Source organism: Bos indicus x Bos taurus, chromosome 15 (genome assembly GCF_003369695.1).
Source record: "Bos indicus x Bos taurus breed Angus x Brahman F1 hybrid chromosome 15, Bos_hybrid_MaternalHap_v2.0, whole genome shotgun sequence".
Taxonomy (NCBI): Eukaryota; Metazoa; Chordata; class Mammalia; order Artiodactyla; family Bovidae; genus Bos; species Bos indicus x Bos taurus.
In genome coordinates this window covers 50,315,641-50,387,729 of record NC_040090.1, presented here as the reverse complement: position 1 = coordinate 50,387,729, position 72,089 = coordinate 50,315,641, and the positions used below count along the sequence as shown (strand labels likewise).

The window sequence follows — 72,089 nt, the reverse complement described above, 5'->3', positions numbered from 1 at the left end:
GTGATTTGGGGAAGTTTCTCCCTTCCCACTTCCTCCACCCCCAAAACAAACCACAAGCCAACCTAGGACAGTCGGTGAACTGCTGTTTGGTGAATAATCCCAAGCTCTGACACGCAAGGACAGGAGCAGGGGCCTCCACCTTGCTATTTACTAGATGTGTGGTCCCGGACCTTCTGTTCTCTCTTCTTCCTTGTCTGAAAAATGAGGATAATCTTAGTGCTTCTCTTCCCAAATGAACAGGATGCAGAAAGAGATGCTACATTCTGTGTGTACATGTGAGTCAGGTTTACCTAGAAGATGCTCGCTAATGACTGTTGACCTGACAGAAAGAGAAAGACAAATAGACAAATCAGTGATGTCACTTCTAGGTGGAACCCAAAATATGACACAAATGAAATTATTTACACAACAGAAACAGACTCACAGATATGGAAAACAAACTTATGGTTACTAAAGAGGAAAGGAAGTCAGGGAGAGATAAATCAGGAGTTTGGGATTAGCAGACACAAACAACTGTATATAAACTAGATAAACAACAAGGTCCTACTGCATAGCACTAGGAACTATATTCAATATCTTAATAAACCACAGTGGAAAAGAATCTGAAAAACTATGTGTGTGTGTATATATATATCTGAATCACTTCGCTGTACACTAAAAACACAACACTGTAAATAAATTATAATTTTTTGTAAATTAATTACATTTTACTTTTAAAAAATGACTGTTTACTTGATGAATGGATGACTAACCGGTGGGTTTAGACCTCCCAGATCAGTGATTCTCAAGCTTTAGTGTGAGTCAGGATCACTTGAGGGATTGTTAACACACAAATAGTTAAGACCCACCCTACCATTTGATTCAGGCCTGGACTGGAGTCTGAATTTGCGCCTCTAGTAAGTGCCATGGGTGCTGCGTGCTCAGCTGTGTCTGACTCTTTTTGACCCCGTGGGCTCTGGCCCACCAGGCTCCTCAGTCCGTGGGATTCTCCAGGCAAGAAAACTTGAGTGGATTGCCATGCCCTCCTCCAAGGGATCTTCCTGACCCAGGGGTTGAACCCACAGTCTCTTGTGTTTCCCGCGTTGGCAGGAGGGTTCTTTACCACCAGCACCACCTGAGAAACCCCTAACAAGCATCAGGTGATGTTAATGATCTAGGGACCAAAACTTGGACATTAGATTCAACAAGGAGCCCAGGAGCAGGCTGCAGCATGAAAAAACAGCCAGCAGATGGCGCTACCATTGAACCGAGGCCTCCCCTGGGAGCTGATGGAACTGGGTCAGTTGCTGCGTCAACCTACAGAAACACTGAGTTGTCCCGAGCAGGAGGAGACCGTTCTGGCCTGGTGGGCTGATCTGTAGACCAGAGAGCAGAAGGAAGCATTGGGAGCAGCTGGTATTGGGGAGGACTGATAGATTTTTAACCACTTTGGTCTCCATTTGCTGCTGGTTTCCTGGAAGGCAAGCTCTATCTCTCTCCATTGGTGTTTCTGTCAGGGCCCTTGCCAGAAGCAAGGGCATCCATCAGAGCAAAGTAAAAATCACCCCCTCGAAAAATAGTCTTTGTTTCGTTTGCAGTAACCCTATGGGACTGAACCCTTAAGAGTAAGAAAATTCTTCCTACAGTTTTATAATACATGTGGTTGACAAAGGAGAAGGAAATGCCAACCCACCCCGGTATTCTTCTCTGGAGACTCCCCATGGACAGAGGAGCCTGGCGGGCTACAGTCCATGGGGTTGCAAAGAGTCAGACACGACTGAAGTGACAGAGCATGCACGCTTGTAGTTGACAAAGCCCTTTCCTTCTTGCCTCTCCCAACCTGGTGCCTATTATCTTTTCCGTCACGAACCCTGAGCCTATGGCTTGAGATAAGGATGTGGACCAGATGCACTGACTGTCCAAACTTCAGGCTTCTAAGAGCAATGAGAAAAACACTTCCCACTTTCAAGAACCATCATGTGAATTAAATGAAATAACACGTGAAAAGTGCTTTACACTGCAAAAAGGACTCAATAAACATTAATGAGGAAGGCAGCAAAAAAGGCTAGCAAACAGCCAGTGACACAGTCTCTTAGGGGAGAAATTGACTTCGATTCAGCTAGAGTGCCTTCCAATAGAGCTTTCTGCTGTCCACTAGCCAAATGTGGCTACTAAGCACTTGAAAGGAGGCTGCAGCAACTAAGGAATTGAATTTTACATTTTATTTCATTTTCATGAATTTAAATTCAAATACTGGAGAGCACAGATTTTTGCAAATTAATTCATGTATTTGGCTGCACCAGGTCTCAGTGGTGGCATGTGGGATCTTTATATATAAATTTTTATTCATTTGTTTTTGGCTGTGCTGGGTCTTCATCGCTGTGCAGACTTTTCTCTAGTTACGGCCAGCAGGGGCTTCTCTCCGGCGCAGTGCGAGGGCTCCTCATTGCAGTAGCTTCTCTTGTTGTGAAGCATAGGGCCTGAGCATGTGGGTTTCACTAGTTGTGGCTCCCAGGCTCTAGAGCACAGGCTCAATAGTTCGCATAGGCTTGCTTGCTCCATAACATGTGAGATCTTCCGGGATCACGGATCTAACCTGTGTCTCCTGCATTGATTGGCAGGTGGATTCTTTACCAGTGAGCCACCAGGGAAGCCCAGCATGTGGGATTTTTGATCTTTGTTGCAGCGTGTGAGATCTTTAGTTGGGGCATGTGGGATCTGGTTCTCTGACCAGGGATTGAACCCAGGCCCCCTGCATTGAGAGAGCAGAGTCTCAGCCACTGGACCACCAGGGGAGTCCTGGGCAGCACAGGTTTAGAACAACTCTGTTGCATTGCTTTGGGCTGTGAAAAGATGTCCCTTGGGCCTTAGGATACGGCTGAGAGGGTGTAAGAGGTAGCTAATTTGTTCTCCCCCCAAATGCATAAAAATGTGCGGGTAGGGCAATCTAGCTAGGAAGGGGAGAGAGAGAAGGGGGAACGTCTCAGCTACACTGCAAGAGGTTGATAACAAGCAAATCAGAAAGGCATCCTGTGATGCCTAGTGGTTTTGAAATCCTTCTAATGGCATAAATGGCCCCAGGGAATTATGAAAACTGGAATAGTTAATATTCAGTCTTAAGTAATATACTGCGTTCCCTGTACTGTTCGTTACCTGTCTGTGTCACCCCAACTCTTCAGAAAAGTCTGCTCAACACAGCACCTGGCTGTGGCAGCCTCTGGAGAATGAAGAGATGGCTAGATCCAGGATGTCCAGCGGGCAGTGGAGGGGAGGGACGGTGAGTCCTTAAGGAAAGGTGATCACATACTCAGGAGTGAGACAGGAACAAGGAAAAATTCAGCCACGACCGAGAGGATATTCAGTGATATTCTTGTTTTTCGGCTGCAGTGGGAATGGAGATTTTGGACCCTGTTTCAATGAAATCTTCAAGGTAATGGCAACCCCAGTACAGGGGAGGGTTTTAGCGGCCAGGCAATGGTTTGGAACATCCCCCTACTGAGCATCCCAGAACAGCCATCTTGCGAAGGGCCCACCGCAGACCACCGGTGTGGATGAGAAGGGGGCAGGGAAGACCTGAGCCACAACTACAGCAGACAGACAGGGAGGAGAGACAGGGCACCCTGCTAAATGTATAAAGCATAAAGTCTCTTTTTCTGGGCCTTTGTCTCTCTCTGTGGTATTTAGCAACAATGGGCCACGGTCCACCTGCTCCCAGTTTCAAACGTGTGTGTGTGTGCATGTGCATGTGTGTGTGTGAGAGAGAGAGAGATGGAGGTGCAATGCAAAGTGAGATGCTGTTTAGATGATGGGCATCCTTCATGCATGGAACCAAGTAACCATCAGTTGCTCTCTATTACTGGGCTTCCCATTTGGTACTAGTGGTAAAGAACCGACCTGCCAATACAGGAGACATTAGAGATGCAGGTTCCATCCCTGGGTCAGGAAGATCCCCTGGAGGAGGGCATGGCAACCTACTCCAGTATTCTTGCCTGGAAAATCTCATGGACAGAGGAGCCTGGCAGGCTACAGTTCATAGTGTCACAAAGAGTTGGACACGACTGAAGCAACTTAGCATGCACACACACTATCTTGGAAGACGACCCCTGACTGTCATAATGTGGAATAACCCTCCTCTGTGCAGTTGATTCCACGGCCAGATTCTCAGGTGAGGCCCTGTCAGCTGCTCCTTTTCTGCCTGGAACTTGGTGGGAAAATAAAAGTTACTGTTTATGCTAGTAATTGTTGTCACAAGAGCCATCTCTGTGGCCAGAAAGGCTTTGGATGGTGCATGAGGGGGAAGGAGAGAACGCGGTCTTTCGAAGAGAAGGGACTCCTGTTTTCTCTCGTCCCTCTATTCTGTCCATGTCGAGCCAGCTCTCCAGCTCCAACACATGATAACTTCAAGGATCTTGTCTTTGCTCACATCATGTCCCATTCTCTGCTGACTGTAACTTCCACCTTATAACCCCGTTCTGTGTTCATCTCCATGATCAACTGTGCACCCAGTGACACTTCTGGCTTTTTGCTTCCATGATCACTCAAGCTCCTGTTGACTTAAAAAATGCATAACATGCGGGTTACACATGAAGTTTTACTGGGGGCAAAATGAGGACTGCAGCTCGCCTCACACAGCCCTGAGAAACTGCTCCAAAGAGGCAGGGGGACGGTCAGGATATATGATTTTATATGATTTTTGGTGAAGGGAAAATACATGCAATCAGGCACATATTTCCCCAGGAGATCTCTACTAGTCTTGTGAAGCCATTGCTAGTCACGAGGGACAGTGTCACCCTGAGGATTTTAATGCTTTTCTAGATAGGAGGAGATACAAGAACTGGGTTCATAAAATCAGCTCCTCAGAATACCCAACAATCTGAAGACCTGGCCTGCCAGTGTTTCTCCGAGCACAGAGCCCCTCACTGCTGCCCTCCACCCTGAACTCCTTCAGGAGGTATTGAAGGTCAGCAGGTGCAGCAGCACATGATTTGATCTGGAAGACGTAGACGGCGAGTGCCAGTTTGTAGCTGACCCCCCCATCAGCACAGTTGCTCAGGGCAATTCCAGCGGGGGTGAACAAGCCGGTAATCTCCAGTGTCACATGAGAGTCTCATATTCTTCCCAGGAGGCTCCTATTAATATAACTAAATTACCTGGGGGCGAGCTGAGGGAGGAGAATGGTGGTATTCAGCTGGCAAACTGGCAAGGAATATTCCACCAGATTAACTAGATCTCTCTGAAGAAGGGAAGTTGCGTGTCTTCAGAGGATGTGATGGAGGAGAGGGTAGTTTAACAGGGGTGAGGGGGGTGAAGTATAGGGGCGGGGGAAGGGAGAGAGGAACAGAAAAGAAAGGGTGGAGCTGTCTGAGGGGAGATATACTGGGAGGACTGTATTTTGTCTGGGAAAGGAAGGAGAATGAATCCTGGGTGTTCTGAATTGGATCAACCCAGAATCACAGCCATTCACAGTCTGGGTGAGCCCCTTGGGAGATCCTTAGAGAAGCTTTCTTTTCCTACTGGGTGTGGGTGACGGGTATAAAGCCCACAGCTTAGAAGGCACAATCACACATCATTTTTGCCTGAGGTTGACCACCATTTCTGCCTAGAAAACGTCGCTGCGGAGGCCAGGAGTAATTGTCACGTGCATCTGTGTGGATCCCTACAGCTGTCTGAGTGCTGTCCCAGGGATGGTCATGACTGCCTCTGTTGTAATAACCTTAAGAGGTTTGAGGTCCCTGTGGTCCTACTCACAGCGAGGCTCAGAGAGGGAGAGCGACCGTGTTAGGACTCCATCAGCCCAGGGATAACCTGGATCAGAACTCTGCATCTTCTGAGCTCTGAACCTAGGCTGGTTCTAACAGGCTTTTTTGCTAAGCCATGCTCCATCTCCCACCACGGAGGGTTTAGTGCAGTTAATTAGCTGGGCAGAGAATAGCATGTGCTTGTCTGAAAGACACTGATTATGCGTCGTTAATTAGGAGCTTGTCTGGGTGTGTAGGATTTGCTGTGCATCCTGAGAGGCAGTGTCTGCAGCCTTTGTGGGGAGGAATCGCTTGGCAGTGTTGTTTTCCTGCAGTGCCAAGTCAGCCAGAGGAGTTTTGCCAGCTTCTTGAGCACTGCTGAGCCCAGTTTAGCTGATGAAGACACAGTAACCTGAAGTGCTCCGATGAGGTTGTTTGCAGACTCATTTGGGTTCAAGTATAGCTTCAAGTGCTGAGTGTGAAGAAGGGCACCGGACACTTTCAAGGAAGGGTCAAAAAGCAGCAGGTGTCTGGGGGATGGAGCCACGTCATCAGTTACCTCCACTCTTTAACTATAACTAACGCTGCCATCTATTGAATGATCACAATGTGCCAGAAACTGTGCTGAGCCTCTTAATCGTGTATTATTTTATTATCCCCACTTGCAGACGAGGAAGCCAAAGCTCTCTTAGCAATGTTGGATTACTATCCAAGGGCAAATAATGGTAAATATGGGGACATCATTTGATTTTTGTTTTTTTTAATTGGAGTATCATTTCTTTATAATGTTGTGTTAGTTTCTGTTGTACAACAGAGCGAATGAACTGTATATAAAGAGTTGAACATGACTGAGCAACTGAGAGCACATGCATGCATATATCCCCTCCCTTGTGAGCCTCCTTCGCACTCCCCAATCCCACCTTGATAGCTCATCACAGAGCACCCAGCTGAGCCCCCTGTGCTACACGGCAGCTTCCCACTAGCTAGCTGTTTTACACAAGGTAGTGCGTATATGTCAGTCCTAACCTCCCACTTCGTGCCACCACCACCACCTGCCCTTGTGTCCACATGTTCGTTCTCTGTGGCTGCATCTGGAGGCATTGTCTGAATCCAGGGATTTCCATCTTCAGATTACTGCTCTTTACATCCGTACTACATTGTTTAGTCGTGTCTGACTCTCTACAACTCTGTGTAGTGTAGCCCGCCAGACTCCTCTGTCCATGGGATTTCCCAGGCAAGAATATTGGAGTGGGTTGTCATTTCCTTCTTACGGGGGATCTTCACGACCCAGGGATCGAACCCGCATTTCCTGCATTGGCAGGCAGATTCTTTCCCACTGAGCCACCAGGGAAAGCCCTCTACTACACTGCTGTTGCGGCTTAGTCACTCAGTCGTGTCTGACCCTTTGTGACCCCATGGACTGTAGCCCGCCAGGCTCCTCCATCCATGGGGATTCTCCAGGCAAGAATACTGGAGTGGGTTGCCATGCCTTCCTCCAGCGGATCTTCCCAACCCAGGAATGGAACACAGGTCTCCCAAATTGCAGGTGGATTCTGTACCATCTGAGCCATCGACTACATTCGCTGTCACCAAACAGATAATATACATTTGTTTGTCATCAGATAGGCGATAAGTGACCTGGATCACCATACTGATTGGCAAGGAGGGGAAAATACTTTATGGCATGGATTTGGATACAATTGGACTGTATTCAGAGAAAAGGCCAGGTGAATTTCCACCACCCAAGGCGGCACTGCAAAGGGCTCGGGTCACACTGAGACCTTTCTAAATTCCCCTAATCAAGTGCATACACAGGGAGAGTCCACAAGGTTGGTTATTATTTAGATGTCTTTGTCCAGGGTTCCTGAAGGGTTTGGATAAGCACTGGGGTGTACTTATGGTCAGGAAGAAGGAAACAGTTGCCGTTGGGATAATAATATTACAGCTACCAACCACTGAGCCCTTTCCATACACCAGGCATAGCATTAAGGGCTTTGTTGTTGTTGTTGTTTAGCTGCTCAGTTGTGTCGAACTCTTTGTGACCCCAAGGACTGTAGCCTGCCAGGCTCCTCTGTCCATGGAATTCTCCAGGCAAGAATACTGGAGTGGGTTGCCCTTTCCTTCTCCAGGGGATCTTTCTGATCCTGGGATCGAACACAGGTCTCCTGCATTGGCAGGCGGTCTCTTTACCACTGAGCCACCAGGGAAGGGCTTTGCAGTCTCAATAATCCTCGTAGAACCCAATGAAGTGGGCCTTATGATGCCCATTATCTATGGAAAAACTGAGGTTCAGAGAGTTTAAGTCAAGGGTCCCCAACCTCCGGATCTAATGCATGATGATCTGAGAGGGAGCTGATGTAATAGTAATATAAATAAAGTGCACAATACAAGAAATGGGCTTGAATTGTCCAGAAACCATGCCTCCCATTTCAGGTCGGTGGAAAAACTGTCTTCCATGAAATTGGTCCCTGGTGTCAAAAAGGTTGGGAATGCTGGAAGTAACCCACCTAAATTCTTATAGGAAATGCAGCTGTGATTTACACTCTGGTTAATTTGAAGCCAAGCCCAGCCTTTTCACCCTTATGCTCTGCTACCATCAGTCCAGGAAACAAATCAATGCTGTTGAATTGATTTGAAAAATAATTATCACTACCACTCCTCCCCAACAGAAGGAGTGGCCTTGAAGATCTGTGGGTTATGCTCAGCTTGAGTCTGTCCAAGAGATCTCACCTGGACAAAGGTCAGTCAAAGCCGGCCCGACAGACCCATCAGATCTATCAGAGTCTATTATTCAGTCTACTTTATGGATAGGCAAGGCAGGCTTCCTTGGTGGCTCAGTGTAAAAGCCTGCAATGTAGGAGACTTGGGTTTGATTCCTAGGTCGGGAAGACCCGCTGAAGAAGGAAATGGGAACCCACTTCAGTCTTCTTGCCTGGAGAATTCCATGGACAGAGGAGCCTGGTAGGCTACAGCCCATGGGGTCACAAAGAGTCAGACATGACTTCGTGGCTAAACATACACAGAGGCAGGCTCAGACAGTCTGGAGCACCATATTGGCAGTTCTCAGAAAATCTTTTGTAGTGCTCAGAACTCAAAGAAGCACTTTTGAACAGAGCTCCAAGCTGTCGCTATCACATTATTGTCTTTTTCCCCCCCGAAACCAAATCACCGGAGCTGGGAGCCAGGGTGCTTGCCCATCCCCAGGCCCTCCTGTTGGCAATCACTCAGCTCACCTTTCCAGAAAGAAGCCTCTCTTCTCACTTGACCTCACCTCAGTTCTTTCTCCCCAAATTCCCTTCCTTTGACTGTACCTTGAGATAATAAAACTGAAAACATAGAAAACCAATCAAAGTGAAGGTTTCATTCACCAGAACTGATTCCAGAAGTATTTAACAAGTTGCGTGGAGAGATAAAAATAGATCATGAGGCAGCCGATAAGAATAACATTTCTTGCTAAGAGAGCCCTTTATGCAAAAGGAGGACTAGCAAAAAAAAAAAAAAAGAGAGAGAGAGAGAGAGAGCGCTTCAATGGCTTCAATGGTCAGTGAAATAAGGTTTGTGCTTTTGGAGAGAACAAAGAGGTTGGTGACAGCAACAGAAGAAATAGTTAGTGGGGGTTGCTGGGAGTCGGGAAGGAGATGCTGGGAGTGGGGAGGGGGAAGGCCAGGGATGGAAATAGCAACAGAGTTTCAGGACAGATCCATATTTCAGCTTGCAAAAAAATCAATCAGCAAGCTTCTCCTGAGTGCTGGGGGCACAGTTGCAATGTGAAACTAGAAGACCAGGCTCATTTGCAAGGAGAGTGCAGGGGACTGGGTATATAAAAATAGCACACTTGAAACAATTAGAGAGCAATTAATGCCAAACAGTCTGGTTCTGGCTGGAGTACAACAGGACTCCAGAGTGTGGAGAAATTCCTGATGAGCTAGAATAGTCAGCTAGGCAGGAGCAGGAAAAATTCCCTGGGATACCAAGGTCTGGGTTTGAGGCAGTGGTCTGTACTCTGAGGCAGTGGTCTGTACTCACGGGATGCTCAGCCTGGGCCATACAGCATCCAACCGCAGCCTTGTTCTTCCAGAAGTTTCCCGTTAAAAATCATAACACAGAGCTTGACCTAGGATAGCTTTAAATATACATATATGTATATAGCTGCCCAGGGTCTTAGTTGCATCATGCAGAATCTTTAGTTGTAGCATGCAAACTCTTAGTTGTGGCATGCGGGATGCAGTTCCCTGGCCAGGGATGGAACTTGGGACCCCTGGATTGGGAGTGAGGAGTCTTAGCCACTGGACCCCTAGGGAAGCCCCTCGGATAGCTTTTTTGAACAAATGAATGAAAGGACAGATGACTGGAGTCGGAAGACTTCTTAGCGACAACTGAAGGAACAGGACAAGAATAGCGTGGTTGCAGAAACATGGCTTGGTCTACTATATGCCTTCTGAGGCATAGACTATGTCCTCATTCCATATTTATTGAGCCTCCATCATATACAAAATACCGTGCCAGCCCTGGGGATGGCATCTACAGATGAATGGAATCAGACATAGTCTACTAGCTTCAAAACAGCTGAGAGCAGAGCTTCTTTTGGAACTTAGAGTCTAATTATTTACACCATGCCTCAGATCACTGGATATCCTTCCTCTAAACACATCAGCTAAATCAATCATTAATTCTGTAAATAGTTTGCACCTACTATTGCTAGGTAATGTGACAGGCACTGGATATAATCATCCAAAAACAATGTTTCTGAAAAGACTTACATACTGTATGATTCCAACTGTATAACATTCTGGAAAGGGAAACTATGGAGAGAATAAAAAAGATCAATAGTTGCCAGGGATTAGTGGCAGGGGAGGGATGAACCAGTAGAGCTCAGAGGATTGTTAAGGCAGTGAAAACACTTTGTATGATGCTCCGTTAGTAGATGTAGTTCATTATATGTTTGTTCAAACCCATAGGTTGTACGACAGCAAGAGTGATCCCTAATGTAAACTAGGGGCTTTGAGTGATAACGATGTGTTGATCCGTTGGTTGTAACCGAAGTCCCCCTCTGCTGGGGGAAGTTAACAATGGAGGAGGCTCTGCCAGTGGGGGAACAGAGGGTTAACAGAAAGTTGCTGTACCTTGCCCTCAGTTTTGTCATGAACCTAAAACTGCCCCCCACAAATAAAAATCTTAAGAAATAGATAGTGGTTTCCTCTATTGTCAAGTGTGGGGATAAATTGTTGCATACATTTGGTTCAGTATAATTGGATAATTACTTTCATGATAGGTTGTGCAAAGCATAGAGACCGTTTCAGGAAAGGATCATCCGGGCTGTGCAGGGGAGTGAAGGATGAGCTCATGGAGGAAGGAGGACTTAGTGGCTTGGGAGTGGGCTCTGTCAAGGGCAAGGGGTAGTGAGTAGGGGTCAGATGTAGGCCGGTGGAACGGGAATGTGCAAAATCTGAAAGCACGGGAGAATATAGTAACACATTCTGAGAGCTATAAATAACTGAGCATTACCAGAACACACAGTTCTGGAGGGGGAGCCACAGAAGATGATGCAGGACAGATCAGCGGGAGCCCAATTATGAACAACGCCCATAGCCAGGAAAGCGGGACAGATTGTGTCTTGTTAATGATTGAGAGGGTATGAAGGACTGTTGAGTGGTGGGATGACACGATCAGATTTATGGATAAAAGAGAACATTTTGTCAGCTTCCTGGAGGGTGGATCAGGTGGGGGTAGAAGGGGATGGGGAAGGATAACTAAGCAGAGAGGACGAAAGGAAGCCATGACAATGGTCCATGTAGGGAACCGTGAGAACCTTGTTTAGGGAACAAGCAGTGAAGGAGGAAGGGCAGGGAGAGAACCACGAGCTACTTGAAAACTGAAGTCAACTAGCCTGCGTTGGGTACCAGCTGGATCCAGGGGTGAGGGAGGGCGAGACTGAGAAGCTGGCAGTGCTAGTCACAAGCCTACAGGACAGCGTCTAAAATCCACCACTTGTCCTGCAGGGCATCTTGCCTTCAGGAGTCACCCTACTTTTTCCAGCTCCTCTGCCCCTGGGAACCCTGTACCATGCTCCTGTCTGGTGGGTCTAAGTCTTTCCCCAGACAAGCCATGTGCCTTCCCACCTCCATAGCAAAGCTTCATTTGCTCCAGCTGCAAAGAATGCCCTCCCCACGCCTTTCCACCTGAAAATCCCAGAGAGCCTCATCTGAAATTCTTGCTTCTGTAAAAGGCCCCAGACTTGTTTTTCCCTCCTCCCTGATGACTCTTTCTCAGCCCTTGAAGAAAGAATCCTTCCTCCCCTGCGCTCTGCTGGAAGTTTGTTTTTGTTACATAAAGAGACTTTATCATTCCAATATTCTACTTAGATGTTCACATGTCTGTCTCCCTGGGCTACATTAGCTGCTCCATGAGAACTACCATTGTGCAGCTGTAACCTTTGAGAAAATATACTTGGACCTGTGGAGTTCACAATCTCTGTAATTAATGACATAGGTTTTGCTGGGGCTTTATTGATTAGGTTATACAGAAAAGGTCATTAGTATTGGAGTCAGACGGATACCAGCGTATCACTTAGTGTTTGACTTTGGTCTCTAAGCTTCAGTTTCCTTATCTGTAAAATGGGAATCGTCATCATTATCACCATCATCATCATTGTCTCAGAGGATTGTAATGGGATTAAAGGCAATAATAAATATAGACCTTGGTCCAGCATTTGGCATACAGTAGGTTGCCAGGAAAATATTAGTTTTTTTCCCCCTTTTCATCTTGTAGCTCTTCGATTTTCACACTTGAAAAGCTGTTTAGTAACACTCTTTGGGGACCTCCCTGGTGGTCTAGTGGTTAAGAATTCACTTTGCAATGCAGGGGAAGTAGGTTTGATCCCTGGTCAGGGAACCAAGATCTCATGTGCAGAGGAGCAACTGAGCCTGGGAGCTGCAATTAGGAGCCATGAATAAGATTCCATGTGCTGCAAATAAGACCCCAGGCAGCCAAATAAATAAAAATTAGTATTAAAAAAATAACACACTTTTATCCAGGTTCTATCCTCACCACTCCTATGCCCACCTTTTCTTCCAGTCTTCAGATTCTTAGCATTGTTTTGGTCACAGCCATCTTGGGACACCCTTCAACCTCTGCGCTTCCTTTTCAAAGCATGGTGAACTTTCACGAATGGAGACTCTTAAAATAGTAGTGCAGGAAAAGGAGTAAAAATAATAATAAATGATAAGTGACCCTTGTTGAGGGATTACTAAGGGGCAGGCTCCACGCTCAGTTCTTTTTGTGCAGCATACTTGCTAGACAGTGGTGGAGCCCAGAGCACAGGCAAAACCCACGAGTGTGTGCTCAGCGACTCAGTTGTATCCACCAACTCTTTGCCACCCTATGGACTGTAGCTCGCCAGGCTGTCCATGGAATTTTCCAGGCGAGAACACTGGAGCTCGTCACCATTTTTTGCCCTTAACCACACATCTTTGAATACTCCTGGAGTCCGCCAGGGCCACTGGCATTGCCCAGGGAGATTGTCGCAGCACTCAGGCCAGCTCGTGGGCCAACTGGCTTTCTACCATGCCTGCTCAGTGCCTGTGTTTGGACACTGGGGCATCACAGGAAGAGCATTCAACCCCACCAGCGCATCCAGATTATTCCTTGAGGGGCAGAGAGGTCCAGGCTTCCTTCTCACAACTTTTCAAAGTGCAAGCATCTGTATCAATACACAATGTTCTCCTAAGGCTGTGACGGGATGCTCCATCTCAGAATAAAGCAATCCGAGCCAGGACAGGACCGCCCCAGGGCGAGTGACGGTGCTATTCAGGATGGGCCGTGCCATGTCGAGGCTCTCCGTGAGCTTCCTTCAATTCCTGCCAACGACAGAGAACGTTTAGTACCCAGAACTGCTGCCAAATATCACGCTCGGGTCTGGCCCAGTTTCACCGACACCCTTCCTGGAGGCTTCACTGTCAGATGCATCTCCTTGCTGCGGTCCCAGCTCCGCGCCTCCGCAGCACTTTGGTTTCTGTAGGTTCTTCTCCTCCTTCTTGCGGGGAGCTACTTGCCATTCCCTTCTCTCATCCCCGCACTTCTACTGGTTCCACCAGCCCTCAAAGTGTGCCTGCAACAGGGACTCTGAGGTTCCTTCTGTATGAACCCACTTCCCCAGACTTCTGAGTGGTGCACAGCAGGATCTTAGTTCTCCCACCAGCAATCGAACCCATGCCCCCTGCAGCGGAAGTGCAGAGTCCTAACCACTGGACAGCCAGGGAAGTCCCTCCAGTTTTGGTCTTTTCTCCAGTGTTCCTCTTCCAAGAGCCTTGCCTTGACTGAGCAGCCCCTCACCTTCCTCACCCTATTTTATTTGATCAAGGCTCTTTATGCTGTGCTGTGCTTAGTCGCTTAGTTGTGTCCAACTCTCTGCGACCCCATGGACTGTAGCCTGCCAGGCTCCTCTGCTCATGGGGTTTCTCCAGGCAAGAATACTGGAGTGGGTTGCCATGCCCTCCTCCAGGGGATCTTCACAACCCAGGGATCGTATCCAGCTCTCCCGCATTGCAAGCGGATTCTTTACCATTTGAGCCACCAAAGAAGCCCAAGAAAACTGGAGTGGGTAGCCTATCCCTTCTCCAGGGGAACTTCCTGACTCAGGAATAGAACCAGGTCTACAGCACTGCAGGCAATTGTTTACCAGCTGAGCTACCAGGGAAGCCCCAAGGCTCTTCTAGATCCTAGAATTATCTTCTTCATTTTTCAACGTGCATGTTTATAATGGCTCTTGTCCTTGTGGAATATTAGCTCCCTACAGTGAGGTCTCTTCTTATTTGGCACCATAGTCCAAGTTCCTAAAATTGTGCCTGGCACATGGTGGGCTTTCTGGATGTATTTGTTAACTGGCCAGATGACCGATGCAATGACCAGAAATCTAGGTGTGTAGACAAAGAAAGATGGTCATAATGAGAGTCATCATTTATCAAGGTATTGTCTGTACAGGCATCATGCTGAGAGTTTGACATGCATTATCTCATTTAATTAACCTAACAATCCTATTGTTATTCTCATTTAAAAGATGAAAAAAATGGAAGGTTAGGACGATTAAAAAAAAACAAAACACTTGCCCTGCCTCAAGACACTGCATGAAAGAGCTGAAAACTTACAAGTCTGTCATCAAACACTTTACAAACAAAACTATTCATTTATTTAGCTGCACTGGGTCTTAGTTGTGGCACACAGGATCTTTGGTCTTCATTATGGCATGTAGGACCTTTAGCTGAGACATGTGAACTCTTAGTTGCGGGATGTGGGATCTAGTTCCCTGACCAGGGACTGCATTCAGAGCACAGAGTCTCAGCCACTGATCACCAGGGAAGTCCTAAAGTCAAGCACTTTTAACTTCTTTGTTCAAGAATCACCAAGTTCTAGAAACACCCACTGCCAGGGGATTCAGGTAGGACATAACAAATGTTGACAAGGATGTGAAGAAATCGGGACTCTCATACACTGATGGTTAGAATATAAAATGGTGCGAACCATTTAGAAATTCCTCAAAAAGTTAAACAGAATTACCCTCAGTTCAGTTCAGTTCAGTTGCTTAGTCATGTCCAACTCTGTGATCCCATGAATTGCAGCACGCCAGGCCTCCCTATCCATCACCAGCCCCTGGAGTTCACTCAGACTCACGTCCATTGAGTCAGTGATGCCATCCAGCCATCTCATCCTCTGTCGTCCCCTTCTCCTCCTGCCCCCAATCCCTCCCAGCATCAGAATCTTTTCCAATGAGTCAACTCTTCACATGAGGTGGCCAAAGTATCGGAGTTTCAGCTCTAGCATCAGTCCTTCCAAAGAACACCCAGGACTGATCTCCTTTTGATCTCCTTTAGAATGGACTGGTTGGATCTCTTTGCAGTCCAAGAGTCTTCTCCAACACCACAGTTCAAAAGCATCAATTCTTCAGTGCTCAGCTTTCTTCACAGTCCAACTCTCACATCCATACATGACTACTGGAAAAACCATAGCCTTGACTAGACGTCCGAGGGCAGGGGCAGCGGCCAAGAGGAGCAACCCCACGTCCAAGGAGCAGTGGCTGCGCGGGTGCAGGAGAGCTGAGAGGCGCTACTCCACGTTCAAGGTCAGGAGGGGCGGCGGTGAGGAGATACCCCCCGTCCAAGGTAAGAAGCAGTGGCTGCGCTTTCCTGGAGCAGCCGTGAAGAGATACCCCACGTCCAAGGTAAGAGAAACCCAAGTAAGACGGTAGGTGTTGCAAGAGGGCATCAGAGGGCAGACACACTGAAACCACAGTCACAGAAAACTAGGCAATCTAATCACACAGACCACAGCCTTGTCTAACTCAATGAAACTAAGCCATGCCGTGTGGGACCACCCAAGACAGGCGGGTCATGGTGGAGAGGTCTGACAGAATGTGGTCCACTGGAGAAGGGAATGGCAAACCACCTCAGTATTCTTGCCTTGAGAACCCCATGAACAGTATGAAAAGGCAAAATGATAGGATTCTGAAAGAGGAACTCCCCAGGTCGGTAGGTACCCAATATGCTACTGGAGATCAGTGGAGAAATAACTCCAGAAAGAATGAAGGGATGGAGCCAAAGCAAAAACAATACCCAGCTGTGGATGTGGCTGGTGATAGAAGCAAGGTCCGATGCTGTAAAGAGAATTACCCTATGATCCAGCAATTCTACATCTTGGTACATACCTAAGATAACTGAAAACATATTCATAGAAAAACTTGTACACATGTGTTCATAGGAGAAGAGTGGTATTCATAGTAGCCAAAATGTAGAAACAGCCCAAATGTACATCAACTGATAAATGGGTGAACAAAACACAGTTTATCCACATGATGGAATATTATTGAGCCACAAAAAAGAATGATGCCCTCAGTGATGGTATGCCATGCCATAGATTAAAATGTTTTTCTTCCAGGGATAAGTATTCTGGCAATAAATTATCATCAGCCCTTAAGAAACAGTAATAGTCTTGCTGCTGCTGCTGCTAAGTCGCTTTAGTCGTGTCTGACTCTGTGCAACCCCATAGATGGAAGCCCACCAGGCTCCCCCATCCCTGGGATTCTCCAGGCAAGAACACTGGAGTGGGTTGCTACTTAACTTAAAACAACCTATCACTGGTAATTTAAAATATTCATATTAGAATAACCTTCTTATAGACTTTTATTTCAGTAGCTTGCTTTTCCTTACTTTGCAGCATCTTCTCCCTCCAATGGTGTATGAGACAATGTAAAAAGAATTTCATTGAATGTCAAAGGCTGCTTGCTTTCTAATCTATGTATCTTTGGGATTTTAGAAGAAATTTTATTCTTTGCTGTAACAAGGAACTGCTGTAAGAGCTGGAAAACTCTGCACCTGTGTGTGTGTATGTATATATATATATATATATATATATATATTTTGGCAATAAAACAGCATGGGCTGAAAAGGCAAAAAAGAAAAAGGAATGATGTACTGACTCATGTTACAACATGGATGAACTTTCAAAAACACTATGCTAAGTGAAAGAAGCCAAAGCAAAAAAAGACAAATAGATATGATTACATTTACATGAAATATCCAGAATAGGCAAGTCTATGGTGACAGAAAGTAGTTTAGGGATTGCTAGGGGTCGGAGGGTGAGGAAATGGAGAATGACTGGTAATAAAGATGGAGTTTCTTTTTGGGTAGATCAAAATATTCTGGAATTATATATTAGTGGTGATGATTGTACAACCAGGTGAACTTTGGTGATTGAAATGGTGAATTTTATGTTATATGAATTTTATCTTAAGACAAAGAATTACTTGGCTTATCTGCCTATGGATAGAGGCAAGAATGCTGGAGTGGGTTGCCATGCCCTCTTCCAGGGGATCTTTGCACATACACACACTGTTAAGTGCAAGTCTAGGGGTGACCCATACACCAGGATGGATGCTAATTTGGTTTCTAGAACTGAGACTTGGAAGGAGGTATCAGAGCCAAGCCTGGCCATAAACCAGAGTGCATGTGGGAACCTGGGTGGAGAGGCAAAGCCTGGGGCCCCATCACCAGGACAGACATGAGTACAGCCACACAGGAGCTCAGGGGCCCACGTGAGAGCTCTGGGGCCTGGATCAGACCAAGTGGCCAGGAATTCCAAGACTTGGCCTCCCTTTGGTACAGCTCAGCTTGTTTCAGGACATCCTTTTTCAAAACTGGAAGGCGGGGACTAGCAGCAGGAGATGAAATCAGACTCTCAGCTGGGGGTGAAGGCTGGGGACAGCAGGAGAGCAGCCAACTGGCAGGCTGAGATACCAAATTCCTCTAGCTGAGAGTTGTTCCCCAAGTTTAAGTCTCTGGGGCTTCAGTTCAGTTCAGTTCAGTTCAGTCGCTCAGTCATGTTCAACTCTTTGCAACCCCATGAACTGCAGCACACCAGGCCTCGCTGTCCATCACCAACTCCCAGAGTTTACTCACACTTATGTCCATTGAGTTGGTGATACCATCCAACCATCTCATCCTCTGTCGTCCCCTTCTCCTCCCACCTTCAATCTTTCCCAGCATCAGGGTCTTTTCCAATGAGTCAATTCTTCTCATCAGGTAGCCAAAGTATGGGAGTTTCAGCTTCAGCATCAGTCCTTCCAATGAATATTCAGGACTGATTTCCTTTAGGATGGACTGGTTGGATCTCCGTGCTGTCCAAGGGACTCTCAAGAGTCTTCTCCAACACCACAGTTCAAAAGCATCAATTCTTTGGCACTCAGCTTTCTTTATAGTCCAACTCTCACATCCATACATGACCATTGTAAAAACCATAGTCTTGACTAGACAGACCTTTGTTGGCAAAGTAATGTCTCTGCTTTTTAATATGCTGTCTAGCTTGGTCATAACTTTTCTTCCAAAGAGTAAACATCTTTTAATTTCATGGTTGCAGTTACCATCTGCAGTGATTTTGGAGCCCCAAAAAATAAAGTCTGTCACCATTTCTACTGTTTCCCCATCTATTTGCCATGAAGTGATGGAACCAGATGCCATGATCTTAGTTTTCTGAATGTTGAGCTTTAAGCCAACTTTTTCACTCTCCTCTTTCACTTTCATCTAGAGGCTCTTTAGTTCTTCTTCGCTTTCTGCCATAAGGGTGGTGTCATCTGCATATCTGAGGTTATTGATATTTCTCCCATAATCCTGATTCCAGCTTGTGCTTTGGGGCTTATTACAATGCAAATGACCCTGAAAAGTTGGATAATTGTGTCAAGATCACACAGCTGGAAAGTGAAAAAGCCCTTATTAAAGCCAGCTTTGACTGACTGCCCTGTCCTCACTTTCAACTCTGTGGGTGAGAGGTAGTCTAACTTGGTGACTATGAGTTCAAATCCCACTGCTGTGTGATATTCAACAGGCTGCTTAGCCCCTCTGGGCTTCACCTCTCTCCCCTATTAAAAGTACATGGCAGTGACTCTGCCTATCTCAGGCTGGAGTAAGGAGTCAATGACTCAGCATATACAGAGCATTTTAGAATAATGCCTAGAACCCAGGTAGAACTAACCATTATGAGCAACCTGCTGTACACCAGCCAGGGAGCCCAGCCATGCCCATAAAGACATGGTTGACATCAGTTTTATTGAGCACTGTCTCTGCTTTCCATTTCTCTATATCTTGTTCTAGAAAGATATGCCTTATTTATGTGTTTCTCCAGAGGCCAAACTGAATTGATCAAGTTACAGAGAGTGCCCAATAAGAAGAGAGATGGGACAGAAACCACTAGTCACTTCTAGATATGAGTCAACCCCTCCCAAACTAATCTCCTGTTGGAGCCTAGCATCATTTGGCCCACAAACTGATGATGCTGGCAAATCAAGACCTTCTTGGATAGTGAAGTAAAAAGCTTAGATACATTCAATTCACAGAAATAATATTATTTGTCAGCTGAGCCCAGTTACTGAAGTGGAATATATTAGAATTATCTTCTGTCAAGAGACAGTACTTGATACTCACAGAGCCTCTGGTGAAGCTCTTTGATAGCTAGCCTTCACCATCTTTCTTGGAAAGAGTTTAGATGGCTGTCCCTTATGGTTATTCATGAGGTCCTAGGAATTTCAGGAAAACCAGGGAATTCCTTGTTTCTCTCTATTCTGGCAAATTGCCTTAAGTATAGTTCTAGCCTCATGTAATTGCAACACTTGAGAATAACTTCTTTGATGCTGCAGACTGCCTCATTCATTTCTGCATCACTTTCTGCCGGCTGGCTTCCTCACACACCCCACAAGTATTATCACATTGTACTCGTGGGGTTTATTTGTACTCTGGGTAGCACTCCCCCTTGAAATTCTAATATGTCCCTCTCTGGAAGGCTACCTTCCAGCTGAAAAGCATCCTTCTAATAATTCATGCCTCCCACTAAGTAAGAAGTATACATCTGTATAATTAAAATTATAATTAGGATTATTAATAAGAATTCTATATCCATCTGCAAGAAATCAGTCAAACAAACAAAAAATTAGAAAAATGTGGCCATTTGACCAAACCTGCAAAACCAAGATGAAACTTGAAAATCTGTCTGCTGAATTTGAGTTATTATGTCAAATGGTGCTGGTGGTGGGTGAGTCTGGTGCTGTAAGGATTCCTAATATTCCAGAGTGGGACCCTATTGTTTTGCTTCTTTCACTCTTTCCCTTTCTTCTTCCCACATGTTTTTATTGAACAACTATTATACACCAAGCATTTTATTAGATGATGATGATTCACTGATGAGCCTTCATCCTCAGGAAACTTAGAATCTGCCCAGTGCAGGAGATAGTCAATGATCAAACAGTGCTCAGAAGGAACGTGTGTTTACTGAGGGCAGTGCCCTGCAGGAAAGGAACACTGATCCATGACAGCTTATTCCAGAGGAAACTGGCCCAGCCTGCGTGAGGTGTCGGAGGAGATCAGCGAAGATTTTGCTGAGGAAGAGATCCTTATTGTGAGAGGTGAAGGAGAGATAAGAATTGAATGAGTAGAGGGATTGGTGGGGGTGGTGGGGAGATGCCAGTGCACACAAAGATTTTGGGTAGGAAGACTTGTGCCTTGTTCATATCAGGAATGGAAGACCCAGAGCATCTGGCTGCATCCCAGAGAAGATACAGGAGGTGGTTCCATGTGAGGCTTGACTGATTATGGATGTGCCAGAACATATGAAGGCCAAGTTAGGAGATTTTGCCTTTATCCTTCCACTTCAGGAAGTCATTCAAGCTTTTAAGTCACGGTAGAACATATCAGATTCACAGCCTGGGTGCTCTGTGGGGGTGGACTAGGATGTGGGGAAGGGTGCAAAAGAGAAAGAAGGGGACCAGTCAGGAGGATCCTGCAAGGGGGTCAGCTGACAGATAATGGCCTTAATCGTAGTGGTAGCAATGAAGAGGACATCTAAACATCTAGAATGTAAACACCACCAGGGCTTGGTGAGAGTGAATTAAAGCTGAGAGCTTGTCTCAAAGCCTTTTCTGCTTTTGCCCCACTGGTGTATCCACCACAGCTCTGGAGTATCAGCTGGGTGTAAAAACTCTAGCTATTGTGAGTGATACAAAGGAAAGTGTGTCTGTCTTCAAGCTGTTTCTGAAATGCAGCAGGACCCTTTGGTCCTGGTCCCCCATGTCCTCTGCCTGTCTTTCATCTGGGGAAAAACTCTAGCCAAAGAATGAGTTTAATCAGAGAAGTGAGAACATGCAGAAACAAAGGAAAACAGTCAAAGGAGATGAAATAATAATAGTTTAGTCATTAAGCAGAGTCAAGGACTTTTAGTTCCTTCTCAGGAGCTATAGATAATATTCTGAGCCATATTCTGTGAGCTGTCTGGTAGGTACTGAAACCCCCACCAGGTGAAAGACGTTAAATACATGATGACCCAAGGTAGCATTTGGGGTGGAGAAGATATGATGGAGTCATAGACTAGACAGACAGGAGGAGTAAGACTGGGGAGAGGCAGGCAGAGAGAATACTTAATTAGGACATCAGCATTGGTCACCCTTTGACACCTCTGTTTTCTGCCTCCATTCTTCCTTCCTCCACTAGTGGCCTGGGCTCAGAAGGATTGGGAATATGAGGGTGACTGATGGAGAAGGATGCCCTCTGCCATATCCCAAATACCAAGTAACCACAGCACCTGGGAGGCTGAACAGTCATGCTGCAAAATGTGCTCCCTCACATCAAAACGGGAAAGACAAGAGAGGATCCCACACCACCTCAAAGCTTCATCTGGAGGCTGGTGTTTTTAGGGAGCATTGAAGTGTTGCTGCTGATTTCCCGAGATGAGTCAGAGCTCCCCTACATAATCTCATTCCCCAGAAAACGTAGAGACTCTGCTGACAGCCCACCTCTTCCTTTTCCTTCTGCAAATCTGGATCAGACCCAAGGAGGTGGAGTCCTGTTTGATTTTTAAGAATGATCTCCTGTCCTTCTCTGCTATTTAATCTCTGTTCTCGTTAATCAGGTGCTTCCCTGGTGGCTCAGATGGTAAAGAATTTGCCTACAATGCAGGAGACGGGGGTCGATCCCTTAGTCAGGAAGATCCCCTGGAGAAGGGAATGGCAACCCACTCCAGTATTCTTGCCTGGAGAATTCCATTAACAGAAGAGCCTGGTAGGCTATAGTTCATGGGGTTGCAATGAGTCGGACACAACTGAGCAACACACACACACACACACACACACACACACACACAGACTGGTTAACCATCTGTCCAGTCCAAGTCAGTCAGTCAACAAACATTTAAGTACTTTTCATGTATTCATTCATTCATCCATTCATCTGACAGAGATTTTTCTGAATGCCTGCAACACGCTCCAGGTGCTGGTAATCCTCCAGTGGTTTAGTCATCTCAGGCTGGTACATAACTAAGAACCATAAACTGGGTAGCTTAAACAACAAACATTTATTTCTCATAGTTCTAGAGGCTGGAAATCCAAGATGAGCAGGCGGGTTTTTGAAAGGATTGAGTTGAAGACTGCCTTCTTCTCGTTGTATCCTCACATGGTAGAAAGAAGCTAGAGGACTCTCTGGGGTCTCTTTTATAAGGGCACTAATCCCATTCATGCTGGCTCCACCCTCATGACTTTAACATCTCTAATACCATCACATTAGAGGTTAAGACTTCAGCACGTGAATTTGAGGGGTGGGCAGAGAGAAACATTCAGTCCATAACCACCAGTGAACAAAATAAAGTTAATTTTAATATGTGGTTCATGTTTTCCTGGGAGCATAACATCTTTACACACAGTTTATCATAAATAATATGACAAATGACTAAGAAGTTTTGTACTCATGGATATAAGATGGGTCCTGCTCTAACAGCATCTAATGGATAAAAACATTCAGGAAAGTAGGGGATAATTACAGATTGGAATAACATAGGAGGGCTCCACGGGAGAGGTAGTAGTTGAGTTGGGTCTTAATAGATAGAGGGAATTTGTATGGGCAGGGGGAAGGACAATTCAGACAGGGGACAACAGGAGAGCAGATTTGGAGATGAATGGGCATGATATAATCAATCTACAGATGATTGGTGTGATATGTTTGAGATGAATGGGTGTGATATGTTTGAGATACATTCATAAAAACCAGATTAACCTGAGTGATGGAATACAAAATAAAGTTGAATGAATCCAGTAGGCAAAGATGAGAAAAAGCTTTTAAAATCAAGCATGGAAACTTGGATGTGATTCAGTAACAACAAGGAAGACATTGAAGGCAGGTGAGCCAGGAATGACATGGAGAGATAATATGGAAGATAATAGGTATGAACGCTCTCCAGGATGGTACAGAGTTGTTGAATTTTGAATGTGAAGATGACCACATTCCTTCCCCTTGCCCTTCTCAGGACTGGTCAGGAGTCAAAATTGCCCTCTGTATGGGGGTGGTACTTGAGGAGGACAAAAACAGAGCATTCAGAGAGCAGCTTAAGGAGGTGGAGGGCTTAGAGGCAAACAGGCGTAAACACTGAAGGGAAAAAAAAGACCTAAGGGCTTTGAGAACAAAACTACTTTCAAATATTTGAAGGGTTTGGAGGGACTACATTTTCTCTGAGTGGCCTGAATTAGTACAATGAGGACCAGTAACAATAGGTTCATGCATGCTAAGTTGCATCCAACTCTTTGTTACCCCATGGACCATAGCCCACCAGGTTCCTCTGTCTATGGGATTCTCCAGGCTAGAATACTGGAGTAGGTTGCCATTTCCTTCTCCAGGGGATCTTCCCGATCCAAGGATCGAACCCTCTTATGCCTCCTGTGTTGGCAGGCAGGTTCTTTACCACTAGTGCCACTTAGGAAACCCACTAACAATACAAGGAGACACATTTTGGCTTCTCCACAATTGGAGAAAGGCCTGGTTGCATCTCCAAGCACAGAACACATTCTCCATAAATTGCCATTAAAAATGTGTCTAGAACCGCATGGGCCAGTGCAGAGAAATTGCAGTTTGTAACTTACTACTACATAGCTGTCCCCCACAGGTTAGTGGAAGCTTCTTGATGGGAGAGACTGACTGAGGGGGAAACTAGGTCTTGTTCTGATGGGCAGGGCCATGCTCAATAAATCTTTAATCCCATTTTCTGTTGATGGGTGGGGCTGTGTTCCCTCCCTGTTATTTACCTGGGGCCAAACTATAGTGAAGGTAATGAAGATAATGGCTCAGATGGTAAAGCCTCTGCCTGCAATACGGGAGACCTGGGTTCCATCCCTGGGTTGGGAAGATCCCCTGGAGAAGGAAATGGCAACCCACTCCAGTAGTCCTGCCTGGAGAATCCCAGGGATGGAGGAGCCTGGTAGGCTACAGTCCATGGGGTCGCAAAGAGTCGGACACGACTGAGCGATTGCACTTCACTTCACTTCAGTGAAGATAATGGCGACCTCCTCCAAGAGGCCTTATGCCATACCCAGGTCTGCTGCACCCAGAACCCCTGCCCCTGCAGCAGTCCACTGCTGACCCGTACCTCCACAGGAGACCCTCAAATACAGTTCTGTCTCAGTCTCTGTGGGGGTCTCTGGGTCCTGGTGCACACAAGGTTTGTTTGAGCCCTCTGAGCGTCTCTGGTGGATATGGGATTTGATTCTAAATGCAGTTTTGCCCCTCCTACCATCTTGCTGGGGCTTCTCCTTTGCCCTTGGATGTGGGGTATCTCATAGCCACTCCAGTGCCGCACAGCATCATCTTTTCAAATCCTAAAAGATGATGCTGTGAAAGTGCTGCACTCAATGAGCCAGCAAATTTGGAAAAGTCAGCTCTGGCCACAGGACTAGAAAAGGTCAGTTTTCATTCCAACCCCAAAGAAAGGCAATGCCAAAGAATGTTCAAATTACCGCACAATTGCACTCATCTCACATGCTAGTAAAGTAATACTTAAAATTCTCAAAGCCATGCTTCAACAGAACGTGAACCGTAAACTTCCAGATGTTCAAGCTGGATTTAGAAAAGGCAGAAGAACGAGAGATCAAGTTGCCAACATCCACTGGATCATCGAAAAAGCAAGAGAATTCCAGAAAAACATCTACTTCTGCTTTCTTGACTATGTCAAAGCCTTTGATTGGGTGGATCACAACAAACTGAAAAATTCTGAAAGGGATGGGAATACCAGACCACCTGACCTGTCTCCTGAGAAATCTGTATGCAGGTCAGGAAGCAACAGTTAGAACTGGACATGGAACAACAGACTGGTTCCAAATAGGGAAAGGAGTACGACAAGGCTGTATATTGTCACCCTGCTTTTATAACTTATATGCAGAGTATATTATGAGAAACGCTGGGCTGGATGAAGCACAAGCTAGAATTAAGATTGCTGGGAGAAATATCAATAACCTCAGATATGCAGATGACACCACCCTTAAGGCAGAAAGCAAAGCAGAACTAAAGAACCTCTTGATGAAAGTGAAAGAGGAGAGTGAAAAGTTGGCTTAAAACTCAACATTCAGAAAACTAAGATCAAGGCATCTGATCCCATCACTTCATGGCAAATAGATGGGAAAACAATAGGAACAGTGACAGATTTTATTTTGGGGGCTCCAAAATCACTGCAGATAGTTACTGCAGCTGTGAAATTAAAAGACTCTTGCTCCTTGGAAGAACAAGTTATGACCAAGCTAGACAGCATATTAAAAAGCAGAGACATTACTTTGCCAACAAAGGTCCATCTAGTCAAAGCTATGGTTTTTCCAGTAGTCATGTGAGACTTGGACTATAAAGAAAGCTGAGCACCAAAGAATTGATGCTTTTGAACTGTGGTGTTGGAGAAGACTCTTGAGAGACCCTTGGACTGCAAGGAGATCCAACCAGTCCATCCTAAAGGAAATCAGTCCTGAATATTCATTGGAAGGACTGATGCTGGAGCTGAAACTCCAATATTTTGGCCACCCAATGTGAAGAACTGACTCATTGGAAAAGACCCTGATGCTGGGAAAGATTGACGGTGGGAGGAGAAGGGGACGACAGAGGATGAGATGGCTGGATAGTATCACCGATTCAATGCATATGAGTTTGAGTAAACTCTGGGAGTTGGTGATGGACAGGGAGGCCTGATGTGCTGAAGTCCATGGGGTTGCAAAGAGTCGGACACGACTGAGTGACTGAACTGACTGACTGACAGGTTAGTGGAGGGGGTCTCCAGCCTGGGGTCTGCCGGGCCGGTCACCCACAGTGACAAGTTGCTGGATTGCCGTCTGTCCAGGACAGCACACTGGATCAGTCCTCGGCCCTTTGTCATTGCTCCCAGAACGCTCTTCGCTGCCAAAGAGCACATAAAAATGACCAGCCTCCTTAAACTGACTTTGTCTCCTTAAATAGGCTGATTAGTCAAACCTGGAGTTACTTTACAGAATCAGCACTGTGCATGTGCAAGCCAGGAACCCATGTCTCTAGGAAGACTCAGGAATCAAGAATCTTCATTTCACCAAACTCAAAGAATTGAAGTGTTGCCATCGGAGCCCTTTATGAAGCAAGAAGTCCTTCAATAAAGAAAATCTGGTTTCCAGCAGCAGGAGTAGCTTATAGGACTAATTCAAGACTAGCCAATCAGCTTTTAAGTTTGAAATTACCCTAACCCCTTAATTTTCTCCCAGAACTCTGGATCAAGGAGAAAAATTTGAGAGTCTTGCCTTCTGTCTCCTTCCTGGTTGACCTTGCAAGAAACCTCCTTCTGTAACTAAAAGTGGGGTCCGCCTGTTCACTGCTCAAAAGCCAATAAAGAGTCCAGGTTGGTGGAAAGGAAGGTTTGTTTTATTCTGGATGCTGGCAACCAGAGGCGGGGGTGAGCGTGGGATGCAGATAGCGGGGTTGGTGGGGTGGGACAGAGGCCTGTGCAAAGGCGAATTGCCCCCTTTTCCCCACCCCGGACCATCAGTAAGCAAGAGCTTTTATAGGGGAAGGGAGGGGGATGCAATTGTAGAAACAGTAGTTAGCTGTGACAGTCATCTTAAAATTGGTCCTCGATGGTCTGACCAGCATCATCTCAATTGTTTTAAGTACAGTTAATCTGCAGTCCCAGGGTCAGTTTGTTTCCATTTCCTTGAGGCCAATTCTTGAAATTGTGGCAGCTAATGTCCTGGCTACAGTCTGATCATCATGTAGGTGACTTCTCCACCTGGTGGGGGTTTCAATACCTGTGAGACAGCTCACAGGATATGACTCAGAATATCTATAGCCTTTGAGAAGGAACTAGAGGTCTTTGTGCCTAATGACTAAAAACAATTATTATTTGGCCGCCTTTGACTATTTTCATTTGTTTCAGTATTTTTTCTTTTCTACAGTTAAATTTATTCTTTGGCTAAAGTTTTCCCACAGACAAAATGCAGGCAGAGCAAATGGGGGACAAGGACTCTAACGTCTGTACCTTTTCACATCTTTTCTCAAAAGCCAGTGGCATAATATGTGTTTCTATGTGTGTCAGTGAGCTCTTACTCAGTTATAGAACCTGAGATGGTTGGATGGCATCACTGACTCAATGGCATGAGTTTGAGTAATCTCTGAGAGTTGGTGATGGACAGGAAAGCCTGGCGTGCTGCAGTCCATGGGGTCACAAAGAGTCGGACAAGACTGAACTAACTAACTAACTGAACTAAGTTATCCTCAGGAGCTAGTGATTCCCCCATCACTTGGCAGAAATGTTGTGGAAAGGATACAAATATTGGACAGGTAGTTGACTAGCTAAAAGTTGAAGTCCTTCAAGCCTGAGGGTCTGTGCTTCTCGACTTGTTCAAGTCCTCAAGTATCTGTAGTTGGTAGACCATGACAGCTTTTGATCATTTCCATTTCATAAAAACAAGACTTAATTTCAGACTCTGATCATCTGAAGACACTCTGCTTCCTCCTGCTACCAAAATGCAGGGTCCCAGGCTCACCCCCATGGTAGATGTTCTAAGTATAGGATTAATGTTTTTATGAAATGAAATGAAAACAGAGCCTTTCTTCTTGCTAGTGAAGTATTTTGGGGTTTATTTGTTTGTTTGGTTTTGGATGGGTACCAATTTTTTATAGCCAAGGAGAGAGAAATAAGGAAGAAAGGAAATTTATAACGTGGTTCTAAGTGGTTTTACCACATATTTGATTAGCTCTTCAGGAGAAAGATAAAAGCTGAATTGGATCGTTTAAATAGGCACACACAGAGAAAGGAGAGTCGCTTAACTCACGATGAGAAAGTATATCTGAGCTGGAAAGCACCTATCTCTTTGCCTTAAGTGGTAAGATAAGTACCATTATTAGGGGAAAATTCACACTATTACTGAGTCCATAACTGTTACATGATTATGACTTGCAAAGCATTTCTCATTTTCAAAGATATTAAATTCTTGGGTGCTTAATTTACCGAATGTGCAGTATCTCCGTACTCACTCACACACCAACTATAACACAAATGTAGCAAAAGGAGTTTTGGGGATAGAAAAGTCATCAAGAGGGCTCCCTTGGTGGCTCAGTGGTGAAGACTCCTTCTGTCAACACAGGAGACACAGATTCCATCCCAGGTCTGGGAAGGTCCCACAAGTCTTGCAGCAACTAAACCAGAGTCTCACAACTACTGAGCCTGCACTCTAGAGCCCAGGAGCCACTAACTGCTGAAGCCCTAAGGCCCCAGAGCCCATGCTCCGCAACAAGAGAAGCCAGAGCCGTGAGAAATCCATGTGCCGCAACTAGAGAGCAGCCCCTGCTCGATGCATCTAGAGAAAGCCTGAGCAGCAATGAAAACCCAACAAGCCAGAAAACAAAAACATAAAGAAAAGAAAAGTCATCAAGAAACCTCTCTGGCTCAATATATCCCCCGCATTTTCACCATCCACTTGCTCCTTAACCCTCTGCAACAGGACTGAAAATATATTTTCTCAAAGCCTGTCAACTACTTTCTAATCAATAAATCAGAGACTGCTTCCTTTGTCCTCAATTCTGTTCCCTCTGCATCATTCTATTCCACCACCTTCTGGAAACTTTGTTTCACTTTGGGGTTGCTTTGCTCTGATCTCCCTACTTCTGTGTTCAGGCTCCTTCTCTGGTGCATAATAGCCAAGACTGGACTCCAAGGTTCTACCACGATCCTGTTTTTTATCCAGTTCAGATCTCGTTTAGTCAGCACACCCATGGAAATGATTAACTGAAGCAAAGAACGTCATATTTCTCTCTTGTACTTTCACACCCTAACGCATACTTCATATACAGCAGTTGCCAAGGACAATGATTTCCTTTGCTCACACATGGAGCACTAACGTCTTCTTATTTTAAACCTTCGATTCTCACTGCTCTTTTCAACCTGGATCCTCTCAACCCCCAAGTTTCTAAAACCAAATTGATCTTGTTTAATATGTTCAACTGTCAGGGCGCTGCTCTCTTGTCATTAACTCCCACCCAGCAGAAAAATCACTTGGCACCTTTTCTGACTTGAATTTCCTTTACTCATACTCAGATCCTTAAATTCATCTTTGTCTTGCTTCACCCCCTGCCTTCCAACTGATCTCATCAGGCTTCTGTCCTACCACTCCACTGAAACTGATCTTACTAAGGTGAGTTTTGAATTGCCTAACTGCCAAATTCAGTGGATACTTTATAGCTTGTATCATAGTTGACCTTGTTTAGCACTAGAGCTTCTTACTATGAAACTTTCCTGTTGGTTTTTTGTTCTCCTTACACGCTTCCTGCTTCTCTGATCTTTCCTCCATTTCCTTTGCCATTATTTCTCAAAATATGGTTCTACTTCTTTCCCCCATTGTCACAGTCTCTCTTGATGGCAAATCTGTCTTTGATTTGACAGTCTCCGTGTTTCTATGATTTCCCCACCCCCAAATAGTATATCTCCAGTTCAGGCTTTGCTGAATTCCAATTGCCTAAAGACCATCTTTTTGGTGCTTTTTTTTTTTTTTGGCCTGTTCCATCTCTGGTTGGGGAAGTAAGATCCTGCATGCCTCAGGACCAAAAAAACAAAAACATAAAACAGAAACAATGTTGTAACAAATTGGATAAAGACTTAAAACATGGTCCACATTAAAAAAAAAAAAAAATCCCTCAGCGACTCCCACCATCTGTGGAATAAAATCCAAACTTTGGTATTCCAAGTCCTACAAACTCTGTCCCCTTCCTACATTTCCAGTCATCTCCCAATGTTCCTCGGTTCACAAGAAGCAGTGTAACCACAAGCATGAACTTGAGAGTCAGAAGGATCAAAGTTCAGTATCTGACTTCCCTAATTACCAGCTATGTGATCGTAGGCAAGTTACCTAACCTCTCTGAGCTGTTTGACCTGTGATCATTAGGTAATGCTACCTCTCTTGAAGGGTATATAAAACCTTTCATTTCATTTAAATGAAAGTTGAGATATCTGGATTATAGACTTTTTTCTCTTAGATGGAAGTTTGTGGAATTGGGAGCCATTTATTTAACTTGTCTAGGCACTGAAGAAGTCTTCAAGATGACCGCTAAGGTCTCTTTCAGTTTTAAATATCTTGACTTAGAGCGTAGTTGCCGTATGACTGGCCTGCAGGAATCAAATACATCATAATGGTCTCTGATAGTGACGTTCTTCTACAGCTTTATTGCGAGACTGATAGAAGAGAAATGTATGACATTATGGAGAGGAGAACATGGTAAGAAAGGAGGGAAGCAAAGTATTTTAATCCTGCAGACTGTGCTGGTCAGTGCCATTTGCCTAAGTCTGGCTCCAGTGATTCTGCAAGGAATGAAAAATGAAACCCAGTCCTTTCCTTTACTGTGAGATGAAACACTGGTGTCTCCTCTCCTTCCATTAATTCCTTTAGAAACAGAATAAATTGATTTGATAACTTTGATCAAAGAGGATGTGTCCTTTTCCCTCCATAGACCTTTTAACTTTCAGGTTCAAAGAGGAAATGAGAGAAAAAATCAGTTCTGAAATTTGCTTCTCAGAGTGGCCTAGGTAGCATTTTAATTTAATTGGTTAGAATTTCACCATTTGCCTTAGCAAGACTGATTAGATGAAATAGCATTATATCTGGGGGATCTTTGTTACAAAGATCGCTTAATCCTTCCTTCTGAAGTTGAACTGTCAAGGTCGTAGACTGGCTTTGGGTAACTTCCTAGATGGCCTCCTACAGAGATTACTTCTAAGTTTGTGTGTCTCTGATACATAAACAGACCCAGAGCTTTCTTATGAGCAGAGCTGGACTGCCTGCTAAGATGTTTCTGAAATGCGTACATTTGCAGTGGTGGGAACTGGCCTGTGTGTTCTCAGCATTTTCAGTTGGTTATTTGAATCATAAAATTGTCCAAACTTTGGGACCTAGTGCAGAAGCTGAGACATAACAGATTCCAACAAACCTGTTGTTGAACTTAACTTTCTGCAGGACCATGGATGCGGTCATTGAGCTTCTGATCAAACACATCGCTGATGAGGAACTCCATGAGATATCCTTCTTATTCATCCACGAGTCTAATGTCTTCCTCCTTGCCCCCATTAATCCTTGTTCTGGAATCAGAGAACAGCAGAACTTGACAGAACTGCTCCTACTGCCAAACTGTCAGCTCAGATATGTTGTTAACAATTTGGCTCATCTCCCTTCTATTTGTAATGACGTCTTGGTTTTCCTTTGGGAAACCCAGGAACTTCTCCCGTGTCCTGCTTCTAACATTCAGGACATAGGGAAAGGAGATAAAACTAGAGTGCCCCTCCCCTCACCATATACCTAACATTTAAAAGTTGTAAACTGAGCAAACGAATTCTTACAGAAAACAGGCTCCATTATTTTACTTTCGGAATGCTCCAATTTTTTTTTAACTTTTTATTTTGCATTTGGGTATAGCTTGTTTACAATGTTGTGATGATTTCAGGTGAACGGCGAAAGGATTCAGCCATACATATACCTATATCCATGGAATGTCCAAATTCTACATTATGTGTAAAGCTGTGATTTTTAATGAGTAAAAGTCAGCAAAAGTATCAAATTTAGTTACATTTACACATGTCCAGGTGTGATGTTGATGGACTGTCCATGTCCAGATGCATAGTAAAATGCATATTTTATGAATTATTATATACTTTTCTACAAAATATATGTGTCTTGTTTCCATCCTAGCACAATCACAAACGTTACATTATATAATAAATATTTTCATAAAATTTGTGTTCTATTGACAGTAGTCTAAACCAAGGTCAGTAAACCTTTTTAAAAGGGCAAGATAGTAAATCTTTTAGCTTTGCACGTGGTCTGTGTCTCAACAACTATACCCTGCAATTGTATGTGAAAGCAGCGCTAAATAATAAATGAATAGGCCTGACTGTGTGCCTGTAAAGCCTTATTTACAAATACAGTCAGTAATTCATATGGCTTGTCAACCCCTGTTCTAATGGAATTAAAAAGAAAATATAATGGTAACAAAAGCATATAAAACTTGAACATATATCCAGAAAGTAGCAATAAAATATATTAACATAAAATTATTTTCATATTTTTTCAAAAATGTTAATTTTTCTTCTACAATACTCAACATTCTCTTAAAATTAAAAAGCCAAACAAACTATAATTTTAACTAACAATTATTTGAACAAAGCTGAAATACTAATTGGGGGGAATTTCTATACACCTTATTGGCATCTCTTACAAAAAACAAAAATATTCAAAAATGATCATCCAGTTGCCTATGTGAAGAATCAGTATTGGGACTTCACCTGTGATCCCGGGGTTAAGACTCCACCTTCCAAGGAAGGGGACACAGGTTCGATCCCTGGTAAGGAAACTAAGATCCCACATGCCACAGGGCAAATAACCCTGCATGTTGCAACTAAGACCAGATACAGCCAAAAATGTGAATAATAAATAAATGAATATTTTTTAAAAATTAAAAAAAGAATCAATATCAAACAATAATGTCCTACTGTATAGCACAGGGAACCATATTGAATATTCTGTGATAAACCATAATGGAAAAAAAATATGAAAAAGACGATATATATATATATCTGAATTACTTTGCTATACAGCAGAAATTAACACAACATTGTAAATCAACTACACTTGAAGAGCAAAGAAAAAAGAATCAGTATCACACTCCATGCATGCTACATTTATATCTATACCTATGTATAGAAAAACATTCGAGTAGTATGAATTATTTAATATTGTAAAATATTGCTCAGCCACCAGCTTGTGATTATGAAGCTAATTTGTGAGTATCTGTAGAGCCGTGAAATGAAACATGAGGAGAATAAGAACATGGGCAATTAAAAGCACTGGGAAAAGATATCTCATCAGGCTAACGTCTATAGCATTCTTGCTATCTGGGCAGAAGAACATGGCACATTAACAAATTATTCAGTTCAGTTCAGTCACTCAGTCATGTCCGACTCTTTGTGACCCCAACAAGTTATTAAAAATATATAATTACCTAAGTGCTTATTCTCTTACCTTAAATAATTCTGCCACTACAATTCTCTGCTTCCTCCAAAATAGTATCTATTCCCAATGTCAGGGGCAACATAGCCCACAAAACATAACATTTTGATACAGTTTTTCCTTTATTTTGAGGACACAGGTCAAGACATGTGAGAATAATTCCCTTGGGTCTAACTGGTGAGTCCCAGGAGTGGCTGTTTAGGTTTACGGGTTTTGCTGCGTCCGTGTCGATAACAGATTCCTGAGTGGCACAGTGTCCATCATAAATAAATAAGTTTGTGACATGCAGGGTTCTCTCAAGTTCAAGTCCAAGGCAGAGTTGGCCAAGAAGCATTTTCCATTCCTTTCAGTTAAGAACAGATTCAGGGCTGGGAAGGTAACAGAGTTTAAAACAGTGAGCTTAATTTTAGAGCTTTATTGGAATTATTAGGAAAATGAAGATCTTTCCCCATGGAATTGTTAAACTGGAGGGTGTAAGCTGAGAGCTGCTGGCACCCCATCTCGTGGACAGAGAGTGCCTGAGAACAAAGGCAGAGAAATTTCAAGTCCAGAGGTGGACAGAAACTGTCACAGTCATTATTTGAGGTTTTGGATTCTGCTGTAACTGAAGCTTCATATATTTCTTGATTTTTTTCAGTTATAGGAGCTATAAAGTTCCTTCTCTGCTTGAACCAGTTTCTCTTGGAGTTCTGTCACTTGCAATAAAAAATGTTCTAATTAATATATGACATTTTGGACACCGGAATCCATTTACTTAATGAATTCTTCAGTATTGCCTGGTCTCTGCCTTTGAAGAGTTCTTGAAGACTGTACATAGCGAAGTGTCCACTCAGAACCCACCCATTATTCTCTACTCTTCAGAACTTCTCAGATCTTGCCACAGCAATTTGGGAAAAAACTATTAGTAATGTTACTAGTCATTCTACCAAAGAAGGTAAAATGCAAAAGTAATTGCCTCAGAGCCAAGATGTGTGATATTTCTTTGCTACGATCTGTTCCAACCCCTTGGCTCTCACCATCAGGATTGCATTAAAGACCAGTTCTTCGAGTCTTTTTGTATCCATGTCCTTGTAACTTTAGAGAGTCCTCCCATTCTGGCTCTGGGTTTAGCCTTTTTTTTTTTTTTAAAAGAAAGCTTCAGTTCAGTTCAGTTGCTCAGTTGTGTCCAACTCTTTGCAACCCCATGAATCGCAGCACGCCAGGCCTCCCTGTCCATCACCAACTCCCGGAGTTTACTCACACTCATGTCCATTGAGTCAGTGATGCCATCCAGCCATCTCATCCTCTGTCGTCCCCTTCTCCTCCTGGCCTCAATCCCTCCCAGCATCAGGGTCTTTACCAATGAGTCAACTCTTCGCATGAGGTGGCCAAAATATTGGAGTTTCAGCCTCAGCATCAGTCCTTCCAATGAACACCCAGGACTGATCTCCTTTAGGATGGACTGGTTGGATCTCCTTGCAGTCCAAGGGACTCTCAAGGGTCTTCTTCAACACCACAGGTTAAAAGCATCAATTCTTCAGCGCTCAGCCTTCTTCACAGTCCAACTCTCACATCCATACATGACCACAGGAAAAACCATAGCCTTGACTAGACGAACCTTTGTTGGCAAAGTAATGTCTCTGCTTTTCAATATGTTATCTAGGTTGGTCATAAGTTTCCTTCCAAGGAGTAAGCATCTTTTAATTTCATGGCTGCAATCACCATCTGCAGTGATTTTGGAGCCCAAAAAAATAAAGTCTGACACTGTTTCCACTGTTTCCCCATCTATTTCCCATGAAGTGATGGGACCAGATGCCATGATCTTAGTTTAGGAATAGGCTGTTTTATTTATTTTTATTTATTTTTGGCCCCACCCCTCAGCACGTGGATCCTAGTTCCCCGACCAGGGATGGAACCTGTGCCCCCTGCATTGGAGGTACAGAGTATTAACCTCTGGACACCAGGAAAGTCCCCTTGGCCATGGCTTTGATCAATGGAATGTTAGCAAAATTTTCAGAGGCTTGAAAAATGTTTGTGCATTTCTGTTAGTTACTTTTCCCCTCAAGACTCCTTATTCAGCAAATAAAAGACAAAAACTGAGATTCTAACAAAACCTACTGAACCTGACAGATGTAGCACTTCTAGGCTGGTGTGTACGGTCATAATAATGGTATGTGACAAGCAATCTTGGAGCCTCAGTAGCATTACCAATAGTTCTTTCCCAAATTGCATAATCTTCTCCTGACCTGGCTAACTTGACATAGGGTATAAGACATGTAAAACAGCTTATTCACCCCCAGTCATCCCAACTGTACCCTAGATCAGTCACCAAGCAGCCAACACCAAGCATAAGAGCGAGCCCAGACAAGATAAAGTGACCTAGCCAACCTGCATTAGACGTTAATCCAGATCACGTACAAATTCTGCAGACTCTTGACCTACATAAATGCTAATTGCTGTATGCTACCGAGTTTTTGTCTTTTATTTGTTGAACAAGGAGTCTTGAAATATCATCTCTCTGAACTTTAGTTGCATGTGTACAATGATAAGTTAGACTAAGTATGATCAAAAATTTCTTGAAGCACAAGAGAAAAAAAAGAAACATCTAGTTTGGAAAGGGAGAAATAAAACTGTCTTTATTCATAGATGATATGACTGTATGGATAGAAAACCTGATGGAATTTACCCCCAAATAGCCATTAGAACTAGTAAGTGAATTAAGCAGGTTTGCAGAACACAAGGTTGATATTTTTAAACTCGTATATTTATTTACTAGTAATGAATAAATGGAAACTGAAACAATTTTTAAAATCATTTACATGACATTCAAAAAATTAAATACATAGGGATAAATCTGGCAAAAATGCCTAAGTGAATAGAGAGACATACTGTGTTCAAGGGGCTTTCCTGGTGGCTCAGGGGTAAAGAATGTACCTGCAATGCAGGAGGTACAGGTTTGATCCCTGGGTGGAGAAGATCCACTGGAGGAGGGCACGGCAATCCACTCCAGTATTCTTGCCTGGATAATCCCATGGACAGAGGAGCCTGGCAGGCTACAGTCCATAGTGTCCTGAAGAGGTGGACACAACTGAAGTGACCTAGCACGCACGCACTGTGTTCAAAGATCAGAAACACCCACCATTGCTAAAATGTTAATTCCCCCCAAGTGGTGTATATATTCAATGAAATCTCAATCAAAATCCCAGCAGATATATATATTTTTTTTAATTGAGGAATTTCCCTGGGTGTCCAGTGGTTAAGACTCCATGCTCCAAATGCAAGGGGCCCGAGTTCAGTCCCTGGTCAGGGAACTAAGATCCCAGAGTCTGCAACTAAGACCCTGTGCAGCAAAATAAATATTTTAAAAAAGAAAATCACAAAGTGATCCCAAAATTTATTTAGAAATGCAGACCTACAGTAGCCAAAACAACTTTGAAAAAAGAAGAATACAGTTGGAAGACTAACACTACATGACTTCAAAATTTATTATAAAGCTACAATATGTAGTGACTGTATTTCTACATGAAGAAAACCCCCACTGTACTTTGCTTCATACTTTGCATGAAACACAAATTAACTCAAAATTAATTACAGACTGAAACCTAAAACATAAACCTATAAAATTCCTAAGGGAAAACACAGGAGAAAATCTTTGGGACCTTGAGTTAGGCGATGTTTTCTTATATTTGACACACAAAGCATGTTTCCAAAAGGAAAGAATTAATAAATTGAACTTTATCAAAACTAAAAACATCTGTTCTTCTATAAACAGTTTTTAAAATGGAAGGAAAAGCCTGAGACTGTGAGAAAGTATTTGCAAAGCATATATCTCATAAGGGCTTGTAATAAGAAAAATGCATATGTTACATACATGTGGGTGTATGTCTACATATCCATACGTATCAGATATATGTAATCCATCTCGTGTGCTCAGGATTCATAACAAAAATCCCATTGACTGGGTGGCTTAACCAGCAGAAATTTATTTTCTCTCAGTTCTGGAGTCTAGAAATCTGAGATCAGAGTGCCAGCAGGGCTGAGCGCTGGTGAGGACTCTTTCTGGCCCGTAGCATCAGCCTGTTTCCCGTGTCCTCACACAGCCTGTCCTCAGGGCCCAGGCACTACCTTCCTGTAAGGCCACCAATTCTTAGACTCCAACCTTATGACCTCATTAATCTTAATTAACCTCTAAAACTTCTGTTTCCAAATACATGAAGTAGTGGGATAGGGGGTTAGTGCTTCAACGTATGAATTTGTGGGGACACAATTCAGTCAACAGTAGTATCTTAAAACTCAATAATAAAAAACAAACAACCCAGTAGAAAAATGAGCTAAAGATTCGAACAGACATGACATCAAAGAAGATATGTATCTGACAAATATACACATGAAAAACTGTGCCAAATTGCTAGTCATTAGGGAGAGGGCAATGGCACCCCACTCCAGTACTCTTGCCTGGCAAATCCCATGGATGGAGGAGCCTGGTAGGCTGCAGTCCATGGGGTCGCTAGGAGTCGGACACGACTGAGCGACTTCACTTTCACTTTTCACTTTCATGCATTGGAGAAGGAAATGGCAACCCCCTCCAGTGTTCTTGCCTGGAGAATCCCAGGGACGGGGGAACCTGGTGGGCTGCCGTCTCTGGGGTCGCACAGAGTCAGACGTGACTGAAGCGACTTAGCAGCAGCAGCAGCAGCAGCAGGGAAATTGAATCAAAATGACAGTGAGAGGGATGTCCCCGGTGGTCCAGCGGCTAAGGCTCCCACTTCCCAATGGAGGCGGCTTGGGTTTGATCCCTGGGCAAAGCTGGATCCTGCATGCCACAACCAAGAGTTCACACGTCACAACTGAAGACTCCACGTGCCGAAAGTGAAGATCCCGTGTGCAGCAACTAAGACCTGGCCCAGCCAAAGAAACTAATTGATTAATTGAAAAAACACCAAAACCACAGTGAGAGATCACACCTTTAAGAATGGCTGAAATGTAAATGATTTACCATACCAAGTGCTGATGGAAACGTGAGGGGGCTGGAACTCCCACTAGAAAAGAGTTTAGCAGCTTGTGAAGCAGGTAGACTTACAACTGTCACATGATGCAGGCCTTCCATCCCTGGGTGTTTACTCAAGAGAAATGGTAAATATCTTTCATTCGAAGACTTTCACATCAATATTCAGAATAGCTCTACTTATTAATAGCCCCAAACCGGAAACAATCCCAAATAAACATCAATAGGTGAATGGATAAACAGAGAGTGATATGCTTAGATTATGGAATACTAGTTGGGAACAGAGATTTTGAATTATTGGTATACACAAAAATATGGCTGAATCTCAAAATAATTATGTAGAATGAAAGAAACTGGGGACGTACCCAGTGGTCCAGTGGTTGACTTCACCTTCCAATGCAGGGGGTGTGGTGGACTCAGTCTCTGGTTGGGGAGTTGAGATCCCACATGCCTGGGGGCCAAAAAACCCAGAAAAACTACAACAGCAATATGGTAACAAATTCAATAAAGAATTTTAAAATGGTCCACATCAAAGAACTCTCAAAAAAAGAATAAAAGAAGCCAGACAAAAGAAAAGTACTATATGATTTCTTTGGTATAAAATTCTAGAAAATGAAAATTTATAATCTATAGTGACAGAGGCAGGCCTGTGGCTGCCTGGGGCTGCGATTGGACGGGGAGGCGGGAAGGGGTGGGAGGAAAGGATTACAAAGTGGCTCCAGGAAACTTCTGAAGGTGATCGGTGAGTTCACTTTATTGTGGATTAAGTTTCTATGCATGTATTACCACATATCAAAATTATCAAAGGTATTTTTAAATATATATGGTTAATCTTATGTCAATGATACCTCAATAAGGTTGTTTTTAAAAGCTGCCTTTAAATTATGATGGTCTTGTGGATAGACCTAGAGTCTGTCATACAGAGTGAAGTAAGTCAGAAAGAGGAAAACAAATATTGTGTATTTATGCATACATACAGAAGCTAGAAAAATGGTATAGATGAACCTATTTGCAGGGCAGGAATAGACACAGACATACAGAATGGACATGCAGACATGGAGGGGAAGGGGAAAGTGAGAAAAATTGGGAGAGTATATTTGATAGATCTCATATCTGTAATCCATAAGATTCTAAATGTATTGTATGCTATTCCAACCAAATCTCAGTAACAGTGGCTTACCTTCTCTTTCTAGTTGATCTTTGTGAGCTCGCTGTTTGTTATAATAGATGGAACATCTGCAGGCTTAACATGGAGACTGGAGAATTTTTCTTGCAGAGAAGATTTGCTTTTGCTTTTAACAGTAACGAGGGGGTGCCGCCAGTTTGGGACCATGTTGGTGACTTTGCCCCACCCCCTGTACGCTCCTTGCTCTCCTTCCAGGGCTTCAGTGTATGGTGGAGTCCCAGACTTGTGTTCCTCACCTCAAGTCCCACCCAAAACAGTCTCCTGGCATCACTACTGCAACCAGTATTCACCCTCTGGCAGGTCAGACTTGACCTCTCTCTCATACTCTCCTTCTTGCTTGCCACTCACTGCTTTGCTCTTGGGAGGCTGATAACGTCTCACATAGCATGTCCCAACCAGCCTTTGCTATCCTGCAGCAAGTCCCTTGGAGCATGCAGTCAGAAATTGCCAAAGAGGAAGAGGTTTGCCTTGTCTCCTTCCACCTGCTGTGTTCCTCTCTGGCACTCCACACACAGGGCACTGCCTGCAGATGTACAAGCCCTAGAACCTGTTCAGGGCAGAAAAAAATGCCAGCAGCTCAGCTTTACCACCCGGTGAGGCTTGGCATGGAGACATATTGCTACACAGAAATGAATATCTGATGTGAGCTGCCTAAGTCTGGAGGCCAGCGCACCTCTGAGGAATGGTCCTTTGGACGTCTTACTTTGACTCAAACCAGGCTCTTGTTTTGGACCTTCCACTCATTTCTAAAGTCTATCTGTTACCCTCTATAATGCTCCATGTTCTTTCCAAGATTAGAATGTTGGCCCCCATTAGAATGAGCCCACCTGACAGGACGCATACCATGCTCGCCAACCCTCTCCCCAGTGAGTGGGATTCTAATTCCTGGAACTCTAGTTATTCTCAGGAAATGAGCAGATCTCTCAGAATCATAGTGAAGCTTTCTTTTACTCAACATTCTTACCTATCCACCTGGAATTTCACATTTCTTTGTCCAGGAAAGAGAACACTTTCCTGGCATCAACCCTTTTGTGAATTACACCGAAGTTTTCTTCATCCACAGCCATGATCTAAGACTGCTCAGCTGTCCTTAGTAGCTCAGGCTCTAGAGCTAAGACGATTTCCCTTCTCATCCATGCCTGGTCCATTTCCTCAGTCTCCTTCTGCTACTTCCTACCGTGCCGCCACTCTCAAGACTCACCCCAAATGCTATCACCCCATAACCCATAAGATCCCTTGTTCTCATACAATTTATTTCATACTTAAACTATCGTCCTGTGTTTATCTCAAACTGGATTGCCAGTTCCTGGAGGGAACTGTCTCACTTCTTACAACTCTTGAGGCTTGTGATCAACAAATGGAGTTGAGGTAAAAAGAAAACAGTTGCTACTGACAAATACATTAAATTATTTATTATTAGTAAGTATATTTAATAATATGTTGTTGTTTTAGTTGAAAAGTCGTGTCTGATTCTTTGCGACCCCATGGACTGTAGCCCACCAGGCTCCTCTGTCCATGGGATTTCCCAGGCAAGAATACTGGAGCAGATTGCCATTTCCTTTTCCAGGAAATCTTCCTGATCTAGGGATCAAACCTGTGTTTCCTGCATTCGCAGGTGGATTATTTACCACTGAGCCACCAGGGAAGCCCATTTAATAATATATTTATTTTATAATATATTTAGGTATATTATGTTATATATTATACAAATATATTATGTATTTATTTATTATTATTGAATATGTTTAATTAAAAAGAAAACAGGGCTTTTTTTTTTTTTACTAGCTTCATTTTGGTAATTGTATACCATGCCCTCAGACAGACTAGGACGTAATAGCTCAATGAACACAGATGGAATATTTTAGCCTTTCTGGAAAGCAAGTTCCCTTTCTCTTTGCAGCAAAAGAATCCAGCAATCTTGGGTTAGGAGAAAATGGAGAAGAGTATGGGCCCCAAGACTGGGCGACTTCGGGAAATCAGAGAGAAAAAGCCTTGTGTTTCTGACATCAGAGAAAAACATCTGTGTTGGGAGTAAACACCAACAGCTTACTAAATGACAGTAATAAAGCCAGGACCTGACACTCAGGTTTTGACACCTGTAACTAAAAGCTGTGCTTGCAGCCTGGCCAAGGATTCCTGTTATCATTGCCTTTATTATTAAGCAGCTGGTGCTCCCAAGTTGCTACGAGCTTTTACTTCCTTTGCGCTCTCTTAGCAAGAATATTTATTACTGCTGTCTCCTTCCGTTTGTCTGCTGGGATTATGATCCTACATGACTCTATGTCTCCAGAGTAAACTGCTTCTTTTTTTTGGTGAGGGGGTGGCGGGGATGAAGGCAATAAAAGATGCCAGATTCTCAGCAAGAGAAATAGATTCCTAGGATAGACTCAGTAACTGAAACGCCAATGAAATTACAAGTTAGTTTCTTGGTGTAAGACTGGTCACTTATATAATCTTAGAACGTCACAACAGTTTCTTGTTTTCCTGTTAGAAGTCTCTTTCACAGCCATATTGAGAGGAAAAGGAGCACCTCAAATCTTCCAAAAGCCCTTTTTCTCGCTGCAGCAACTAGCTCTGTGCTTCGTGGGCTTAGTGACAGCCAAATTTTCTGTACCCAGCTAATGAAAGAACCACAGGCATCCAGGCTGCTTTTGTGGGTGGTGCAGGAAAAAAAATACTGTATGTAAATGGTACACAGTCTAGGAGGAACTAGGCCAACCAAATCTGTAGATTAGATGCCATGGGAATGATCAAGAAACCCAATTAGATTATAAACATGGTAAAATGGGCCAGAGACTCATAAAAACTCTCTGGGTACTGGATTCCCCTCTGCAACAGCCATCACACACTATATATTTATATTCAGTCGTGTCCGACTCTTTGTGACCCCATGGACTATATATTCCATGGAATTCTCCAGGCCAGAATACTGGAGTGAGTAGCCTTTTCCTTCTCAAGGGGATCTTCCCAACCCAGGAAGAAACCAGGAGATCCTGGGAGAACCCAGGTCTCCCGCATTGTAGGCAGATTCTTTACCAGCTGAACCCATCTAAAGGTGCTGCCCATCTAATCCCCCGTGGGCTTCCCTGGCGATTCAGTGGTAAAGAATCCACCTGCAATGCAGGAGACACAGGTTTGATCCCTGGGCTTGGAAGATCCCTGGGAGGAGGAAATGGCAACCCACTCTACTAGTCTTGCCTGGGAAATCCCATGGAGAGAGAAGCCTGGCGGGCTATAGTCCATGGAGCAAGAGTCTGACATGACTGAGTGGCTAAACAAACAAAAACAAATCCCCCATCAGCCTGGCCAGAGTTGATTAGAGTTTGGCTGTAATGAAAGTGCGTGGTACGCTGTCAGAGCTGCAGTTCACAAATACGGGAGCCAAATTACACTGTTACTGGGATGGCCACGAGGGAGACACTATACCAGAAGCAACCGTGCAGGTCATAACCTTAAAGGGAGGTGATGGTACTGACACACGGAAGGCCAAGTCCAAAGCTCCAGCAGCGCTACTTTAGAATTCCGCCTGAGGGAGCTTAGCTCGTTAAACAAAAAATTATAAAAAACAAAAATACATTTATATTTGCTCAAAAGTTAAAGGTTTTATCTCTCTCTCCAAAATATACTCTGAATCTGACCCACTGCACCTTCTTTACTGGGACCACTACTGGTCAAGCCACCACCTTCTCGCCTCTAAACAAATGCATTGAGTCTCTCACTGTTTCCAGTGTCCGCTCCACCCTATTTCCAAACTGCTCTCCACAGAGCAGCCAGAGCCATTTTCTTAAAAAGTAATTTGAGGGGTTTCTCAGGTGGTGCAGTGGATGGGAATCTGCCTGCCAACGCGTGAGGTTGATCCCTGGTCCAGGAGGATGCGACATGCCTCGGAGCACGTAGGCCCATGCGCCACAACTCCTGAAGCCCGCACGCCTAGAACCCCTGCTCTGCAACGAGAAGCCACCGCAGTGAGAAGCCCTCGCTCACCACAACTAGAGAAAGCCCACACAAAGCAAAAGACCCAGCACGGCCAAAAATAAGGAATTTTTTAAAAAGTAATTTGAATCATGTCATTCTCCTGCTCACATTCTTCTCCTGCTTCCTATTTCACTGAGGACAAAATCTCCTGGCTGCAGTCTACAAAGCTTTGCCAACCTTCCAGCTTCCCCACTCACCTCCTGAGATATCCACTTCCCTTGCCGTAGGTCAGACACGTAGGTGGACTTCTTTTGGTTCCTGAAGCATGCCAACCTCACTCAAAAGTCTGGAACTTTGCACCTTCTGTTGTCTCTTCCTGAAACGACTTTCTCCCAGATGTCTGTATGTCCGGTTCCTTTTCATCACCTCAGTCTCAGCTCAAATATCTGCAGAGAAGCGTCCCCATCATTCTGGCTAATCATTATTAGCCTGCTAACAATTCACTCATTATCATTCTCTAGCCATGGCTGTGCTTAATTTCCTTCTTTGCGCTTACCCTTATCTGAAATTTCCTTTGTTTACTTGTTTGTTTTCTGACTCTTCCCGGTGAGAGAAAAGATTATTGTTAATTGAAATATAATTAACAAACAATATTATATTAGTTTCAGAGGTACAACATAGTGACTCAACATTTACATACCTTGCAAGTATATAAATGTACCACAGTAAGTCTATCACCAAAGTTAATACAATGCTATTGACTATACCCCCATGCTGTGCATTACACCCCAACAGTTTATTTATCTTATAACTGGAAGTTTATACCTCTTGATTCCCTTTACCCATTCTGCCCACTCCCCAACGCCCCTCCCTCTGGTAACCACAGTCTGTTCTCTGTAGCCGTGAGTCTTGTGTTTTGTTTGTTCATTTGTTTTGTTTTTTAGATTCCACATATAAGTGAAACAGTATTTGCTTTTTCCCATCTGACTTATTTCACTTGGCATAATACACTCAAGGTCCATCCATGTTGTCCCAAATGGCAAAGTATCATCTTTTTTATGGGTGAGTAATGTTCCATTGTATGTATACACACTACATCTCCTTTATCCACTCACCAGTCACTGGTCACTTAGGCTGTTTTCATATCTTGGCTATTATAAACAAGGCTGCAATGAATATAGAGGTTCACAAAAAGATGTTTAGTTGTCTTGCTAATTAATGTTATCCCACACGGCAGGTTCCCAATTAATGTTTGTTGAATGAATGAAAGATATACACAAGGATTTAATAAGCATACTTTGACATCCATAGTAATGTCCGTAGTAAGTCTATCCAAGTGTGTGTGTTAGTTGCTCAGTCATGTCCGACTCTTTGAAACTCCATGAACTGTAGGCCGCCGGGCTCCTCTGTCCATGGGATTCTTCAGGTGAAAATACTGGAGTGGGTTGCCATTCCTCTTTCCTGCTTTTCTGGAAACTACAGTTGAGCTCAGGGCTTCACTTTTCCATAATTTCTCAGGATTACTGACTCTGGGTCTGAGGTTGCACTCGGTATGTTATTTCGGCACTCTGGGATGACACTGTCTGAGCCTGGACTCATAGAGTGACTAGAGGCTCTCCTGAGTGTCTCTTTACTGAATTGGGGTTTCACTTCCCTGTTCTTACTGTTGCCTCCCGAGTCTGTAGCCTCCCGTAGGAACTACAGGAGAGGCTCTTCACGTAAGCATTTATAGTCATTCAGTAAACATTTTCCAGCACTGACTCTGTAATGACCTCCCCTGTTCCCATCAGGCCCCTAAACTGCCTGCACACGTAGCTCCAGCCTTGTTCTGGGAGGCAGTAGTGGAAAGGCGATGTATCCAGGATCTGGATTCTGGCTGCCTGAGTTTGCATCCCGGCTCTGCCACGTGCCGGTGATGTAAACTTTTGTTATTGTTGTTTAGTCACTAAGTCGTGTCTGACTCATTTGCGAATGCATGGACTGTAGCCTGCCAGGTCCTCTGTCCACGCCATTTCCCAGTGAAGTGGGTTGCCATTTCCATCCCCAGGGAATCTTCCTGACTCAGGGATCGAACCCACATCTCCTGCATTGCAGACAGATTCTTTACCACTGAGCCACAGGAGAAGCCCCTTGGCCTTCGGTTTAGTCATCTGTAAATAGTCCGGACTTTGTGGCTTTCCCAGAACCCAGGTCTTCTGAGCTAGGATCTTTTTTCTTCTTCCTAGCCCTTTCTGAACTCTTGGACTGCAAGGAGATCAAACCGGTCGATCCTAAAGGAAATCAGTCCTAAATATTCATTGGAAGGACTGATGTTGAAGCTAAAACTCCAATACTTTGGCCACCTGATGTGAAGAACTGACTCATTGGAAAAGACCCTGATGGTGGGAAAGACTGAAGGCGGGAGAGGGGGACGACAGAGGATGAGATGGTTGGATGGCATCACTATCTATGGACATAAGTTTGAGTAAGCTCTGGGACTTGGTGATGGACAGGGAAGCCTGGTGTGCTGCAGTCCATGAGTTCGCAAAGAGTCAGACATGACTGAGCGACTGAACTGAACTGAGCCCTTTCTGGAGTGGGATCCAGGAGCTGGGCACCCCACAGACCTCCCTGTTGCTGTTCTTGTTCTCCTCTTTTCAGAGCATCACTTGTTTGGGGACCTCCCTGCTTGGATCCCTGCATGGTGCCTGTCACCACTCCCTCCAGATGTCACATGCCATCTGCCTGGATGAACTTTCTCTTTATCTGCTGTCATGTCGATCCCCAAGCACAGGTCTCCAGCCTCTTTGTTTGCAATGTCCTGCAGCCAAACTCCAGTTCTGGTGGCCCCTGTCCTTAGGCCAAGCACCTGGTGGCAGAGAATGAGTAATGGGACTTTGACAAAGGACAGGGCATGTCATCCCCAGCCCTCGCTACTAAAAGCCTTTGCTGATTGCTCATACGTGTTGGTACTATACCTAGTGCTGTAGGAAGCTGCCTGGTCAAGACTCAGCTCCCACCGTTGGTCTCCTCATTCTGCTTTTTGCTTCACATGCACTAATGTGGTTTTCTTTTCAGCCTGGTCTCATTTCTTTCAGACTAGAAGAAATTAGAGACAGAAAAAGCCTTTAAAAGATAAAATATCTGACCTGCCGCGGTACTCGGTAGCCACTGCCTTTCAGGGAGAAAGCCTGACGTGGCTGAGGAACCTGATAAGGTTTTCTCTGTGAGACACTTCACGTTGCAAAGCTAATTAACCAGATTTCTGATTAGCTAATTGCCTGTACCCAGGAAGGGCCCATCAGATTTTTTCTCTGTATTGATCAGAAGAGGAGAGTGAAGTTAGGAGGCAAATAAAGATCTAAAGATCTTAGAAGACTGGCAGCCACAAAGGCTCAGCTGAGAGGATCAGTGAGCCTGGGATAGGGTATTTCTCAGAACCCAGACTCACAGCACTTGCTGCTTGAAGTCCATGGGGAGCCCTGCCTCCTTCAGGATCAAGAACTGTGGCCAAGCAGTCTGTCCACCCCTACTGTGTGCAGCATGGATGGAGTCTTAGAGGACAAGAGCTCAGTGTTTCAGGAGACGCCCCTCGGGCAGAAGCGGGGCAACCTTTCCCATTCTCTCCTTTAAAAACTCCCCCTTAGGGGAGGATGGGGCTTCCCTGGTGGCTCAGATGGTAAAGTATCTGTCTGCAGTGCGGGAGACCCAGGTTCAATCCCTGGATCAGAAAGATCCCCTGGAGAAGGGAACAGCAACCCACTCCAGTATCCTTGCCTGGAGAATTCCATGGACAGAGGAGCCTGGCGGGCTACAGTCCACAGGGTCACAAAAGAGTCAGCTACGACTGAGTGACTAACACTTTAGGAAGGGATAGTTAGAGAGTCTGGGATGGTCATGTACACACTGTGATATTTAAAATGGATATAACAACAAGGACTTACTGTACAGCACAGGGAACTCTGTTCAGTGTTATGTGGCAGCCTGGATGGGCGGGGAGTTCGGGGGAGAATGGATACATGTGTATGGATGGCTGAGTCCCTTCCCTGTTCACCTGAAACTATCACAACATTGTTAATCAGCTCTACCCCAATAAAAATTAAAAGTTCAAAAAAATAAATAAAAAGTGCCCCTTAGGGACTTCCCTGCTGGTCCAACAGCTAAGACGCCACACTCCCAATGCGCTCACAATGCAGGGGTCCTGGTTCGAACCCTGGTCAGGGAACTAGATCTTGCATGCTGAAACTAAAACCTGGCACAGCCAAATAAATACAAAAAAGATTAAATATAAAAAATATAAATAGTGTCCCTTAGAGGAGTCTTCCCATTTCACACAACTGGGAGGAATCTCAAAGGATCTAATTCAACTCTTCCCATTTTATAGATGAGAAAAGTGAGGCCTAAAGAAGGGAACTTATTTTCCCAAGTTCAAACAGTTTATATTTCCAGCGAACTTGATTTCCTGGGCTCTAGGTGTATATTTACCCACCACTTCATATTATGCCCCTCTTCATACCCTATCCATATCCTCTTGTCTCTGTTTTTCAACAATGTGTCACAATGCCCAGAGAGGGAAGAAAGGATGGAGGAAGTCATCCTAAAACCCCTGAGGTCAAACGTGCCCCAAAGAGAGACCGAGATGTCCATCTCTCTCTGGATTCTTGGTGGAGCCGTGGATTACAGCGGATCCTGCAGGGTTGACAATCAGGGAAAATGCGCCTGATTGGATGAACAGGCGTGGTTCCCATTGCCCTCCCTTGAAAGCAGGCTTTTCAAAGCACACTTGGACTAGTGACAGAGGCCAGATGGGTGCTTCCAAGAGAAGGGGGAGGGGGAGAAAAGTCCCCTGCTTGGCAAGCGGAGGGAGAGGTTCGGTTACCCCACCCCCCAACCAATCTGGCTTCCCTTTGTGCTGGGCTGACAAGGGGCAGCTGGTGACTCTGGCAGGGAGATGGGCAGAAGAATCAGCCAACTGCCTATGGGTGAAGACCAGCTTACAGGAGGGGGAAAGACGGTCCCAAAACATCTCTCCCTCAGATGCAGGCGCTTACCCCCAGGGTCTCGCTTATTATCTATTCTGGTGAGCTGGTGCCCAGAGGACCTCATTGGAGCAGCTAATGATGTCTCGGATAGCCACCGGCTCCTTTGCACTTGGACTCTGGCACCAGACCTCCTGGGGGGTTTAAATCCTATCTCTGCCCTTCCTAGTAACGTCATCTTGCACCAATTCCCTCACCTCTCTGGGCCTTATTTTCCTCATTTACAAGATGGAGATAATAATATCCCTAACCTCATAGCATGACTCCTCATTCATTGAGTAATCAAAACGTAAATCCCTTTTAACAGTGGCTGAGATTTGTAAGCGCTGTGTAAGGGTATGCTTTTATTGCTACGATCTGTAATCACGCATATTTTTTTTCTACCCAGGAAAAACTGAACATTTGGACTGAAGGTCTGTGAGAGACAGAAATAGAGAGGCTCCAGCTCCTGGAAGCCCTGCCTAGTGACTGGAAATCCCAGGGATTCTTCCATGGCTTTATTTTCCCCTCTAGCATTTGCTGTTCTTGGTGACTGGCTTGGCCGTGGGAATCCTTGCAGGGGCACTGTGCAAGGGGTGACATGTTTTCTGATTCTTGGAGTATCAGGATCCCCAAATCTGGAAAGTCTCTGTTTGCTAGGGTGACTCGGTGGTAGAATAAGCTTAAAATTAAAGACCCAATTATGTCATTTTCTACCTGTTTGAGTTTTTCTTATGGGAGTTTAGTTGCTTTACAATCTTGTACTAGTTTCTGCTGTATAGCAAAATAAGTCAGCCACAGGTATACATATATCCCCTCTTTGTCACCACAGAGCATTGAGTAGAGTTCCCTGTGTTGTACAGTAGGTTCTCATTGGTTATCTATTTTATACACAGTATATACGGCAATCCCAATCTCCCAATTCATCTCACCCCACTTCTCTCCCCTTGGTTTTCATACATTTGTTCTCTAAGTCTGTGTCTCTATTTCTGCTTTGCAAATAGGTTCATCTGCACCATTTTTCTAGATTCCACATATATGTGTTAATGTATGATATTTGTTTTTCTCTTTCTGACTTACTTCACTCTGTATGACAGTCTCTGAGTCCATCCATGTCTCTACAAGTAGCACAATTTCAGTCCTTTTTATGGATGAGTAATATTCCAGTGTATATATGTGCCACATCTTCTTTATCCATTCCTCTGCTGATGGATGTTTAGGTTGCTTCCATGTGCTGGCTACTGTAATTCATGCTACAATGAACACTGGGATGCATGTATCTTTTGTAATTATGGTTTTCCCCAGGTATATGCCCAGGAGTGGGATTGCTGGGTGGTTGTACATCTGCTTACTTGATTTTAATAGACTTCCTTCCCCTCTTTGAGCCTCAGTTTCTTCATTGGGAGAAATGTTTGACAAGACTGTTTGCTATCCAGTAAGAATATGTTTTAAATGTGAGGTAGTTGAAGTGATTATTTGTCACAGATAAAGTATTAAATAAAGGTTTATATTCCCACATCAAATAATGCCATGGCTTTGGTCAAGGTGCTTAACCTTGGTAAAACTCAGTGTTTTCTTGTATAAAGTGGGGATAATGAAACTATCTTCACAAGATTACTGTGAGGATGAAAGCAAATCTTTTTTTTTTTCAGTCTTTATTGTATTAGTTATAATATTGCTTCTGCTTTATGTTGTTGTTGTTTTTTGATCCGACCAGGGATTGAACCCCACCTCCTGCATTGGAAAGCGAAGTCCCAACCACCGGACCACCAGGCAAGTCCCAGACGGCAGGAAATCTTATACTGAGAACCTGTATGCATACTCAGTCACGTCCAACTCTTTGCGAGTGCATGGACTGTAGCCCACAGGGTTCCTCTCTGTCCATGGGATTCTCTAGGCAAGAATACTGGAGTGAGTTGCCACACCCTTCTCCAAGGGACCTTCCCAACCCAGGGATCAAAACTTGGTCTTCTGCATCTCCTGCACTGGCAAGTGGATTCTTTACCAGCTGTGCCACCTGGGAAGCCCCTATATTGACAGCATTCAGTACAAAATCTGATGCATTGTAGCAGTTATTATAAAACGCTGGTGTTACACCCACCCTGCACCCCAGCTTTTAATACATACAACCCACACTGCCACACAGCAGATATTTCTGAAAACCACAGACACAGTAGCCTCCTCTGATGAGAGAACATGGACTTTGGGTGTATTTGTCCCCTCCAATCTCAGCCATGTAGGTGCAATTTTTATTGCAGAAGCTTCTTGTTATAGTTTGCCTGAGGAAATAGCAAAGCTTTTCTCTCATCTCCCCTCTTGCCTTTTCTGTCATATCAGCTTTGTTTCTGTCAAAATCCCCTTGAAAAAAATTGCCCGGTTATGTTTTGTGCCAGGAGTTGGTGCCGGCCATGGCTGCCTAGAGGGCTCTGACCTCCTGGAGGAATGGGAATCAGCCCTTTACTCAGCTAAGGCTGCAGCCAAACGGTGTCTGGTGCTTTGACTTGACCCCATCAGGAGCACAGCCAGAGAGTGAGTTACAGGTTATTATGAAGACTGACGGAGAAGGCAATGGCACCCCACTCTGGGACTGTTGCCCGGAAAATCCCATGGATGGAGGAGTCTGGTGGGCTGCAGTCCATGGGGCCGCTGGGAGTCGGACACGATTGAGCGACTTCACTTTCACTTCTCACTTTCCTGCATTGGAGAAGGAAATGGCAACCCACTCCAGTATTCTTGCCTAGAGAATCCCAGGTACGGGGGAACCTGGTGGGCTGCCGTCTATGGGGTCGCACAGAGTCGGACACGACTGAAGCGACTTAGCAGCAGCAGCAGCAGCATGAAGACTGAGTATGGAAGAAGTCACACATTCACCCAGGGCATGGGTCTCTTGCTAGGGATGAAGGATAAGGTGGGGACGGAGGAGTCTGAAAGGATTTTTTGAGTGAGAGTGAAAGGGAAAGAGGAAGCATTAATTCAGTGTCCTGGTTCCAATTGCCTGGGTTCCTGCTACCAGTGGGAAGAAATTATATCTTCATTTCTCTGTTTATATAAAGAATCCTCTCTGATCTGCTGACACCATAGCTCTTTTATTCATTTTTCTAGTTTTACTGAGCTATGAATGACACACAGCGCTGTATAAGCTTAACGTGCACAGCATAATGACTCATCTTACATATATTGTGAGATGATTACCACGATAAACAGTTCCTTCTCGTGGTCTAACGGGAGTCCTGTATCCTTCACATATAATGGACTGACAGGCAGAGTCCAGCGAGTGAGCCCTTAGGGGAAAACAATTGAGAAATGAATTTTCTTGGCTCCATTTCTTACTTAATTGGGCATTAATTAACATCTGTTCCACAACTGCCCCTTCCATCAAAGAGAGAAACAATCCCAGCGCAGTCACATCCTGTAACGTGTGCTCTACTAACCAATACACACAATGTGCCTACACTCCCTGAGCTGGTAGTTGTTCATTTTTGCCATTTGGCCTCTTGCCCCATAAACTTTCTGAACCTTAGTTTTTTATTTTTACAGTGGGAGGTGGACACCTTCCTCTTCAAGTGGTTGTAAGAAGCACAGACACTTATAGATATAAATAAATGATGAATAGAAACAGAAATCACCTAGTTTATCAGCTGCTCAATTAAAGAAAGCCTTTTATTATATTGGGCTTCCCTGGTGACTCAGACAGTAAAGAATCTGCCCGTGATATGGGAGACATGGAGTTCGATCCCTGGGTTGGGAAAATCCCCTGGAGGAGAAAATGGCAACCCACTCCAGTATTCTTGCCTGGAAAATTCCAAGGACAGAGAAGCATGGCAGGCTACAGTCCGTGGGGTCATAAAGAATCGGACACAACTGAGCAACTAGCACTCACATTTATTATCTTAGTGATTAATAGCCCTCTTTTTTTTTTTTTTTAGCTTGCTTCTAAGTTTGCTCAAAGAGCTTCTACCACTCAACTCCTCCCAGCTCTGAAGGAGCAGGGCAGTTGATGGGGTGACTTTTGATGGGAACATAACCCTGTGGGCAGAGAGGGGCAAGGAGATGGACTGAGCTTTGCAGTTCAGCAACTCAGTTGCATCACTGTGCTATCTGTAGACAACGAAGTGCCGCGACCACTCTACCATCCACCACGTCATTGTTGGCAATGGCGCCAGAATTTTGAGGTGCTTTTTCTGTGTCAGGCACTGTGCCAGGGGTTTGAGTGCCATATTTCCATGCAGATTATTATGCTAATTTCATAAATGAAAGAGCTGAGGTTTACGAGGTTCAGCAGCTTGCCTAATAAATATCCAACAGCTAGTGAGAAACAGAGATGGGACTGATACCGAGGATTGTCTAGCTCAAAAGCCCACGTTCGTAACCACTGTGTTGTACAGCAGCAGTCCCCAAGCTTTAGCACTGCAGACTGTTTTGTGGAAGACAATTTTTCCATGGGTTGGGGTGGAGGATGGTTTCAGAATGATTCAAGCTCATTACATTTATTGTGCACTTTATTTTTATTATTTTTACATCAGCTTCACCTCAGATCATTGGGCATGAGATCTTGGAGGTAGGGGACCTCTGCTTTACACCCCAAGTACCCTGGAAACTTGCTTGAATCAGTGGGGAAGGAAGAACTGGGTCTTGATAGCTGTGATGAGTCTGTCCTGTTCCCCATGCCAAGCAAGTTGCTCAGGGAGGAGGGGACCCATGGCGACATGTGCCCCCTTCATCTTAGAACTGCATCTATGAGATAAGTTCTAGACCTTGAAAGCAGACTGACTGAATGAATACTCTGCACGCATTAACACTAGACTCCTCCCTGGAGGTTACACAAACGTAGCAGTCACATTGGTTGGCTGTATTCCCAGGGTTCAGCATCTTCCCTAAATCTGTGTCTTTGATCCCTGGTTCCCCAAAAGCTTTACGAGAAAGGGTTTCCTGATCGGATCATTGAACAAGAGAGTTGCTCTATATCCCTCGGAAATTCATATGCTCATAAACATAATGTGCTAAGTTGCTTCAGTCGTGTCCAACTCTTTACGACCCTATAGATGGTAGCCCACCAGGCTCCTCTGACCATGGGATTCTCCAGGCAAGAATACTGGAGTGGGTTACCATGCCCTCCTCCAGGGGATCTTCCTGACCCAGGGATGAAACCTGCCTCTCTTACCACTCCTGCATTGGCAGGCAGGTTCTTTACCACTAGTGCCACCTGGGAAGCCCATAAACATAATAAAGGTTCTGAAAGTCTTACAGGAAAAAAAAAAGAAAATAAAACATGGTTTACTTTCTTTAACCCATTATTTTTCAAACACTTTTGGCCACAGAACCCTTTGTTGGAGTGTCACCTATTAACAGTCCAAGAAATTAGTGTTCATGGAACAACTGGCAAGAACTGGTATGTTTCTGGAACAGTTTGCATAGTTCAAAGAGCACTTGATAAGGAGGCAAGACACCGCCATCATTAGCTTTAAAATGTATATGCTGCTTAGTAGCATCAGTCGAGTCCGATTCTTTGTGACCCCATGGACTGTAGCCCCGATAGGCTCCTTTTTCCATGGGATTTTCACGGCAAGAATGCTGGAGCAGGTTGCCATTTCCTCCTCCAGGGGATCTTCCTGACCCAGGAATCGAACCTGCATCTCCTGCATTGCAGGCAGATTCTTTACCGCTGAGCCACCAGGGAAGCTCCAAAATGTGCATAAGTCCTCCCCCAAAACAAAAACATTTTGGTCAAATAGATTTTTACACAAACTCCAAAAAAATTGTGTGTAATTCAATTATCTGCTCTGGACTGTAAAATTAGAACGTTCACCAATAAAATCTTTAGGCCTCCTTCTAGCTCAATGACTCTCTGATTCTGACTACATCTATAGAAGGTGGGGAAAGATTAAAACACATTCCCAGATCCTGGGAATTTAAAATCATTCAAAAGAAATACATGCATGTCAGAGCAGAGCACAGTGCCTGGCAGCACATAAGGGCTCAAGAAATTTTTGCTAAATAAATGAGGGAATGTGAGAAAAATGTAAATGTATTTAAATGAAACAAAATTGGTATAACTAAAGAATGAGTGAGATCATGAGCGACTGAGATGTGGTGGGAATGCTTCCAGGTAAAAACAAATTGTGAGCAGTTTCAAAAGGGAAGGGAGGTAATTAACATATATTTAGCACTTACTATGTACCAGACAGCTTCCCAGGTGGCTCAGTGGTAAAGAATCTGCCTGCATCCGCCTGCAACCCAGGAGTCACAGGAAACGTGGGTTCAGTCCCTGAGTCAGGAAGATCCCCTGGAGGAGGGCATGGCAACCCACTCCAGTATTCTTGCCTGGAGAATCCCGTGGATGGAGAAGCCTGACAGGCTACTGTCCGTGGGGTCGCAAAGAGTCAGACAGGACTGAAGCGACTTAGCTCGCACGCATGTACGCACACGCTGGTGGTCCAGCAGACATGGGTTTGATTCCTGTTCCAGGAAGATCCCACATACTGTGGTGAAACTAAGCCTGTGCGCCACAACTGCTGAAGCCCAGGCACCTAGAGACCACGCTCTGCAACAAGAGAAGCCTGCGACTGGAGAGTAGCCCCCCGCATAACACAACTAGAGAAAGCCCTTCAAGGGCAGCAATGAAGACCCAGAGCTGCCAAAAATTAAATAAATAAACCTCATAAAAAATAAAAATTCCATTTACAAGACCATTATAAAGAATAAAATACTCAGGCAAAATTTAACCAAGCAAGTGGGTAGAAGACTTCTACACTTACGACTATAAAGCACTGCTGCAAGAAATGAAAGGGGACCTAAACAAACAAGCAAAAAGAATCTGCCTGCAATGCAGGAGATGCAGAAGATGCAGGGTTCAATCCTGGGTTGGGAAGACCCCTTAAAGAAGGAAATGGCAACCTTCTCCAGTATTCTTGCCTGGGAAATCCCATGGACAGAGGAGCCTGGCGAGCTACAGTCAGTGGGGTCCCAGTCAGACTTGACTTAGCAACTGAGCATGCGTGCATGTACCAGATAATTTACAGATATGATGTTAATCTTTGCAACCCTGTGAGGCTTAGAAAAGTTAACTGGGACTTTACTGTCAGTCCAATGGATAAGACACAGCACTTCCAATGCAGGGGGCCCAGGTTTGATCCCTGGTCAGAGAATTAAGATCTCACGTACGGCAACTAAGCCAGCGTGCTGCAACTAGAGAAGCCCAAGTGCCACAATGCAGAGTCTGAGCAGCCAAAATAAACAATAAATTTTTTAAAAAAGAGAAAAGTTAACTTGTCCAGGATTACATATTTGGTAACACTACATATTTGAAAAAGTTGGAACTACTATCCTTGGATATTCATTACGCATCAGGCAGCATGCTAGGTGTTTGACATGCATTATTTATTTAATTTAATCCTCTAACAGTCCTAAAAGGACATATTATTGTCCATATTTTGGTGATTAAGATAGCTTAGATTAAGAGAGAAGCAGCACAGGCGGGGTTGGAGGGTGGGGGTGGGGATTAAGCCACTTGGTCAGAGTTATCTAGCTAGTAGTGTAGGTATGAGGTCCCTAAAAGGACTGTCTGACCCTGAATAACAATATGAACAATACAAATAACAGGTAAAACCTATTGCATTCCAAGCAGCCTACATTCAGAACCTCATTTACTTCTAAGGCTGGATCCATTGCTTGCAGGCTAAGTCGCTTCAGTTGTGTCCGACTCTGTGAAACCCCATGGATCATAGCCCACCAGGTTCCTCTGTCTGTGGGATTCTCCAGGCAAAAATACCAGAGTGGGTTGCCATGCTCTCCTCCAGGGGATCTTTCCAACCCAGGGATTGAACCCATGACTCTTATGTCTCCTGCATTGGCAGGCAGGTTCTTAACCACTAGCACCACCTGGGAAACCCAGCAGGGTTGGTTACTTTCTCCATTTTTCATTTAGGGAAACTAAGGCTTAGAGGGACTAAGGAAACTGTCCAAGGTGACAAATATGGTCAAGGGTGGAGATGTCAAGTTCTCTCTTCCTCATTTTGCTACCTGCTTCTCAAAGGCATTTGACAAAAGACCCCTTCTTGATTGACAATATAACTCCTGGGGAGGTTTCATTTTTCTCTGAGCTACCTTGGTGCACGTACTTGTAAAATAGCTATCATAACTTCTCCAAAGAGAGTATGTGAGTGCATGAACATGTTGGATCCCACCTGAAGGAGGTGTGGATGGACCACATACCAATGCCCTGAGAAGCAATTCCAGAGTTGCTCTGTCATCCAGGTCATGAAATGCCTCCTTCTCACTTGTGAGAAGACTCTGCCAGGGATAATAACAACTTCTGGAAAGAGAATGCTGTGATGCCCCTCACCAGTCTTCCACTGGGAAAGCCCCTTGATTTGTAGGCTGATACTGCCAGCTAGGATGAGTGTAGATGTAAGCAGTAGATGGGAAAAAATGTGTTCTCTTTTGTGGGTAATGTGAAAATATCTGTTGCAGAGAGTGATCAGAATGATGTGCGGGAGAGAGACGAAAGGGGAAAATAATAAGTGGAAAATGGGGGTTTAAAAGCAGTGTTAGCGGGGCCTCTGAAGACGGCAATGAAGAAAGATTTGTCATTTCACTTTTTTTTGTGGGTTAAGCATTGCTGCCCTTTGGTGCTTTTCTTCTTCACAGCTTTCTGGGAAGAAGGGATGGCTTTAGAAGTTGTCCTGGTAGAATGAAGGGTTAACCTGTAAATTGGCTATTTTTTTTTTCCCCTGAGCTTGGGTGACCTCCCCAGAGACATGGGTGCCCTGGGCAAGAGTTAGTGAAAGAGAATGGCACTGTTCCTCCGGGGCCACTCCACACCCAGACTGTTCTTAGTAGGTGTAGAAACGTGGACGCCCTGACACGCTCATTAACTAAAGTCCCCACTTCCCTAGCCAGCTGTGTGATCCTGAGCCAGTTCACGCACCTCTCTGAGCTTCTGTTTTCTCACCTGCAAATCTAGCGCTTTGAACCCGACGACACCTCAGGTCCTGTCCTGCTTTGCAGGCTCCAGACTTCCACACCACCCATCCGGATTCCGCCCCATCCTGGAGAGGTCACCTGTGGACTCCTGCGTCTCTCTGCCATTCGCCTTCCTCTCTTGCCTGGTCACAGTTTTGCCTGAAACGCGGAGATCTGGCTTCCAGATGGGCTAAACATCTCCCAGCCACAGGGAGCTGCGCTTCTGAGGTCGGTTTCCGCACTAAACTTGATGGTCTGGTTTTAAAGGAACTGTCTGGTCGCGTGTCCCCGAGTTACACTGCAGTGCTAAATGCTGGAGAGAGGCAACAGCGGGAGAATCCAGGCAGGCGGCAGGCTTTGCCCGGGGAAGGCGGGGGAGGGGCGGAGGGAGAGAGGAGCGGAAACCACGGAGGTAGAGTCGGGGACGACTCGGAGAGCGGCGCACAAGCGCCGGGAGGGGGCAAATCTATATTTATAGAAAGCGGGAAGGCGGTGCGGTAACAAGTAGACGCCGAGCCAGCGGGAGCCTCGCGGCGCGCCGAGGGGGAGGGGGTTCCGCTTCCTCCCCGGACGCCCCTGCACCCCCACCCCCGCGCAGACGGCCGCCGGCCCCGGTGCCCCGTGCTCCTCGGCCCAGCCGGGCTTCGCGTCCTCGGGCTCCGCGCTCCTCCACCCCCAGGTGGGACTGACTCTGCGGTTCGCCGAGCAGGACTCCCCGGGAGATGTGCTGAGCGGTGGCCGGCAGCCCGTGTGCCTGCCCTGGACTCCGCTGACCCGCGCGCCTGGCCACATGAGTGCATCTCTCAGCCGAGCCAGGTAAGAACTTCCTAACCTTCCTGAGCCCCGCGGGAGGAGCGCACCTGGATGCCTGGGGTAGTGGGAGAGGAGAGGAGGGATGATGTGCAGGGATCCCGGGAACCTGGAGGCTGTGGGAACATGGGGTGGGGGCGGGGTGCCTTTCTCATCTGAATTTTCTTAGAGCGACCTCAAAGTTACCGGAGGGCACAGGAAAGCTATTGACATGGATGGTGGCCCGGCTGTGGGGTCCATACTTGAGATTCGGCGTCCCTAGGAAAGCACTGAGAACAACTGCGCTTGTTCATGAATTTGCAGAGATGGCTAAGCTGGCTTCATTCTCCATTCAGTTCTGGAGATGTGCTTAGGCGAGTGGCGAGGGCAGGGCTGTGGGCATGGGGGTTGTGTCTGCTGCTCTCCAGCTTTCTGGCAAAAGTTTGAACTGGGAGCACTGGCTTTCTTTGTTCTGAGTAGTGCTCCCCTGACCCCACCTGGCCACCCCCATCGGTCTGTGCCTGTCCCCCTGGTGTGGTGGAAGTCCAAGATTTGGAAGAAAGGCAGAGTGAACATCATGAGGTTTATCCAGTGGTACCTAGTAAAACTAGGGAGAGGCTCTGCCTTTCCTAATGTCCTCCTAGCGCAGAGGTGGAAGGTCTAATAATTGGAGGAATTCCTGGTTTGGACCTAGGGATGCACTGAGGTGTCCCATTCCAGAAGAAATGGAATTACTCTTAAGAAGTGGATGAAGGGATGAGAAGGCATGGCCATGGAAGTGAAGTTGTTAGAGACCAAACAACTTGTTGGCACCCATCAACTGACCTCATGGCTGGAGAAACTTCATTCCCCTCAAAGTTCCTTAGCCTGGTCCCTAGGCTCCAAGGCCACGTAGGAACCAGCAGCTGAGAGCGTGCTCCTGGGTCTGAATGCTGGTGGATCTCAGAATGGCGGGGAGAGGTGACTCCATCACACACCCAGCATTGGAGATCGATAGGGTGGGAGGATTGTGCACATCATGTATACTTCGAAAATCCCTAGTTTTATCCGGAGTGGGGGTGGGGGTAAAGACTTGTGAAAAAATAATGAAATGTTTTCATGACAGCAACAGATATAACTCCCACCCCTCTGGTGAGGACAGAGATTTGCGCAGGGTGCTGAGCTGTCTCCCCTGCCGGTGCCCACGTGGGCACATTACCTATTGGAGCTAGAGAAGGTTGCCTTAGGGATAAGGAGCCCTCAGCTGGGGGGCTTTTAAGGAGGAAAGTATCTCTGCTGGGCTGTCTCTTTGAGCTCAGGAAACTGATATTGGAAACAAGTTGAAAATGCTGCATTTCTGTCCTTACCCCAAAATGCCCCTCTTTGCCCCTCATCTGATCTCAAGGCTCGTTGTGGAGCAGGTGCTCTCAGAGCAGGGTGTACACACTGTTCAAATGTGACCTGTCCCTCTCTCTCTCTCTTTCATTAAACAGCATTAAGAAGGGTAGAGGGCAAAGTATAGACTTGTATCTCTTGTGTGAGAAATTGAATCCTGTGCTCTGGCTGAGGGTAATGTTTATTCTGCCTGTTCAGTGGTGCCTCTGCCTCTGTTTAGTATTGAAGATCACGTCCCTTGTTCATCCCGGCTGTCCCTGTCCATGTCACCTTCACTGCTTCTTATAATTGAACCAGCTGCCCTGGATGGTATATAGTGAGGACATTGGTGAGGTCATAGCCTTTGCCTGGGGCCCCTCCCATGGGTTCCTGTACTTCGTCACTTGCTCCGAAGATCTCATCTTCAGCTTGCACTTTGGACCCAGAGCTCTCCTGGCATCATGGCTGTTTAGGAGATCCAGGGTCTCTGGTGGAAGCTGGGAAGTTCTGGTTTCCTGGGTCCACACTCAAAGGCTGCTAAGTTTTGGAGATTTGAGGCCGGGCTTTGGTGTTCATGTTGGAAAGAAACCATTATGAGTAACTGATCAATACCTAGCCAAGCTGGGGTGCTCCTGCAGAACCCCAAGTGACCTCATCCTCAAATGTGAGCGCCTTATTTGGCTTTTTGCTCCTCTGCATTCAGGGACCATGGATCATAGGCCTTGAATGAAATCACATCTGTATAAGGATATGGCAGATAAAGGGGGTCCCTGCCGTCACCTTCCAACCTTTGCTTTTGGACCATCGCGGTCATGGGATGTCTTCACAGATCGGCTCACTGTTGACTCCTGGGTCAGGGCTCTCGGTCAGACATGTCTGTAGTGTGCACACCTATAACTGAAACCACCAGTGCACGGCTGCAGCTGTGTCCAGAGGTGTTCCCACTGCTCTGCTTCCACTGTCTGCTGCTTTATATAAGCAGCATGTCATTTTCAGCTGTTTGTGGTGTTGGGCTGCTGTTTACAATTTTGCCTGGAATTACCACCCATTCCGATTGCCCCGGCTGAGAGGGTGCTCTCTCTTGAGGTGCCTGCTGTGGTTTCTACTCTGTTTTGATTTTCATGCTCCTTTCACCTTGATCAGGAGCCTTTCTTTCTTCCCCTCTTTACCCCCTTATGCGCCTGTGGATTGGTACATCAGGAACCACATTTCATTTTCTGCCCTAGACATGATTATTCTTTAAATTGTATTAAAATCATCATTTCGTTAATTTGATACAGAACCCTCACATGAACAAAGCAGAAACACCACTGGGTTCCACATGCCCTTTATTTTTGTGGATACAGGACTTTGGCTGCTCAGCGGTGCCCTGGTGTCACTCTGCTTTGTACCTGGTGGGTACACATTGTGCATCTGCCTCTCAGAGGAACCTGGCCTGTAAGAGGCAAGAGGGCGGAAACAGTCTTACAGCAAAGGTGGGGTGGGTGTTTTAGGAAATGGGATCCTGAATAGAGATGTGCTCTTATGAGGGTCCTCCTGATTTATTGAAGCCTCATTTGGGGTGTGTGAAAATAGAGCTCTTTAGCTAGGAGAACACTAGGCCCTGGACTCGAGCACAGATCTGTGAGATAACAATAAAAACAGGAGTTTAGGTGCTTCTCTTGACTGGGTTGACGTTGATGAATCTGTGGGTTAGTGGTCTGCTAACTACCTTTTCTGATAGACTTTCCTCAAAGCAGCAGTGAAGTTCTGTCTGCACAGAGGAAGTTACTGGCGATCCACAGTAGAGAAGGAAGATGGCTCCACAGGCTAGGAGGTCCGTTCTGGGCAGAAAACGAGCCCCACCGTATTGCTCCCATCAGCCTATGAATGGACCTGAAACTACCTAACCCTTTGGTTTGAAACCAGGTCAGGTAGTGGGGCCTTTCTGAGACCTCAGCAGGGATGAATGAAGCAGGAGGCCTCACTCTCCGGTCTCAGCAACCATGTGGGCTTTCGGTGCAGCTCTGGAGCCCCTGGTTAAGGAGAGGTTTCCCTTTCTGAGTTGAGATTGTGTTAAGGTTGATGTGGAGGTGGCTGTGGGCTTCAGGGATCACCATTGGAGAGTGCATAAAACTGAAAATTGACTTGTTTAGAACACAAGGCTGGTGAGGTACCTCCTGCCTGCCCACCTGCCGGTAGCTGCTGAGCTCCATGAATAATAAACGTATTTGGCTAGATGAGGGAATATGAAAAAAGGCAGCCCCTGAAGCTCATGTCACCTGATCTAACTGATCTCTGAAGTTCCATTTTCAGTGTCTGGGGCTTGGTGGAAAGGGGATAGAGATGGGAACGGGTTCGGAGAGCAGTTCCTAGAAAAGTTTGTGAGTCCTGGTGTACCTACAGGTAGGCGGTGCAGGTGAGGGCGTAGAGCACATGGCAGGAGAAAAAGAAATGACACATACAGATGCTGAAGGAGGGCGGCTCGGCCAAGAGAGGAAGCCAGCCAGTGGGAGGAGAGAGAGGGGACAGCTGGAGTAAGAGGAAGATGCAGAGAGGTGCAAGAAAGGGTGAAAAGAGGGGAAAGAGCAGAAGAGCGTGAAAGCTGTACCTCACTTTCAGGGCTTTTCTCTCCCCCCTGCTCCTCTGGCACAGGGAGCAAGCAGGCGATCCGGCAGAACAGCGCGCTTTTTGTGCTGTTAGAGCCTTCTCATTGAAGCTGTCAAGCCTCAACCCTTCACGGCAGCTCGTTCTATTTTTACATTGTGCAGAATTGAAATTAAACAAATGACCTGTGATGGCGTTTTCATGAAGATTTTATCCAGCACACCCACACAGCCAGTGCCGGGGTGGCTGAATATTTCGCATAATATTCAGTTTAATCAGATAAAAGGCATCCTCAAGAGAAGCCTGGGCTTGGAGAAGAGCTGCTTTGAGGAGGGGTGGACAGAAGCCAGAAAGGAACCTTGTCCACAGGCTCGCTTGGGCTTTAGCAGGAGAACTTCCAGTTAACTGAATTCTAGGGGAGCACAGTATTTCCCCTCCCATAACTTTTTTTTGAGGGGTGGGCATTGGTTTTGATTCCAGCCTTTTAGAGACTTTGTCCAATTCTCCTTTGAGATCTCATTTAAAAAAAGAATTCTGGTTGGCTGAACTTTCCCTGAGTGGAAGATCTGCTTAGGATTTGGGGCTTGCTCTGTTGGATGGTCTGCTCAGGGAAGCTTGTGTGGATTTTGCTGGTGTGACAGTGCTTAGGTGGCAGGAATATCCACATTGTACATCTAGTTCCTGGTTAGAACACAGAGAAGACAATGCTTTGTTGGTTTAGACATGGTTGATTTAGACTTACTTCCTAAAGTCCTAGGAGCCTGAGTAGCAATTAAAATGCATGTTCCTTTGCCCATAATCATTCTTTGCTTAGTCAGTCATGTCCGTCTCTTTTCGACCCTATGGACTATAGCTCACCAGGCTCCTCTGTTCATGGACTTTTTCAGGCACGAATACTTGAGTGGGTAGCCATTTCCTCCTCCAGGGGATCTTCCTGACCCAGGAATCAAACCCGCCTCTCCTGCAGCGCCTGCACTGGCAGGCGGATTCTTTACTCCTGAGCCATCTGGGAAGCCATCCAACCGTTCTTTGGGAGGGGGAAAAAAAACCCAACAGTGCATATTAAGGGGACCAGTTAATAAGACAAGGTTGGTTGGGCAGATGTGACAATGAAAGACAATTCAAAAGGCTTGTCCCTTCCCACACACATGTTTGTGTTTAATGGGGTATTTATGACCTCTTTTGCCATATGCATTGAATGTGTATACAGTTCATTGTTTCTTAACCTCTAAAATGCTGTTTTGACACGTCCAGCAGTCATGACTGGATAATTGTGCAGACTGTGGTTGAGTCAGTTCCGACTTCAAAGGAGTGAGGGATGGGACAGTGCGATTCAGAAAGGAGCTCTTCTTCCTGCCCGCTAGCCTTGTAGAGGCTGATCTTTCCCACCAGAACTAAGCAGGCTCACTAGTCAGAGAATATTCCCTGCAGTGACTATAAAAAGGTATCTTCATCTCTGATGCAGAGAGCAACTGAGAGCATCTACATGTGCCATATGGATGTGTGTTCGAATACCTGGGGAAACGAAGGATTGACAGTCCATTAAAAGAAAAGCAGAAGCCAGGTTCCTTCCTTTTTCTCTAATCGGGCATCCACATGTGTTTTCTCTCTGCATTCTTTCTTCTTGGCTGTCTGGTTCAGGCAATTTCTTTGGCCTGGCTTTGAAGCCAAGGAAATTGATAGGGAAATGTTTTATGCATCTTGGAGCAAAAGGGAAAAAAAGATGAACTCAAGTCAGGACTTCTTTTACTACCATCAGGTTCAAAGTGTGGCCTCCCAGATGTAAAGCCTCTGTCTCTCACTCAGACCTCCCAGCTGCATTGTGCGTAGAATTGAACTTGATTCCTCATGTCAGCCCCACAGTCATGGGAGCCAAACATGACTTTCTATCATTGCTTCATCTTAGGTTCTTCCCAGACTTCTATGCTGGGACCCTGAGCTTTTCATGCTCAAGTCTTTATTTAACTGAATCCTCAGAACAGGTTCCTCAACTTGTTTGGAAGTAGAGAACTGATAGAAAGTCTTTATCTGAAAATTTCGCCTTTCCTGGTGAGGTTGACGTCACCATCCCATGAGTATAGACAGTAAACAAAAGTACCTTGAACTCCTCAGTGGTTTGCCATTTCCTTCTCTAGCGGATCTTCCCAACCTAGGGATTGAACCCAGGTCTCCCACATTGCAGGCAGACACTACCTTCTGAGTCACAAGGGAAGCCCTCTTTTTATTTTATTACTACTAAAATATCATTGTAGTGTGTGCTATTGCTCATAGAGCACTTATTTTATTGAATCATCATGAGAACTTTATGTGGAATAAATTTTCATCCACATTTTATAGTTACTGGAACATACAGACATGATGTTGGAGATCACATCGACAGGAAGTGGTGGAGATTGGGCATCAGCCAATGTTCTATTTTTAAATACTATGATCCATTCTTAAATACCATGATGTCATTCTCTCTCTTGTGGATGCTACTCTAAATTTTCAATGCCATCTTTTTTCTCATAGCCTTTCCCATCAGCTGTCATTAGTTCTCTTTCTCTGCAGGTGAGGGTGTAAGGAATTCCTTAAATATGGACACCCATGCAAAACTAGTTTAAGAAGTTGAGAACAGAGAGGCAGACTATATTACTTTCCTTGACACCTACTGTCTTTCCTTTAGGTTTTGGTATGTGAACCCACTGCCAAGTTTTCTTGACATTTAAGTCAAAGAAAATACTGAATGAAAGTTGGCATTATACCTACTCCTCATAACTATGATATCCCTACTTTCCTCATAGATTATCCTGAAGGAAGAGTTAGTTCTGCTCCAGCTGAACCAGTGGCTGAATAAATTTCTGTAAGGCAAAAATGAAAGAACTTGAGGAAGACTGCTACTTCCAAGAGACAGCTAAGCAAGTCCTGTTAGGATTCAAGTCTCTATAATTTGGCCTTTTGATGTCTTTCTTCATCTTTGCTGAGGTTGTTCCCTTCCGTTTGAATTCAGTTGGCAACAATCAATAGAGACTGTTAATTTCTGGTCCATCCTGGCTGCTCTTTTGCATGCACATGAAAGCACAAGCCCAGGTGAAGAAGGCTGGGCTGATGGCTTTATTTAGCAGTTAGCTTACCCCAAGCTGAATGATAGATCATGGCTTGTCATGAAGCAGGAACACGTTAGAACGGACAACAGGATGCTTTTCTTGAGTATTTGCCCAACGGAAAGTGAGATGAGAGGATTTCTGAAATTGGCTTTGAATAATCTTACCTATTTTCTTTCCTCCCCTGACATGATCATTCTTAGTACATCTGGATGCCTCCTGCACCTGAGCTCAGTGCTGGTGCCAGTTTTGACTCTTCAGACTCTTGTGTCTGAAGCCTGATATCTCTTAGCAACAGTCTAATTTAGGCACTGAGCCTTTGGGCATCCAAACAATACTGTGATCGTTTGGACAACTGGTCTTGGGAGAAAGTGGCACCCACAAGCCTGAAATCGGAGAGAAGAGAATACAGACATGAGCACTTTTTATGGATTTTATTCCTGGGTTGACAGTGGAAAGAAATGAGTTGATGGATGGAATGTGGGTTATTCTGAGCACTAATGAAGCATCCTTATCTCCTGTCCTTTTCTACTAGGGTATCATCTTTTGGGGCTTCCCAGGTGGCTCAGTGGTAAAGAATCCCCTTGCGAAGCAGGAGACACAGGCCACATGGGAGGTTCGTTCCCAGGTTGGAAAGATCCCCTGGAGGAAGAAATGGCAACCCACTCCAGTATTCTTGCCTGGAGAATCCCATGGACAGAGGAGACTGTCAGGCTACAGTCCATAGGGTCACAGTCAGACACAGCTTAGCAACTAAAACAATACAACAACCACCACCTTATCTTTACCCATTGTGGACAAGATGTAATGTATTCTCACCACAATTTCATTCTCTTCTTGTTTATTTCTGTCATTTTTTGAACCGTCTCCTGTTTATACTCCTGCAACAAACATTTGTTAAACAAGAAACTGAATGGGTGCTGGGAATACCCAGTTGAATACAATCTTTCTTTCTTCAAAGAGCTCATGGTCGAGTGAGGAAGGTAAGCTGAGTGGAAGAGTCAGAGACAACTTGTTAATGGCTCTTAAGAGGTAAGAATAAGGCAATACAGAAATAGAGAGTCAAACAGCCCAGGAGAAGCCGAGAAGGCTTTTTCAGAAGAGGTTATATTTGAGCTCGGGCTTTAAAGGGAGAGTAGACAGGTTCCAGATGAGAAAGGGTGAAATTGTATTTTGGTCAGATAGCCTGTGCAGAAACAAGAAGTTGTGGGGTGTTTGATGCTTCAGACCACGGGGTGTGCTGCAGGAGGGCTTATGAGGACAGAGCAGTGAACTTGGAGTTGACTCTTAAGGTCCCGTTTCACAGCTAAACTTCAGAGAGGCAAGGGGGAGCCCTGAACACTCTCTAGGAGGAGAATGAGAAAAACAGATGAGTGTATTTGGGAGACTTAACTCGGGCAGCGATGTGGGGAGTAAGCAAAACACGGGGAGTCTGAAAGCCAGTTGACATCAAGGGGCTGCTGAGTGTCCAGGTGAGGTTTGAGATGAGTCTGAGCTCTGGCAAGAAAGGTTGGAGTAGACTCTCCGGATTTGAGAATTAGTTTTTCAAAAGAGTCATCACAATTTGGTAGTAGGTGGATGGTGGAGGCTGAGGGAGGGAGGAGCCACGGCTTGCGTTAGTGTTCTAGCTTGATGTTATCCTAACTAGGTCAGGAGCTGCAAATTCAGATATGATGTTTCAGAAAAGAAGCAGAGTTGAAAGGGAAGATAATGAGATCAGAGTCTGAACAGGATGAGGATTGAAAAGAGGCTGTTGGAGTAGAGATGCAGGGGGTCGTTCGTAAACTCGGCCAAAACGGTTTTAATGAAGTCATGAGGGAAGATGGAGCAAGAGGAGGCGGGTGCTCTTGCCCAGAGTTGAGGAGTTGAAGGCAGCAGGGAGTTAAGGGACACTGCTCTCAACATTTGAAGAAAAGGAGGACATTTAGAAGAGAAGTAGGAATAAAAACAAGATTATTTAAATGATGAGAAGCACTTGAAAATGCCTGTCCATAAAGGGGGTCAGCTAGTTAGAAAGGGAGAGATTAAAGATACAGGAAAGAGACAGCTAAGGGCAGGGTTTCTAAGAACTCAATAGGCAATACAATCTATTAAAAAGTTAAAAGTAGATGGATAGGAGAGATTAAATTTGTAGAGGGAAGAATGAATAAGAACCAATATTACAAACAACAAAGTCCTGCTGTATAGCACAGGGAACTATTTGCAGTATCCTGTGATAAACCATAATGGAAAAGAATATATACACATTTATATATATATATTATACACACACACGAAACTGGTATATATACTGGTGTATATACCAGATATATGTCACTTTGTTGTACAGGAGTAATTAATTAATACAATGTTGTAAATCAACTATACTTCAATAAGATATTTTTTCAAAAGAACCAATATTATTTATGGCCTGCTAAGCATTGTGTTCGGAGAAGGCAATGGCACCCCACTCCAGTACTCTTGCCTGGAAAATCCCATGGACGGAGGAGCCTGGTGGGCTGCAGTGCATGGGGTTGCTAAGAGTTGGACATGACTGAGCGACTTCACTTTCACTTTTCACTTTCATGCATTGGAGAAGGAAATGGCAGCCCACTCCAATGTTCTTGCCTGGAGAATCCCAGGGACGGGGGAGCCTGGTGGGCTGCTGTCTCTGGGGTTGCACAGAGTCGGACACGACCGAAGCGACTTAGCAGCAGCAGCAGCAGCAGCAGCAGCAAGCATTGTGTTGGGGCTTCCCAGGTGGATCAGTGGTAAAGAATCTGGCTGCCAATGCAGGAGACATGGGTTCAATCTCTGAGTCGGGAAGATCCCCGGAGGAGGGCATGGCAACCCACTCCAGTATTCTTGCCTGGAGAATCCCATGGACAGAGGAGCTTGGCAGGGCACAGTCCATGGAGTCGCAGAGTCATACACGACTGAGTGACTGAGCACATGTAAGCGTTATGTTAGGTATCTTACATTTATTAATTGATTGATTGAATTCTCATTAAAACCCTATAAGGGGAAAGAAGGTGCCCCTTTCTTGGGAAAAATAGGAAAGTAGCAAAAGATGATTGCTGCTTTCAAAAGTGCTCATGTGAAGGACCACTGGGTGTCACTTCAAGAGATAACTTCGGGGTGACTTTAAGAGGTAACTTCTGTCTCCTCTAGGAGGTGAAGTCATTTTCTGAGAATAAAGTAGGAAGTGGGGTGGTGAGTTGAAGAATGGAGAAGTTTCAAGGTGATTGACTTGGAGGAGGCGGGTGCCATTGCCCAGAGTTGAGGAACTGAAGGCAGCAGGGAGTTAGGGACACTGCTCTCAACATTTGAAGAAAAGGAGGACATTTAGAAGAGAAGTAGGAATAAAAACAAGATTTTTTTTAATGACGGGAAGCACTTGAAAATGCCTGTCCATAAAGGGGGTCAGCTAGTTAGAAAGGGAGAGATTAAAGATACAGGAAAGAGACAGCCAAGAGCAGGGTTTCTAAGAACTTAATAGACAATAGAATCTATTAAAAAATTAAAAATAAATGGATAGAAAAGATTAAATTTGTAGAGGGAAGAATCACCTTGGAGAAGCCAAGGTGATTGTGGACAAGCCAAAAGGTTTCTGTATAGAGCTGATCCCTGGGCAAAGCGAGCAGCTGGTTGGATTTCTCTCTGGGAGGAGATGTACTGGAAAAGTTTGGCAAAACCACTTGGCATCAAGAGTGCGGGTGAGACTGTTGTCGAGGAGGGTGACCTAGAGCCAAGTGAAACCAAAAGATGATCAATAACCTGAGAGAATGAGGAGACAGAAGAAGAGGTTGAAGGGAGGAATAGAGTGAGAAATTTCAAGGAAAAGGGTTGGAGTTTGAGATCCTGGTGACACATCTCAGAGGTCCTTTGAGATTCTAGGGTTGATACCTGGATAAGAGGATGCATGTCAGTGACCATCCCCCTTAAATTAGCATTGCCTTAATTGTACTGTCAAAAGATGGAGCTGTTTATTGTTGGGTAGGTGACCAAGATGGAGAAGGCAATGGCAACCCACTCCAGTACTCTTGCCTGGAAAATCCCGTGGACAGAGGAGCCTGGTAGGCTGCAGTCCATGGGGTTGCTGAGTCGGGCACAACTGAGTGACTTCACTTTCACTTTTCACTTTCATGCATTGGAGAAGGAAATGGCAACCCAGTCCAGTATTCTTGCCTGGAGAATCCCAGGGACAGAGGACCCTAGTGGGCTGCCGTCTATGGAGTCGCACAGAGTCGGACACGACTAAAGCGACTTAGCAGCAGCAGCAGGTGACCAAGAAAGGCTGTGAATTCAACACTGGATAGTCCTCATCCATCTGGGATTAGTTAAGTGTGGGCCTCACTGGAAACAGAATACTGTGTTGGATGACATCTTATATGTCAAATCTGCCACTAGGTTTTATGAGGATGTACAGTTGTAGACCCCAGTTAACAATATTTTGAAAACTTTCTAAAACATATGATTGTAAGCTTTTTCCACCTGGGACTTTTGAAAGTCCAAGCCATAGAATCTTTTTTTTGGAATGAGCTTTTAAGTTAAATATTGCCTTAAATTTGTCCTTAGCTCTGACTTCATAGGGCTTCCCTGGTGGCTCAGATGGTAAAAAAATCTACCTGCAATATAGGAGACCTGGGTTTGATCCCTGGGTTGGAAAGATCCTCTGGAAGAGGGCATGGCAACCCATTCCAGTATTCTTGCCTGGAGAATCCCTATAGACAGAGGAGCCTGGTGGGCTGTACAGTCCACGGTGGAGCAACTAAGCACAGCACTGGCTTCATGAAATTTTATGTTCATGAGGTGACTTTTTTAGACCATTCCCCATCCCTCCACTCCAGCCAGGTAACAATGGTTTCCATTTTCATCCAAGCTGACATATTCCATAGGGTTGATAACTGAGCCACATGTTTTCTATAAGTATTGTCACCAGAAGCCAAGCAAATGACGGACCTGCTGAGGCAGACAAAAGATCTTTCTGTCATTCATGGAACAGTATCAGTGGGCTATCTGGCCCTTTCTGCTTGTCCTATTAGAGTTGTCTGTGCCTTGTCTATCCTGACTCTCTGAGCCCCATGCCCAGGCTCAGCCTCAGATGACCCCCGACTTCCCACCCTGTTTCTAGGTGTCGCTTGCTTCATCATCACAACGTCTGTATTTTGGTGCGGCTGCATGTCTCTGTTCTACATGCAGATCAAACGAACACAAGTCTCTAGGTATCTGTGAACAGCTGGTGTCATCCAAAAAGAGCTTTAGAAATCAGGAGTTTCATCTGCCTGTTTATTTGTTTAACTGAATTACAGAGCACCAGAGCAAGGTTTTAAAACATCTTTGTCAGTCTTATCCTTTCTTCCAGATATTTCTGACTTCTTCCATTACTGTTCCCAGAGGAGACTAAATGTAAGGCTTCGACATGGATACAGACACATTACCCACTAGACAATAAGAGTGTCCTGATAATTCAGTCTTTCCTTCATTTTATGATAAATTCTGGATAAGAAATATTAAAAATTAGGATCTCAGTTGCCTTCTTTGTCTTCACTTTTGTGTATTCCTGGCTATTTAGGAGCCTAGAATCATCTCTTCTAACCTTTTACAGATAAGGAGGAAAATGAGGCTCAGAGACAAGTCAGTCATCCAAGTCCATAAAACTGGTTTTTGTCAGACCTGGGTGGGACCAGCGCCCCCATCTCAGCAACAGAATCTCCAGGGCCTGGAGAAGCCTATTTTGAAGAAGGGTAGCCTGGTGTTCCCATTTTGGTGACAGCTTGCAGGGCTGCCTGTTCAGTATTCTGGTCCTCAGTTTGCCTTCCATGTAGATCTTGTAATGTTTTCATCCTGCGCTCCCTCCTGTCTCTTCCTCCCCTGGTTGTCTGTGGGTATGTGTTTAAAGGAGAGCAATCTGAGCAGGTAAATTTTGTTTTACTACCACACATTACAAAAAAAAATCATATACAGGGGACTTCCCTGCCAGTCCAGTGGCTAAGACTCCACACTCCCAATGCAGGGGGCCTGGGTTCAACCCCTTGTCAGGGAACTAGACCCCACATGTCACAACTAAGGCACAGCCCCCAAAATAAATAAATAAATAAACTTTAAAATTCGTGTTCATAAATGTGAGCTGGGGCTTCCCTGGCCATCCAGTAATTAAGACTTTGCCTTCCAATGCAGGGGGCATGAGTTCAGTCCCTGGTTGGGGAACCTGTGATCCCATATGCTGCATGGCAGGGCCAAAACAAGGGGAAAAAAAAAAAAGATAATTGTGAGCTGACCTTTTCTACATCAGTTTTGGTCTCTTACATAGCAGAGAGGCTGTAACCAGGCATAGCAGCAGTACAGTTTGTCTGATGTTATAGCTGGAAAGGTTGGGGGTGGGGATGAATTTTCAGTAACATGTGCACAGATTTCCCTGGTGACTAGGCATCGATCACCCAGCTTCTGGCCTGCTAAGGTGTCGCACAGTGTCCCTGTATGACCTGCCCCAGCAGGGGAATCTGAGTCAGTGCTTTCCCTTTCAGAAAAAGTGGAAGTTCTCCCAGGTTACTGCCTTGTCAGTCTGTTTGATGGATTCCCTGGTGGCTCAGACAGTAAAGAATCCTCCTGCAATGCAGGGGACCCAGGTTCAATCCCTGAGTCAGGAAGATCTCCTGGAGAAGGGATTGACAACCCACTCCAGTATTCTTGCCTGTAGA

General features: G+C 45.0%; 1 long non-coding RNA gene across 1 annotated transcript; it reads right to left on the bottom strand.

The window, feature by feature from the left end:
• Nucleotides 1–39,556: 39,556 nt before the first annotated feature.
• Nucleotides 39,557–58,408, bottom strand: LOC113905730. The gene is made up of 3 exons (XR_003514713.1): nt 57,588–58,408; nt 43,898–44,086; nt 39,557–40,272 (listed from the first exon to the last, which is right to left on the bottom strand). It is a non-coding gene; the product is annotated as an uncharacterized LOC113905730 (long non-coding RNA).
• Between the last annotated feature and the right edge of the window lie 13,681 nt (nt 58,409–72,089).